The sequence below is a fragment of the Lactuca sativa genome, chromosome 5, assembly GCF_002870075.4.
Source record: "Lactuca sativa cultivar Salinas chromosome 5, Lsat_Salinas_v11, whole genome shotgun sequence".
Classification (NCBI taxonomy): Eukaryota; Viridiplantae; Streptophyta; class Magnoliopsida; order Asterales; family Asteraceae; genus Lactuca; species Lactuca sativa.
Window position 1 is genome coordinate 28,302,977 of NC_056627.2, and position 72,089 is coordinate 28,375,065.

The 72,089-nt window shown below is 37.2% G+C and overlaps 4 protein-coding genes across 5 annotated transcripts; all 4 read left to right on the plus strand.

Annotated features, from left to right (window-relative positions):
* The first annotated feature begins 15,816 nt into the window (after positions 1-15,816).
* On the plus strand, positions 15,817-17,295 carry LOC111880527 (uncharacterized). The gene is made up of 3 exons (XM_023876958.2): positions 15,817-15,979; positions 16,631-16,787; positions 17,058-17,295. Exons 1-3 carry the CDS (start codon positions 15,977-15,979, stop codon positions 17,102-17,104), a joined length of 207 nt encoding a protein of 68 aa, XP_023732726.1. The 5' UTR covers positions 15,817-15,976; the 3' UTR covers positions 17,105-17,295.
* Positions 17,296-21,093: 3,798 nt separating this feature from the next.
* On the plus strand, positions 21,094-22,534 carry LOC111880536 (protein transport protein Sec61 subunit gamma-1). 2 transcript variants are annotated; one of them, XM_023876967.3, is made up of 3 exons: positions 21,112-21,321; positions 21,435-21,551; positions 22,356-22,534. In XM_023876967.3, exons 1-2 carry the CDS (start codon positions 21,141-21,143, stop codon positions 21,548-21,550), a joined length of 297 nt encoding a protein of 98 aa, XP_023732735.1. In that variant the 5' UTR covers positions 21,112-21,140; the 3' UTR covers position 21,551; positions 22,356-22,534. The 2 variants fall into 2 exon arrangements, with proteins under 2 accessions (XP_042758326.1, XP_023732735.1); XM_042902392.2 differs by lacking the exon at positions 22,356-22,534 and having other exon boundaries at positions 21,094-21,321; positions 21,435-21,776.
* A 355-nt stretch (positions 22,535-22,889) lies between these two features.
* On the plus strand, positions 22,890-24,489 carry LOC111880517 (protein IRX15-LIKE). Its single transcript, XM_023876945.3, has one exon. It carries the CDS (start codon positions 23,500-23,502, stop codon positions 24,319-24,321), a length of 822 nt encoding a protein of 273 aa, XP_023732713.1. The 5' UTR covers positions 22,890-23,499; the 3' UTR covers positions 24,322-24,489.
* Positions 24,490-29,721: 5,232 nt separating this feature from the next.
* On the plus strand, positions 29,722-30,923 carry LOC111880499 (secreted RxLR effector protein 161-like). The gene is made up of 2 exons (XM_023876925.2): positions 29,722-30,066; positions 30,909-30,923. The coding sequence occupies exons 1-2, from the start codon at positions 29,722-29,724 to the stop codon at positions 30,921-30,923; spliced, it is 360 nt and encodes a 119-aa protein (XP_023732693.2).
* The last annotated feature ends 41,166 nt before the right edge of the window (positions 30,924-72,089 follow it).

Here is a 72,089-nt window from a genome sequence, read left to right on the forward strand (position 1 = left end):
AAAAAAAAAAAAAAACATGAAGTTCGTCAAATTTTAAGATAATTACTTGTTCTTGTGAAAAACTAATTATTTGTAAAATTTGAATAATTTGCTTTATGAGTTGAATTAGGTCAAATTTAATAAAAGATAAAATAATATGATTATTTTATTAGTTTTAAAAGTTTGATCTAAAGAGTTTTATTTTTTGAAACCTCCATAAGTTATGGATATGAAAAGGTTTTAAAAAAAAATTGATTCAAAGTTTTTTATGGAGTTACAAAACTTGGTCTTAATGTTTTAAAGGATTACATAACTTAAGAATAAGTTATGGATCACCAAAAGTTTTTTGTGTTATCTTGTTTTATGAGTGAATTTGGATTAATGATGAAAATTATGTGATAGTTGGTTTTAATCCAAATTAATCTAAGAATTGATTCAAAAATGTGTTTTTGTAACTTGTCCTCAAGTTATATGAAAAGTCACATTTAAGAATCATAAAACTCATAAAAATTGGCAAAGGTTACAAAATGAAGAGTCTAGTTCTAATTAAATGGTTTTATGACTCCATAACTTGTCCTCAAGTTATGGAGGACCAAGAGTCTCTTCATTTAATAAAATAAAATAAAATAAAAAAAAGTGTAACCTTAATTAATTCCATAAGTTATAAAATAAAGAAAAGTTAATTCTTTTATTAGTTTAAAGTCTTCCATAACTTGTCCTCAAGTTATGGAACTTGAAGAGTTTTTGGATTAAAACTACTTTAAACACATAAGTTATGGAATTAATTAGTTTTGAATAGTTTCAAAACTTGCCCTCAAGTTTTGGAATTTGTAAAGTTTTCACTTATGAATACTTTAATTCCAAGTTAGCCCTTAGAATTTTAAAAGTTAAAATTCAACCCTTATACTTTATAATATTATAAGTTAATAATATATATATGTATAAGAGTAAAGTCAGTCTTACCGCTAGTACGCCTCATTCACGAAGCCGGTCTATAAGGTGGGTATAAGGTTGTTGCCTATAAAATGGCAACTTAATGGGTGTCCACTCTCACCCACCGCTTGCTTGACCGGTGGAGGGTCGTTAGCCGAACGGGTTTGACAGGACTATAATTCTCCCTTCATTAAAAGTATTAATGAAAATACTAAGTAACTAAACTTTTAATAATACCCAATCTTAGTTACTTAGGAAAAATGTGAATAAGGTGCTAATCCATGAAATTACACTTTACACTTTGTCTAAGTCGTTAGTGGAGCGTGTGTGGTTAACCGGCACACTAACTTGGACTTAACAAGGTAGGTAAAGGGTGACTTAATATTTATCATAGTATCGATGGAGCGTGTGTGGTTAACCGGCACATCGATTGAGGGGTAATTTATTAAGGGTACCAAGTGATTTGCATGGTTACTTCACACCTTGTTTTGTGATCCTCGGCATCCCAGTCACAAAACCTGAAGGGCACACTCGAGATTGAAACATGCCTTTGAAAAGTTCAATGAATCTCAAAGATCTAGGAGTTTCAAAACCAATTAAAACCTAATTATACATTTCGTTTATCTTGGTGGAAATTGGTGAATCGTCATTCACCTACCTTCAAATATTCTATAGCTTGGATTACGGCATACCTCTTCTAAGTTATAAAATAGTTTGTTGGGTTCTAGCCTTAATATTTCATATTGGGTGTTATATTAAGGACTTTAAATCAACTATCTTGAATATCTCCCAAAAGATGTCTGGTTTAGACACCTATGATCTTCCCAAATCTCTTGAAACAAGGTTTCCTAATGAAGATGATGTCCCATGGATATCATACTTCTTTCTCCTCCTCCAACTATTCTCCCTAACCCACAAGTTCTTGAAAAGTTTAAGGTCACTTAAGCCCTATTGGCAAGGCAAGGTCTAGGTGTGATCACATCTTGGAGATGTAGTCACATATTGACAAGCCGGGAGAGTTGGGTGTCAAAGTCTTGAGAAAGTTGGTGGTTCAATCACTTTCTAAGTCACATAGTGAGTTCCTTTGGGACACCTATGAAACAGACTATGACAAGACCCTTAATGATCTTATCTATTTGCTAAGATCAACTTCCTAAAACTTTATGGACATTGACAATGATGACATTGGATATCCAGTAAAGCATTCTCTTCCCAATGGAAAGGGATCGGCTATAGTCAACTCGGTTGACCAAATGGTAAAGAGAAAAGCTAAGTCTGTGATAGTCCTGTGTACCATTATCAAAGGGTCCATATGTTTGTATTGCCAAAGAAAGGGCATTGGTTGCGAAGCTGCCAAATTTACCTAAGGATGTTAAAGTCAATAAGTTTGACTCTACTTCAGGTAAAATCCACTATCTAACTCTGTTAAGTTTCTATTCTGAGATTCTTGATACATGATGTGACCGGGTCGCATGGTGATGGTTTAAGAATCAAAGGAATGTGAAGAAACTTAAAGGAAGAATATGCTGAATCTGATCGCATAGATGGATTTCTATCGCATAGTTTGAAAAATCGGATTCTTGAGCTACTTCTTAGGAGTTATGAGATATTGCTTAGGAATAGATAACAACAAGTTTTCATATGGATTGTAAGGATAGTTTTTCCGCAAAGTTTTAAAATAAAAGAAAATTTTTTGATTTTATTTATTTTAAAATATCCTTACAATGGCATTTGAGGAAAAATTGTTGCTTATATAATTCCGTTAAGAGCAAGAGTGGAAATATGAAATTGATTCTTTCATTTGTGGTAATGTCTAAATTTACCAAATAAGGAAAGATTCTCATCATCCAAGGTTCAATTGGACCGGAACTTGGAATCATGCAAGTTGTATAGCATGATGAATGAGAACTTTCAAGTTTTGGAAAATTAAGACTAATTACTTGTTCACATGGATGTGTGAGTCAAGTAAAGGACTTAGGGATCGAGTACACATTCTTGTGCACTGATTAAGTCCACCACTAAAGATCGTTAAGAAGAATCAAATTAGGCAGAAGGATAAAAGTTTCTCATATCTGAAAAGATGGGAGAGTACTTTAGTATCAGTTTTGTGATCATCTTAATGATTAAGAAACCATATCAAAATTAGTTCTCTAAGAAGAGGAACTTGAATTGTTGAAATGGTTAAATCAAGAAGATGAGTCATACTTCGTTCCAATACAAGTCTTAGAGTCATACTCCAAGATTGTCATTTGAGTGACATGTCTTAAAGAAGGTTTAAAACACTTGTCAAATGTAAGAGTAAAAGTTTTCTACTCTTGTACATTTGAAATTGGTAAGTTGTGATGTTTTGGATAAAACAAAGACCAACTTAGGCCAATTGGGTAAAGTGTTTTTCTTGATTAGAATCCGCACTATCTCTTGGATGTTTGACAAGGGAGTCTTATATGTCAAGAGGACAGTGGGAGTCTTAAAGGTCTTGAAAGTCTCAAGAAATAATCAAGAATAAAACCTGAAGTTCTTCACTAGCACACGACTTGAGGTTTATAACCTATCGTGTTGACATATCTGTGCCCATTCCAGTTAAAGTTGGCTTTGCATATGAGTTCTTAGAGTTCTCAGTTTGTTGCATAACAACTTGGAAGCAATGGCAGGCCCTTGAGCTGCCAGGTGGCAAGAAGTTAAGATTGAGTTCAATCCATATGGTTTTGGATTTGTCATTATCTTTGTCTTGTGATTATGGTTTGACAAATTCATATGGGTAGGAACTCATACACCATATAAATCTAAGTGTCATAAGGTTTCTCTCCGATTCATGAAAATGATGGTGAGGAAACGCTTTCACTAAGTAGATTTTACGAAGATATCAATTGTGTTATTTGCATTTTCAAAAGTCGTTAGTGGAGCGCGTGTGGTTAACCGGCACACTAACATGGACTTGTGAGAAATGGCAAATGCCTAAGCAATTGAGACTATGATTACGGTATCCCTTTTCATGGTTCTTGAAATTGCTTAGACACACAGGTGAGCTATCTACGGAAAGGGTGTATGAATCTAAATTTCAGACTGTCCAGCTGATTTCTGAGTACATGTCAAAGCTAGTGGGAGCATAAGTGTTATGCTAATAATCATCATGTTAGTGGGAGCATGATAATTATGATAAGTATTGCAAGTTAGCAATGTTAATTATAGAAAACAAAAGTTTCAATTGGGAAAAAGTTGTTTTGCTATAATTAAGGGAGAGGAAATTATGCTTCATCTCAAATCTATAAGCTTAGATCGTGAGGTTTTAATCATTTAGTCAAGGATATATATGAATTTCATGTTGGAATGGCTCAACATAAGGAAATTCTGTATATGGGTCCATTATTTGCGTTCTAAAATTCGATTATGATTACAGCATCCCTTTTCATAATCTGAATTATGAGAACTTGGCAAATTGAAATGGAAATATTATAGCAAAAGACTGGTTTAGTCTTTATGTAAGACATCATGAATCGTGTCCCATATGCTTCGGATATAGGATCGATTACATGTGCTATATTCATCCGTTCTAAAATTTTCCAAATGCCTGGGGCATTAAGGAGGGAAAAGGTTTAGAACTGGATATGACTAAAAGGATTAAACAATTGTCGAGGACAATCTAAGGTTTACCAAAGATTGGTTGCTCAAGGACAATTGGAAGTATAGTGATAATTCTGGAAGGACCATATTGACATAGTCTGTAAGCAGGCAACTCTTGTTCAGAAGTGATAGTCAAAATGGAATCTGGAAATGTTTCAAAGTTAGAATTTTCAATCTGTTTAAGATTAGGAAACTTAATGCAAGAAGGATGTTTCCAAGGAGCTGATCTCCTTTGGAATACTCTGTAATGATTGTTGCCAAGTCTTTATGACTTTGTGCATAATCATTACGAGAGGATCTATGCATATAAGTTTAGAATCTAACAGATTTCAGTAAATGGCATGAATTTGGAATTCTTGCATTTGCGGTAAGGATTTAGGAGTGTGAAAAGAGAATCATTGAAGTTATGTTCAATTGATCTAGTTCACAAAGTAAGGATCATAGACAAACATAGTATGCATACTTGGTGTGTGGCATGACTAGTGTTTAAGAAAACATAGTGTACATGCTTGAAGCATGGGACAACTATTGTTTTAAATTCAAGAATAAAGTTGATAGCTGAAACAGTATACAATGAATAATGTGTAATCATATGGTGATAAATAAAAGGTGTTTTATTTATGTTCAAAGATTTGATACCATATTGGATTCAATTATTATTGTGTTTCACTTTGCATGTTTTGACTTCCCGAATAAACTAGGTTATTCTTCCGGAATGACTAAGTTATTCAAACCATCCACAGTCGGTCATATGTTGGAAGTAGATATGAATTAAGACTGTCATGGGTTGGCTTGTAGAGGTCTAAGGTGTTGGACAAAGGGCTACAACACTCATGAGTGCTCATAAGTTCTGAGTATTGGATTCAACCCGCGCTCATTGGAATCACTTCATGGATTTTATCACGAGTGATCATGAGACGATAATATCTTATATTCTTCAAACCTAGAGATATGAGTTGTTACTATGAGTTGGTTGTACATTGATTGCACGAAAACGCATTTGGTAACTCGGTGCTATAAAACGTGCCTTTGTGTATGATTCAACAAGTAGTAGAACAAGCCATATGAGTCGAAGTTTATCCATTCCTTTTACCTTCGGGATAAAAGCGATATCTGTGGGCCCCTCGATGATTTGATGATGACAAATGGAAGTGCTCGGCCGGGCCAGGACTGATTTGATTTGTTCAATTAGTCAGTCGTCATAAATCGGAAATCGGGAAACAACAAATGGACAGAGAGAATGATTATAATCCATGTCTCAGTCCATATGATATCTAGAATGGAGGAATATATGATCCCTTATCTAATGGACAAGTTCGTTGACAAGATCAGAGTTCGACAGCAGCTTTAAGAGCTACGATTGCCAGTTAGGTTTGAAGTCATACGCAATAATAGTTTTAGACTTATCCAAGTGGGAGACTGTTGGATTAATGTCTAAGTCCATAACTATATTTGGTATGTACTTGACCCGACCCGGCATGGTCCATTTGGGTTGCACTTCACCGACACAATTTATATGGATAATCTTTTGAGAATAGTATGTTTATGATTAATATTAATATATTATAAGTTCTAATATATTAATATGGAATCATATTATTTAATTAGTATTGATCAAGAATTAATTTATAATTAATTAAGTGATCAAAAGGAACTAATTAAATATGGACTCTTATATATATATGGAATGGGCCAAGTTCATTTAGGTTGGGCTAAGCTTTCATGGATAGTCCATGGAGTGTTTAACCCATGGATCCTAGGAAATGAAAGGTCATGGGTATTAGGGTTTAATCCTAATCCTCCATACTATATAAAGATGTCTTTGGTTGGTGAAATTGGCACTAGTGTGGATACACAAAAGAAGGGCTAGCCAATTTCACTAGAGAGAACCAAGTAATCATATTCTCTAAAGTATTCCAAGGTGTCTTGGTGATTTGTGATTCCACTTGAGGCTTCCACACTATTGGGGCTAAGCTCTTAAAGCTTGAAGACATCAAGCTACATCAAGAGGTATGTATTCTATCTTGTTACATTCATAGTTTTTGTATGTTAGATTAGGATAATACCTTGGATGTTCTTATTTGCATGTATAATAGAGAAAACATAGATCCAAGGTATTTAGGGTTGCATGTACACTTAGGAAGTGTTAGAATGCTCAAAACCCAACATATTCGGCCAAGCAGCTCACCGTGGGGAGCGCCTATCCTTTTTGTCAAGAAAAAGGATGGTTCACACCGGATGTGCATTGATTACCGGGAGTTGAACAAGTTGACGATCAAGAACCGTTACTCGTTGCCGAGGATCGACGATTTGGTCGATCAGTTACAGGGAGCATCTTGGTTCTCCAAGATCGATTTGAGGTCTGGATATCATCAGGTGAGGGTGCGAGATGAGGATATCCAGAAGACAACGTTCAAGACTCGTTACGGGCATTACGAGTTTGTAGTGATGCCTTTCGGGTTCACCAATGCTCTGGCGGTGTTCATGGATCTCATGAACAGGGTGTGCAGGCCGATATTGGATCGCTCGGTGATCGTGTTCATCGACAACATATTGGTATATTCGAAATCCAGAGAGCAACATGGGGAGCACTTGAGAGAGATTCTTGGAGTTTTGAGATCAGAGAGGCTTTATGCCATATTCTCCAAGTGTGATTTCTGGTTACGAGAGGTCCAGTTCTTAGGGCGCCTCGTTAACCAGAAAGGGATCTTGGTCGATCCGACCAAGATTGAGGCATTGATGAGTTGGGAGGTACCGAGGTCACCTACTGAGATCAGGAGTTTCCTAGGGTTGGCTGGTTATTATCGAAGATTTATCAGGGATTTCTCCAAGATCGCCGTGCCACTCACCAAGTTGACCCGGAAGGGTGTTGCTTTTTCTTGGGGCCCAGAGCAACATGCCTCCTTCGAGACACTTTGCCAAAGTCTATGCGAAGCCCCGGTGTTAGCCCTTCCGGAGGGGATGGAGGACTTCGTAGTGTATTGTGATGCGTCGATATCAGGGTTGGGAGCAGAGCTTATGCAGAGGGGGCATGTGATAACATATGCATTGAGGCAGCTGAAACCTCATGAGTCAAGGTATCCCACCCACGATCTGGAGTTGGGGCAGGTGGTGTTCTCCCTCAAGATCTGGCGTCACTATCTGTATGGGGTTCGGTGTACTATATACATGGACCACAAGAGCTTGAGGTACCTGATGGATCAGCCCAACCTGAATATGCGTCAGAGGAGATGGTTGGATGTGGTAAAGGATTATGATTGCGAGATCTTGTACCACCCGGGCAAAGCTAATGTTGTAGTCGATGCCCTGAGCCGTAGGGCGGAGGGCGCCTCGATGCGAGATGTTTGCCTGAGATTGACAGTGATGACACCGGTGTTGGACACCATTCGTGGGGCCCAGGATGAGGCCGTGAGACCAGAAAACCGTAAGAGATAGCGGGTTATCGGGTAGGTATTGGAGTTCGTTTCTGATAGCTGAGGGCTTATGACATTTCAGGGTCGGATTTGGGTACCGTTTGTGGGAGGCACGCGTACCATTTTGATGGAGGAGGCGCATCGATCGAGGTTCTCGATCCATCCCGGGGCCACTAAGATGTACTTGGACTTGAAGAAGGAGTATTGGTGGCCCTGTATGAAGAGAGATGTCACATGGTTCGTAGAGAGGTGCTTGACCTGTCGCAAGGTTAAGGCTGAGCACCAGCGTCCGCATGGTAAGTTGCAACCGTTAGAGATTCCCAAGTGGAAGTGGGAACAAATTACCATGGATTTTATCACCAAATTACCAAGGACTGTTAGGGGTGTCGATGCAATTTGGGTGATTGTGGACAGGTTGACGAAGACGACTCATTTCCTTGCCATCAGTGAGAGCTCTTCTGCGGAGAGGCTGGCAGAGTTGTACGTGAGGGAGGTGGTATCGCGGCACGGAGTACCGATCTCGATTGTCTCAGATCGAGATGTATGTTTCACTTCTAGATTCTGGAAGAAATTCCATGAGGAGTTGGGCACGAGGTTGCATTTTAGTACCGCCTACCACCCACAGACTGACGGACAAAGCAAGCGAACGATTCAGACGCTCGAGGACATGCTTTGGGCATGTGTATTGGGCTGAGTTTTCCTATAACAACAACCATCATTCGAGCATTGGTATGCCACCCTTTGAGCTGTTGTATGGGAGGAGGTGTCGAACTCCCATTTGTTGGGGAGAGGTAGGGCAAAGCGTGATGGGTAGTATAGAGATTGTGCTTCAGAAGACCGAGCAGATTCAGCAGGGCAGATACTGACAACCCAGAGCCGTTGAAAGAGTTATGTGGATAGACGACGGTCAGAGCTCGAGTTCCAGGTCGGTGACTTCGTACTCCTGAAGGTATCTCCTTGGAAAGGAGTGATTCGGTTCAGGAAGAGGGGAAAGCTGGGACCCCGATATATTGGTCCATTCCAAGTGAATGCAAGGGTAGGCAGGGTAGCCTACCGGTTGGAGTTACCTGCAGAGTTGGGCCAGATTCATGACACCTTTCGCGTATCGCAACTGAGGAAGTGTATAGCCGACGAGTCGACAATGGTACCATTAGAGGATATTCAGGTAGATGCGAGCCTGAACTATGTTGAGAGACCGGTTGTGATTATGGATCGGAAGATCAAAGTTCTGAGGAACAAGGAAGTGCCCCTGGTGCAGGTCCACTGGCAACATCGAAAGGGGTCCGAGCTGACTTAGGAGCCGGTGTAACGCCTGTGTTTCGGGCTTGCCATTTGTAGCAATGTAATAGTCTAGGTTGACCTTTGTAACCCGTTGTGAGATAATAATAGTGTATTATTTGAGTATTGTGTGTTTTGTGCTTAATTGCTTAATTATGTGGTTTGATTAATTAAGAATAAAAATAAGCGTCAAAATTTAAGTGTAAAATAAACTTAATATATTTGATTAATGTTGTAGTAATTGAAACGAGGTTTCTGAATATATATAGAACGCCCAAATCTGACTTCGTATGGGGAAGTTATGATTTATCGAAGTTCCGGCTTAGCGATATACAGCCTGTTTTACTCGATTTGAGATCGAGCGGTTGTTAGCCGAAGCAATCTAAATGAGAATCGAAGATCTCATTGTTGGTATTGAAACGATAAAAAGTTAGGCGAGAACGGACGTCAAACGAAGAAGTTATGAATTTATAACGAAAGTTTCTGTCCCGGCCTATTAAAAATAATTAATAAAAATAAAGTCAAAATTAGCCGACGGAGTCTAAACGAAAGTCGTAGAGCGTAGTCTCACCTTCGCGTGGATATAAAGAACGTCGAAAACGGAGTTCGTATGAAGAAGTTATGAATTTCCGAAGTTTATTAATCATTTTGTATTTATTTTTAATTCAAAATTCGGAAGCATTATCCGAAGGAGTCACCGATCTGATCCGAGGTACGCCCCGCGTACCCGAGTACGCCCAGCGTACTCCGAGGGATGTCGACACTCGCACTCGAGCACTTCGGATACGTAAGCAATGACGTTTTGGGCAGTACGCCCCGCGTAACGCAGTACGCCCCGCGTACTCCGAGGCTCCAGCCTCCTATAAATAGGATGCGAGGGTTCCGGGTATTTTTGCCAATTCCCTCTCGTTTTCGTGTCGAAGCTCTGTGCAAAAACCCCCGAAGCTACCCCGAAGTCCCGGTATCATACTCTAGCCCCGAGGCAAGTCCCGAGATCCTGAAGATCCCGAAAAGTGCGGTTCCCGAGTCGAAGCTCTGCCCGCGAGAAGTTCGATTTTCGAAGAGATCTTCCAGATCTGCTGTGGATTACTACTTCTATAAGCCGTAGTGCTGTCCGATCATCTTCTGATCAAGTGAGTGTGTAGTTATTTCTTCTAATACAATAATACGAAGTATTTTATATAAAAATACGTGCTATGTGTATATATTTGGTTGTGTTATGTGTGAATGAGTATTCACTCTCTTCTATCTTATAGATCTGCTTATTTCTTTATGAGATATGTGTTATGTGTGTGTGTGCCTCATCTGTTATGTGATATATGTGTTGATTAAAGCATGCTATACAGGTTTTCTTTAAACTATGTATACAAATGTATATTTTTATCTACTAATATGTTGGGTAGAACATGGGTAGACAGTTGGTGTGTAATAAACAGATGAGAGGCCTCGTTGTTGTTTGATTGAGTCATCTAGCGGAGTTTAGATGACGACCACTGGCTATTCTAGACAGTCTTGTGGAAACATTAGCAGGTTCGCCACCTGTAGGTGTTAATGAACTTGGGTGTTCATTCGCTGTACTCCATCCCCCTCATGGTTGCCTTATTTGACTTATATTGCTGAGGTACCCCCGAAGCATGTGTTGTCGCCCCGATGAAATATTCTTAGACTAGGTCCCTTATGTTAGTTGTTTTAGGGACATTAAAGTGAGAATAACGGGAATGGGTAATTGGGTTATTGTTGGTTGGTGAAAATTAAATATGATTATTTATTGTGGGTTGAAAACCCTATATGCTCGGTCAGGCTCCCAAGCCTGACCCACTCAGTTTTAAATTGTATTACAGGTAGTGGCGGAAGGGCATGAGATGGATGAACCATCAAGTTGTTTTGTTTACAAGTCTGCATATGTTTATATTTGTTATATGACTTGTAATGTATTCGTTTATGCTTATTGGTCTGTATCGGAACATGACACCCCGAGTTTTGATTATAATGAAAATACATTTCTTTTATGAAATGCTTCGGTAAACAATGTTTTATCATGTTTTGTTTTTGGGAACAAATTCCGCAACTCTTTCAAATCAAAAGGATTTACTCTGAAAATATTTAAAAGCATAAATGAAAATCGGTCTTTTCTGGCCGAGATTTTGGGGATGTCACAGCCGGAGCGAGAGATGCGTGAGCAGTATCCAGAGTTGTTTGCGGAGTAAGACTTCGAGGACGAAGTCTGATTCTAGTGGGGGAGAATTGTAACATCCGGATTTCCAGGTACATTATTATTCATTTATTTTAGAGATTTTGGAGGGACTCGGCGAGTTGACGCTTAGACTCGCCGAGTAGGATCGAGAATTTCTATCCGGGTTAATGACCGGACTCAGCGAGTTGACTTGTGGACTCGGCGAGTCCGCGCTGTTTAATGAAGCCCTAATTCTTGGGGTTTGGAAACTATTTAAAGGGGCTTATAGCCACCATTTGCGGCTACCAGACCCCTGAGTGAAACCCTAAGAGATCTAGAGCGTTTGTGAGGAAGAAGAGGCCATTTTTGATCTTTGTGTGGGTGTTTTTGCAAGAAGAAGGTGACCAAGGCAAGAGGGAATTGAAGAGAGTGCTATTATGTGGATTTCAGAGCCTAGGGACTTCATATTGAGGTATATATTCGATCCCTCTTCAGCTTTGGTGTTAATCTTTGAGAGTTAGAGTTTCTAGCCCCTTTAGAGTATGAATTGAGGAGCGATTGGTCCCTTCTTGTGTTTAGACTTTGGATCTGGATCCAAAGAGGTCCAGAGACCTTAACACCTTGATCTTTTTGGGTGTCATTGGGAGTTATGAGCTTAGGGTAGCATATTGAGGCCATTTCTTCAAATAAAGCCATTAGGTCCTTGCATGGGCATCAAGATCCAAACTTTACGTGTTTATATTGCTTAAGGAGGCCAGATCTATGGGTTAGAGGAACAGATTTGACCTCAGGAGGTCATTTGAGTTTGATCATGGCATGAACTCGCCGAGTCCAAGAACAGACTCAGCGAGTAGGATAATTTTTCCCCATGAATCGCACAGTTGGTGACTCGCTGAGTTGGGGAAGTGACTCGGTGAGTCATTGGGGATTTTGAGGACTTGAGTTCATGAATGAACTTGCCGAGTCATAATTGTGCACTCGGCGAGTCTGGTCAAAGGGTTGACCATTGACTTTTGTTGACTATTAGGGTTTGGTTGACAATTGGACTTGTGCACTGTTTGAAGGGTAAAATGGCATTTTAGCCTTCTTAGAGGACGTGTGAGGATTTAGTCTAGCCTGGGGAGCTGTTATTAATTGAGATGATCGTTTATGTGTTTAGGTAGAGGCTAGATCAGTGTTACGCGAGCGAGATATTACCGAGACATTCGAGGTGAGTCTTCTCACTGTATTTTACCTTGAGTGATAATTAGAGTTATGTAACAAAGTTATTGTATGCTTTATATGTGATGTGTTGCACTGCATATTTGTATGTGATTTATGCCGAGTGTATGTCAGAGTATATCAGAGTTAGAACCGGAAGGTTCACAGAGTTAGGACCAGAAGGTCCACAGAGTTAGGGCCCAAGGGCCCACCGAGTTATAGCCTCGAGTGGCTAGTATGTGCTATGTGTGGTATTTTGGGGAACTCACTAAGCTTCGTGATTACAATATTTTGTGTTATGTGTTTCAGGTACTAGTGAGGATCCCAGGAAGGCGTCGGGATGATCAGTACACACACGCGCGGAGTTTTATTTATATGATATGAACTTGGGATTTTTGACTTATGTTTGAATATATGAAATAATGTGTCTTATAATATTGTGAATTAAATGGTTTTCGGTGTTATAAGGTTGTTGGTGGTTGATAAAAAAATTAATAAATTTATTTTGGATTAATAAATTTATTGTTGGTTGATGAAAATTAATAAATTAATTATTTATAGGTTGAAAACCCTATATGCTCACCAGGCTCCTATGCCTGACCTACTCAACTTTTTATATTACATGTAGTGGACCCAGAGCATAATTTGGAGGTTGAAGATGGATTTTTGAATTATAAGCCAGTAGTTGTAAATAACTGTTGTAAGGCTTATAATTTACTGTTTATGCTTTTGGTCTGTATCGACATAACATCCCAAGGTTTTGTTATATAATGAAAATACATTTATGTAAGAAATGATTTGATAAATTTTTATTATATTTTGTTTTGGGAACAAATTCTATAACATCTTTCGGAAAACTACTTTGGTTTTATTTTAAAAGCATAAACTAAATCGGTCTTTTTTGGCCGAGAAATTTGGGGATGTCACAGGTGATTCCTCCAGGTAATCGTTGCCTTAGGATTTGTGAGAATTGATTGTGTAGGGTAGGTGGTTTTATATCAAATTATACCTATATTGTTTATATATAGGAATGTTATTATGTATTATCAGTAATATATTATGGGCTTGAAATCCCTATGCATCTCACCAGGTTTCCCAAACCCGTCCCACTCATTTTATGTGCATCACACGTAGCGGATGTAAGGCTGCCAAAGTCTGATTAGGATGTTGAGTGGAATAAAGGGGTGTGAATGTAATAAGTAGGTCCAGGACCTATTATTTTTACGTTGTAATGTATGTTTAGATATGAACAATGACATCATCGATGTTTTAATAAAATGAAATAACTTTTGTTATCCCAAAAAACGTTTTATATAACTGGGAATTTCCGTATCTAAATTTATTAAAGCGTAAAGAAAATATTTTAATTGGTTATGAAAAATGGGGGATGTCACACAAATGATGAGAATGCAAAATTGAGTAATTACATGATTCAAATTCATCACCCCACAAACATTAAAGGATTCTACTGTCATTAATCAAGCTCAGATAAAAATATCATTTATGAATTTTTCATAAAACTTGCAATACAAAAATATATAGATTACACGCTCTTTTGTTGTGTTAACCAACATCAACAATCCCTAATTTCTATTTTTTTTTTGAAAATTGGTTAACACTTTAGTGAAGAAATTGTCAACATAGTGATTCGGGTATTTGATATTGTGGGAGTTCAAAGCTATATAGAGAATACACTCACAACATAATGCATTTGATTGAGTCCCTTGTTACATGAAACCGCTAAGTAACCGTTTTTCTTGTAGCGCTACATAGTTCCACAATCAATGAATTCCTCTCAAAATAAGTCAGTAACCAAGAAAAATCCTAAATTCAAAAGCCAAAACATCAAATATAAGTATACATGATCAAACTTAGGAGATGATTTGTGCCTACCTGTGCAAATAAGAAAGTCTCACAACTATGAGAATAACATGAGTATGCTGAGTGACCTCTTGTAACCTACAAACACAAAATCATGCATGAATACTTGTGTATATGTACATTGAAAAGCAATATTGTATAAAATTATTAAAGTCTTGAAACTTGTGAGGAAGTCGGGGACATCGTTTTGAAGATGAATTGGTTGAACGTCTTCCAACATGGTGCCATTTGATTTTTGAAGAGGTTTAAAAGGCTTTTTAGATGGTTTTTGAAATTTTTTAAGCTTGTCCTCCGATTTCTTATTCAACGGTTTCTTTGAAGGTTTAGTCATGCCTTGCACAAATGTAAATTGAATAATGAGCACCAGGATACATACATATATGAAGAAGAACATCCAACTCTCTATTTAATTACTCATCCATTTCTACAAAACGTAGCTACGTTTTAACTAGTTTAGTCACACATGATACTATTTACACATAATCAATACATGTACCGAAAAAGTTTACAATAGACCAAGCTTTTGCTACTCTATTCAGAAATTGGTTGCAATTTTCGTTTCAATCCTAAAGCCTAAACCCTAGAAACGTGAAGAAGATATAAAACGTACATCCAGAAGTCGTCAAGAGAGAAGAAAATGTAGATAGGGCGTATGGAACTACCCCAAGTGACTTGCTTGGACTCAGCAGAGGGGGTCCAATAATGCTCGATTGGATGTTGTGGTATGGTTGTACCAGATGTAGAAGAAGAGAGAGACGATAACGTATCAGCGTCACCACAGACAATCTTTCCCTCTTCCAATTGTTCATCTTCTTCTCTGATCGAAAACACACATGGTTGTTGACACTATGTGTTCCTTTAATCTACTTAGGTATGGCATTGGAGAGGCAAAAGAGCAACACATACCAATAGAAGTCGATGATGTAACCGTTTTTAGCCTAAGCCGAATAGATGGAGCTGGCTTATACATCATCAATATGCATTTGATTGGAAATGAATTGGGGTGAGCAGAGCGAGTACATACAGACAACTCCAAACCCAAGCCGATATTTATTTATTTGGACTAAAATTGCCAAGGTCCACAAAGCATTGTGGCAAAAAATTAGAAAAAACTACACTCTTTATAAGGTGGTTCATGACAATTAAGATTATATATAATCAGTAGATATTGGAACAAAATTTCGAGAATAAAATATTATTGACCAAAAGTGTCAGTTGAAAAAAAAAACCTGGGACTTATTTATTTATTTATTTTTATTTTTATTTTTTTAATTTTAACATTAGAAACTAGTTTCGTGAATACGCGTGGTTTTATTGTGTCTACGTGTGTAATGCGGTATAATAAGAAGGTCCACCGTATATGAGGACCTCCTCTAAATCGCAGGCGCTGGTTTCTGAAAGAGTTAGGAAGAACATACAACCCACAAACTCTTCATAACTTCTCTCCAATCTCTCGAGATCGATCAAAGATTAGCAGATCCGATCCTTCGAAGCTACAATGGTAACCGTTTATCTCCTGTTTCTTGAATTTGGTGTGTTTCAATCCTTACAGTTGAAGTTCCCCGATCTTTTCTGATTGCGTCTCTTTTTGATCTTCTGCGCTGTTTGTAGTCGATAACTATTTATGTCGCATTAGGGCTTTTCGATCCAGTGGCTTGATGGATTTGCATGTGAAATTGGTTTAGATCTGGGTAACATTTATCGGATCTGTTCAAAATTGGGATTTCCGTAAATGAGTATGTTAGGGTTTTTTAGCATGTCCATTTATATATTTTTCGATCCACTAGTAGATATATCCTGATAACTACAGTCATCGCTTTCGTTGGTGATCGAAAGAATATATCTTGATTTAGGAATATTTCACATCTGAAATCCAGACGTAGTGATTTTTCTTTGAAATTAATCTAACTCCTAAAAGACTAAAAGTATTCGATTAGAGAAGTCTGCGAATGAGTATATTCTGAATTTGAATCAGCATAAGATACAGATTCTATGATGTGTTAGGATCATAATATGAAGGGATAATATAGAAAAAAAACATATAACATATTGCTGTTATTTTGCCATGTCACATCAATTCAATATGCTAAAGGTTTTCATTTCAAATTATGCTTTATTCTAATTCACTAAAAAGAGAAAATTCAAATTGTAGACTACATCCAAGCGTTTGGCTGATAGAAAGGTGGAGAGGTTTGAGAAGAACATCAAGAAGCGTGGCTCTGTTCCTGAAACTACAACAAAGAAAAAGGACTCTTACCCTGTGGGGCCTATTGTGCTTGGTTTCTTCATATTTGTGGTGATAGGATCCTGTAAGTTTCTCTCTTGTTTAAACTTTTCCAATCTCTTTTTTTTTCGTTTTGTTTTATATATTTACACATATAGACTTTTTAGAATGAAAAAGCATGAATAATGGTTTTAACATAGAGCTTCATCCTTCTTAATTGTTCAAAAACATATGAATAAGGGGTTTGTTGAATGGATGAAGTGTTTTATAGACTGAATAAAAACCAACCGAATAAAGAGTAAAGGATCATTAATTTTGTGATTTTGTAACTGATTATGGTTTTGGTTTGTAACAGCTTTGTTTCAGATAATCCGCACAGCAACAAGTGGAGGCATGGCTTGAAACTTGAATGGGTGGATAGAGTCAGTTTCTTTCAAATGGGTAGAGCCTACTTTATTTTATGGTTTATGGTTTGTTTTGTTTGAGCTAAAGTTAAGTTAAGGTCGTATGTTGAAGGATTGTTCTGACTATTGAGTTATAACTCAATAAACTATATAAAATCTTAGTTAAAAAAAAACAAAGGTCCTTTTTTACTTTATGGCTGTTTATAATTCATTGAGGCACTACAATTTTTTTTTTTTTTTTTTTTTTTTGGAATTGCCCTCGAACCCGCAACAAAAAAACCAGCATTTTACATCCTCCAATCTTGACTATAGTTATAGTCGTCCCTATTCATCATCTTCTCCATAAAAGTTGATGTTGACATGCTAAAAAACGGACAAAAAAAACTTACTATCCTTTTTAGCATGTCAATATTAACTTTACGCCCCCTAAGAAAAATACATTCCCAGACCAACTGAATCAACTTCGAAAAACTTGTAGGGCATCAATGAGATTATCCCTAAAATCATTGTTATTAGGAAATCCACAGAAAAATTTCAAACTTTTGGAAAAAGTTTCAATAAAGTCTTAATTTAAAAAAAAAAACAGAAAAGTCCTAGTTGTTTAACATTTTGTCCAAATTAACGAAAAAAATCGTTTTTTTATATTTGAATAGCAAATGATAAATTATACTAGTATGATTTTCTAAAAATAATTGGACTTTTATGTTAAATTTTTTTTAGGACTTTATTGATTTTTTTTTAATTTAGGACTTTTATGTAAACTATATGGAATTAGATGCCTCGTTGGTGTTGTGTACCTTTTTTTTTTAAATAAATGTAAATCCAACTTAATAATAACAACCATTTAACCAATAAAAGTTTACATTTTCATTCACAAATGATATGATACAAGGGTTTGGTGTCTAATATTCCTTTTGCTGGTAAAATATAGGAAAAATGATTTAGGAGGGTAACTACCTTTTATCCGTGTTCACATATTGGCAACTTCTTTTTTTTTGTACATAATAAAGCAACTAACTTGTTTTAACTATTTAAATTACATCAATATTACCGGCTAATACCTGTTTTAACCGGTAACTCAAAGAGAAAATGACTTAGGAGGGTAACTATCTCTTATCCGTGTTCATATATTGACAACTTCTTATTTTTTGTACATAAGAAAACAACTAACTTGTTTTAACTGTGTAACATCCCAAAAATCATGATTAAAAATTTCGTTTTTAATTTAATACTAAAACCATAATTGTCAAACAATTAATTTAATACTCCGGCATCGGGCCCCGCCCGACATTAGGCCTCGTATGGCATCGAGCCCCGCTCGATATACAAATTTGTCTCTCTTAGGCCCTGTCTGTCTCCGGGCCCCACCCGCTAAACACATACAATCATATAACATGCTAACACATAAAGAAATATACCCTACTGTATCACTGTCCTAAGAAACATACTCTGCTAATAATGAGATATATATAATTAATAAAACCATAAGGGTATGATTTGAGGCCTACTAACGGTAAGACTGACTTTTACTCATACATATATATAATGTTAGACTTTTAATGTTATATATAGTATCGGGTGTATTTTACACTTTTAAAATATTAGGTGGTTAAATTTAACAATTATACTTTTAATTCAATTAAATTGTAAACCTAAACTTTTATGGATTTATTAAACCTCTTTTAATTATACTCCTTAATTAATTAATAAAACCATAAGGGTATGATTTGAACTTTTCAAGACAATACTAGGGTTTTAGAATTTAACATTCCTAAACTAAACTTTTAATCAACTTTTAAATTACAAAACTTGAGGGCAAGTTTTGAAACATCTCAAAACATTAGGGTTTAGAATTCAAATATACATCAAAATTAAACTATTAATCAAAATTTAAATTCCAAAACTTGAGGGCAAGTTTTGAAACCTTTTTCAAAACATTAGGGTTTCAACTATTTAAATTTCAAAACAACAAAACTTGAGGTCAAATTTAAACCATAAAACCTAAAGGGAAAATGTGAAACTTTTCATAACACAAGGATCAAATAACAAATAATTTAAATTAACATTTAATTACATAATTATCCATATTTGATTTATTTAATGATTTCTTGCAAAACAATTTATCAATTTAATCAAAATAATTAATCAATTATCACATGAGGAAACAAATATTTTATTAATTGATAAATATCTTCAATTAGATCAAGAATATAGTCAAATATATCATAAAATCGGATTTATATTGATCTAATATGATAAGGTAACTATCCCTAAGCAAAAACAGCAAGAAATCCCGAGATATGCTCCATCTGACGAGTTGACTCGTCGAGTCTGCATGGACTCGGCGAGTCCAGCCTCCAGAAACCCAAAAATCGAATTTTTCAAACATATCAAGCATCAATACAATAGAAACCAGTCTAGGCTCTGATACCACTGATGGGTTTTGGTCCTAAGAACATCCTATGTGCTCATACAAACCCTAATGCTTGGATCTAGGTTTCTCTATTGTACATGCAAGTTATCCAAGACTATAAACCCTAATTCTATCATTCAAGTAATCATATTGATCATGAGAATAGGTTTATAATATTACCTTGATTGTTATGTAGCAATAACAATCCCAAATCTCCTTGTATTGACTTTGGAAGGCTTAGAGTCACAAGTGTCACTCCTCTAATGGTTCACAAACACCATAAGCAAGAGGATGAAGAGGAGAGAGGATGGAGGCTGCCCAAAACGTGTTCTAACCCTATAAGATAAGTTCCCTACGTTTTTGAGCCTTAAGGGTTCTATATATAGTGAGGCTATTAGGGTTATCTAACAAGGAAACCCTAATTTAGTTGCTTAAGCCCTAAGCAACCCATAGACTCCTTTAATCAAGCCCTTGGACGATTTCCTTATGGGTTTCCCATTAGAATTCGTCCACCCCTTGATTCAAGACAATCCATGGCCCAAACTGCAATTATCTTATAATTACAATTCCAGTCCCTTAAGTTTAATTAATCTCTTTTAGTCACAAAACTAATTACCAATTAATTATTGACTAATATTAATTAAACAATATGATTTGTCCTTTAATATATTATTCCCATAATATATTAATAAATCATATTTAATTCTTTCTCTCCATAATTCATCCTATCAAGTTGCTTTGGTGAAGGCAACCCAAAAGGACCATGCACCATCGGGTCAAGTACATACCAAAATAGTTATGGACTTAGACACTAATCCAACAAAATTCCAAGTCAGATTTGTCTAACAAATTTGATTTCCAAAAAAAATATCATTTGGACCATGGACTTATATAATCTATTTTTTTTTTATCATTATTATTGTTATTATTACTACTATTATTAAATATTATGTTTTTTAAATGTTATGTTTAATTAAAAAAATAGGTTTTATTTAAATAACATGTTTTAATTAATTTTGTTTAAAAATTAGAAATTAAATCGAAAAAAAATGATGACATGAAATATCTTAATTAGTTGTCAATTTCCTTCATTTGATGTTATAACACCATATTGACATAACATATGAGATGACAACTTTTGGGTGTGATAACACCCGTTAACTAGTTGCCCACACCCACTAGCTTATGGCTGGTGGGTATGGGTGACATGTTATCACACCCCAAAGTCGCTACCTCACCAGCAATGTCAAAATGATGTTATAACACAAATTGGAGAAAATGGAGAACATGTTATAATATGTTATAACATGAAGTGGAGATGGTGTTTCCATATCATAACATGGTGTTAAAAGGAGAAAGAAATAGAGAGATAAATATGTGCAACCAATAAGAGGAAAGAAAGACTCCCTTTACAATATATTATCACGATAACATCTTTTAACATAACACCAAATAACATAAGAAGTGAAGAGTGTTCCTTATATTATGACGTGGTTATTTGATACCACATAAGCATAACCCCTCTCACCCGTTACCCAATTCGTGCACCCTGAATAAAAACTGTGGCGCTTAGGGGTATTATTGTGATTTTCTAGAACATGGAAGCATATTACTGTCATTTATGAATAAAAAGATTTTCGTAACCGTAATCCCCCCCTTCATTTTTTCTCCCCAACTACTCCTTCGCCGTTTTCTCGACGCTTCGACAATGGACGCCATAGATTCAGTCATCGATCCTTTGAGGGGGTTCGCTAAGGACAGTGCTCGCCTTGTAAAGAGGTGCCACAAACCTGATCGCAAAGGTATGCATGCATCTCGATCGATTTTTTTTTGTGCTTCTGTGTGTTTTAGTGCATGCTTGTACCTACCGACTACCGTTTTATCTAACTTTCAGATTTCTTACGATTCGGTGCAGAATTTACAAAAGTTGCTTCTCGTACTGCCATTGGATTCGTTGTAATGGGATTCGTCGGCTTCTTCGTTAAACTAATCTTCATTCCTATTAATAACATCATCGTCGGCGCTTCTTAGGGTAATTTTCGTCTGTTGTTGCGCAATTGCTTGATTGTGTACGCAAATTTACATGCATTCGCCTGTTCTATTTCATGTATTCTATGTTTCAGCACTGAAGCGATAAGATTGAGAAGTGTATTTGTGGTTTATGATGATCGTACTATTTTGTATATCCTGATAATCTGTCGCAGAGGAATTGCTGGATTGTTGATGAAATTTTACATTCATTCTCCTTTCTATTTCATGTTTCTTTCAGCAACGGAGTAATATGATTGCTAATTGTGATTTATTTTCTTATAATATTTTCCTGCTGAATTGCTTGATTGTGTATGAAATTATACCAAGAGTCCTAAACGAAATTGTTATGAAGTGTTAATCAATGTGGGATGTTTCTATTACCAAAATCAATGTTTTCAGAAGCAATGAGTAGATTTCAGCTCAGCTTATTTGCAGGAAACACAGAAATAATGAATATTAGTACACATCTTGGTAGAAAAGTCCTTTTTTTGCTGAATGTTCCTGAAATTGTTCTTTCTCTGTTTGTAGTTCTCTTGTTTGGATCTGAATTTGTGAGTATAAAAAGGTTTATCTCATTTGCGACTTTCTGTTCACTTCAATAAACTTTCAGTTGTATGTGATAGAATTCATTTCTATTTTTGTTTCTTGTAAAATGCTGAATGTACTTTCTAGTTGCATCCTGAAAGTTGTATACTCTATAATGTTGGTGACCTTAATCTTTAGGGTGAATGCCACAAATAGGTATTTATAAATAGTTTGTAACTCATTTATGACATTAATATATAATGTCAAACTTCTGTGACAGGCAGCATGGATTGGAGATTGAAGCATTTAAAGGTGAGAATAACATGAATACTAATGTGCTTAATCTCTATGCATATGTATCGTATGGTTTTCTTTGCTACTTAGCATTACTACTGATAAGTGAGGATAGAGTGAGAGTTGTGGAAGGTGTCCAAAGTGTATCGTATGTTTTTCTTTTCATTGTTACTTTGCATTACTCGTGACATCATTTTATTAAAATGAGACAGAGAAAAAAAGAAAAAAAAAATCCAATGAAAACATCGGCTTTGTCTTAAAATATTGATTCTCTGCTATTTCCGAGGTTTATAGTCTGCCCTAAATGCAAATAAAAATTGGTATATCTAAGGCTTTGTAAACATGTTTTATTATGTTTGTTATTGAATGCGAAAGATGCTTCATAAGATTTCCAACAATTTCTTCTTGGTATCTCTGCTAAAAAGAAGTCTTGGGCATACAAGCCATGGATTCATTTATACATGGATCCATTTTTCGATCCAAAATGAAACTAGTTAATGAAACAAACTCGACATTGAACTTAATTGGGTTATTCAATTTGGATTCCAAAAAATTGTTCAAGATGTGTTCTCGATCGAGAGGACAACGTAACCCATGGACTATTTAATAAAGTCAAATATAAACCCACAATCCGTTTATATGAATATGATTCGTTTAGGATATATTTTATATTAATAATAGGTCAAACAAATTAGCTATAAAGAAAACCCAAATTATTAAAACCTTTGATGAACTTTTCAGTCATTTTCCGTTAACAAAACAATATACTATATTACATTATTTAAAAAAAATATTATTATAGTGATGTTTAATACATTTAAATTTATATAAAAATATACTTAGCGGGTGGGTTGGTGGTTGGCTTTCCATACTGCTACTGCCCAACAATCATCATGCTTCCAGCTTAAGCGATTCCAATCTTCATCTGCACTCAACCCAAAATAAACAAACAAACACCACCACCATGTTTAATTGCAAAATCCCCACCCTTTTCAATCCTCCCTTAGTTGTTAAAAGAAGCTTCCAAAGGAAAGAGAAAAAGAAAAGCATTACATCAAAACAAAAACAAAAAAAAATGCTCCATTTTTGCCACAGCCACTGTTGCATTTGCATTCAAGGTTTCTCCAGATATGGTACTTGCAAAAAGGAAAATCATCCTTCCTCTTGTTTTTCTTCTCGTAATCATCTCCATTCTTAGACTACTCAAACTCACAATCACCTCATCATCTTTTTCATCTCCCACACTTTTTATAAACAAATCATCCACATCCATATTTTCACCTACTACCATCGTTTCCAAGCTGAAGCAAACCCACGAACCACCACTCACCCGAAAGGAGATCCAATTTCTAATGGATATAATCCTTCACAAATCTCCATGTAACCTTCTTGTTTTCGGGCTACAAGACCAGTACCTCAAGCTACATGCCATTAATGGAGGTGGTACCACAGTTTTTATAGATGACAATCCAGAAAACCTAAACAAATTGAAAGGGAGTTCCAATTCTAATGACACCCTACAAGTTTACAGAGTTGAGTACAACACATATGCCAAGGACGCATACAGGTTGCTGAAGCACGCAAGATCAAACTCAAGCTGTGATCTTCGTTCTGGGATAACAAGTTTGATGAAGGAATGTAAGCTTGGGTTAACAGTAGTAACAGGGATGCCATTGGAAGTGGTGAAGATGAAGTGGGATGTGATTGTTGTGGATGGACCAGATGGAGATGGACCAGAGTCACCAGGAAGAATGGGTTCTATTTTTATGGCAGGTGTTTTAGCCAATGGGACCAATGTGGTTGTTCATGATGTTGATCGAATGATTGAGAAGTGGTTTTCTTGGGAGTTTTTGTGCCATGAGAATTTGGTTTCCTCTAAAGGGAGATTTTGGAATTTTAGGATACCTCACCAGATTATTAGAAACAATTCTAGCAAATTTTGTGAAGCATAGACAAGTTATGTAGCTATGATATATATATTTTTCGAATTTCAATCATACAATACAATGCTACGTTTTTTGAAGTCACTAATTCATTGGTAGATTATGAAAACACTTGTTTTAGCCCAATAGTAATGGCTATTTAGATTTAATTTCAATGAAAGACACTTCTCTTGTCTATGCATATGTTCAAACTCTAATTTCTAAATTGGATAATGATTGGTTCTTAACGTTATGAGCCTAAAAATTCTAGGAGTAGATCAACTTCTACTATTTAACTTCATTTTTTCCCTAAAGTAACACTACAAACAATACATTTTTAATTGCATATGTCCTATGTGCCACTATATCATATTTTTTAGTAGCATACTTTATGTGTCATTATAAAAATTAATAGATTTTATGGCATTTAACTTTTTATTCATAATTATTAGTGGCATAATGGTTAATATGCCATTAAAATTTCTTATATATATATATATATATATATATATATATATATATATATATATATATATATATATATCTTACTATTTTATAATATAGACATAATACAAGTCCAAAAGTTTTAACAAGGAGGTAAAATTTAAGCCTTTGATATAATATAAATGGTGCAGATCAAAAACATGATAGTAATCCAGTAGAAACAAATTTGACCAATCACAGTACACATATATCACGTTATATAGGCATATACCATGGAAACCAACTTAACCCTAATTTAAAATCCACTGTTCTCTTTTAAAAACTATTGTCACTCTTTCTTTCTAGAATGTACCCAACCACCAGTGTCGAATCCACTTCCAAACCATCGTTTAAACCATCGGAGACGGTGACCACCATTGTAACTTCAATCTTCCTTCTCACTATGACACACAACCACCACCTAGCATCGCTCTCGCCGCCTGTTCTCACTGTTGCTGCCGATATTGCCATCATCGCCACCACTTTCGACCCAAGAACACCATTGAACCACCACTGCTAAACCTCCAAAAAGAGCACACAACTATCACCACCGCAACTAAGCCATAGATCTAAACAATCCCATAAGATCTTAGATCCAAAATACTTCACCATTCTCTACCCCTAACACTACCACCCGACCGGAATACCTTATTGTCGGCGGCATCACAAACCATCAAACGTAGCCATACAAACCTTAGACCACCGCCATTTCATACAGACATCAGTTCGTTACACATCAGCCGACCTAGAAACACACGATTTGAAAACCACCATCGGTGCATCTTTACCACCTACGTTGTTCCATTATCGCAAAACACCCGACACATTGTATCAGTTGTATCCCTTTCTCTGTAACGAAACTCAACAAAATTACTCTACTTTATCATTTTTGTTAAATTTATTATGTTAATAATTTCTTGAAAAATGTTCCAATCTTTAGTTGCTTATCTTCTTAATGTGTTTTAAGTTAAGATTAGGTAATATATATTGTCATTATACAAGTAAACATGCATATGGATATGTTAGATATTATAATAATCCATAATATTTATTATATAAGAAAAGAAGAATTGATGCAAGTTGCAAGCACGTTAGTGCTCCTTTGGGCTGTCAAAATTTCCATCATTCCTACTCTAGTTTGAGTGTTTGACTCTTTTCTTTTAATGAAGGTTGTTGCCATCTTAATGTTTTGTTTAAAGTTGTAGTTGAAAAAGTCAGTAGTAGTTGTCTAGCTTTAATGTATGTTCCTTTTTTATTAAGTAAGTTTAAAAGGAAAAGGAGACAGAAGAGAAGTCTTGTTGGTTGTTGGCATTGTTTTTGTTCTCTCTTCACTTCCTACACATACACACGAAACAAGGGAAGTTTTTTTTTATCTTTTCATTTTTCTGCTTAAAAAAGGGTGATTAAAAGAAGGCAATAAACCAACATTTGGTATTAGAGTGCTCCAAGTTTATGCCAAAATATCAACCCCGATCTACATCCATGGGAGATTCGTCAAGGAACGAGAAGGATGGGCAGATTACACTGCACTATCCTATGCTGTCAAGAAACAATTACGTTGCATGGGCCATTAAAATGAAAGTGTTCATGCAAGCACAAGGTGTTTGGGAAGCTGTAGAGCCCAGTAAACCAGAAGATGTAGTTTGAAGTTAGAAAAGATAAGATGGCACTTGCAGCCATCTATCAAGGAATCCCAGAAGATATGTTGCTGTAATTGGCAGAAAAACAAACAACAATGGAAGCATGGGATACTCTAAAAATCATGTATATGGGGGCTGATAGAGTAAAGACAGCAAGGGTGCAGACGTTAAAAGCAGAATTTGAAGTTCTAAGTATGAAAGAGATGGAGACAGTGGATGAGTTTGCTATGAAGATAAACAATATTGTAAGCAATATTCGGGCCTTAGGAGACAAAGTTGAGGAAGCTTATGTAGTAAAGAAGCTACTACGGGCAGTTCCATCAAAGTTTTTGCAGATTGCATCAACCATTAAGCAATTTGCAGATCTTGATAAGATGACTGTTGAAGAAGTTGTTGGTAGGTTGAAAGCTCATGAGGAGAGAATCCGAGGGCAAAGTGAAGTTGAAGAAAAGAAGCTTCTATTGACTCACCAAGAGTGGTCTGAAAGAAACAAGAAGTAAAGTGAAGAGGACTCAAAATCCTCTCACAGATCCTACCATAGTAGTCCAAGCAATCAACGAGGTCATGGAAGAAGTCGTGGCAGATGGAATAACTATAGCAACCGTGGTAGAGGCCATGGAAGAGGTCGTGGAAGAGGCATAGCTGAACAACAACGAGAAGGAAATCGAGGGTCATCTAACAGTCACGACAAAAGCAAACTCCAATGTTATAACTGTCAAGAATTTGGGCATTATGCCTCAGAGTGTAGAAACCCAAGACGTGAAAGGAACCATGAAGCAAATTTGACCCAAGATCATGCTGAACCGACATTATTATTGGCATCTTTTGACAATAATGAAGCAATAGAGGAGATGTTCCTAAATGAAGAAAAAGTGACACCAAAACTAAAGTTAGCAAGTGATGAAATAACTCAGTCGAATGTGTGGTATATAGACAATGGAGCAAGTAACCACATGACCGGTCAGAAAGATAAGTTTTATGATCTTAACCAAACAACTCAAGGTTATGTAAAGTTTGGAAATGGGTCCAAGGTGCGCATAGAAGGGAAAGGTTCTATCATATTCTAGTGCAAGAATGGAGAGCAACGAAAACTGCAAGATGTGTACTATATTCCAAGGTTGTGTAATAATATCATAAGTTTGGGTCAATTAGCAGAGAATGGTGACTGGATCTTGATACATGGATCATTTATGTGGGTTCATGATGTAAAAGGGAGACTACTCATGAAGGTAAAACAATCTCCAAATCGTCTTTATAAAATCATTTTGAATGAAGTTGGGTCTAGATGTCTGCTTGGAGAGACTTTTGAACAAACTTGGATTTGGCATGCACGAATGGGTCATGTTAACCTTACTGCCCTCAAACAAATGTCAGATAAGAACTTAGTTTGTGGACTACCAAAGATTGATTACCCTAAACGCTTGTGTGAGGGATATCTAGTGGGAAAGCAGACACGAAAATCGTACCCATCACAAGCAAGCTTCAAGGCAAAACAGAGGCTTGAGCTAGTACACGAAGACCTTTGTGGTCCTATTTCACCACCCACACCTGCTGGTAACCACTATTTTATGTTGTTAGTTGATGATTTTACTCGAGTAATGTGGGTATATATGATGAAGTCTAAGAATGAAGCCTTCAGTGTTTTCAAAAAGTTCCGGATATCAATTGAAACTGAAATTGGTGAAAAGTTAAAGACTTTTCGAATAGATCGTGGTGGTGAATTTCTGTCTAAACAATTCACCACGTATTGTGAAGAAACCGGTCTAAACCGGCACTACACGACACCATATTCTCCACAGCAAAACGTAGTGGTGGAGAGACGAAATCGCACTGTTGTAGAGACGGCAAGAAGTATACTCAAGAGCATGCATGTACCAGAAACGTTATGGGGAGAAGCTGTACATCATGTTGTTTATGTTCTTAATCGGGTGACCACAAAAGCCTTAAAAGATGCGACACCTTATGAAATGTGGACTGGAAGAAAGCCACAAGTTGATCACTTAAGAGTGTTTGGATGCATTGCTCATGCTAGAGCAACAGGAAGTCATCTTAAGAAACTTGATGATCGAAGCAAAAGTTTGGTGCACCTAGGATGTGAGACAGGAACGAAAGCATATAGATTGTTTGATCCTGACACAGGGAAAATATGCATCAGTAGGGATGTATGTTTTGAAGAAGATAAAGCTTGGTCATGGGAACAGTCAACTTTATTAAAAGGTACACCAGGAGCAACTTTTACAATTGAAGGCTACTTTCCAGAAGATAACCGTGAAGATGTGAGCAACCGGGAACATGAAATCTGGATGCAAATTCCTGCACCAGAACAAACCCAACAGACAAGTGCACAAACCCCTACACTTACACCCTCAAGTTCGACCAGTTCAGATACTTCTGCAAGTATTGAATCAGACTCGACAGGTGGAGGAGCCCCAAAGCGGTATTAGTTATTGGATGATATTTATGATGAGTGTGACGAACTTCTATTCATGCATGATAGTGAGGAGACTTTGTCATACTCCATGGCTAGTGAAAATGTTGATTGGGTAAATGCAATGAGAAGTGAACTGGAAGCCATTGAAAAAAATAAAACTTGGAATCTGGTTGAACTCCCACCAGGTCGAAAACCCATTGGTCTCAAGTAGGTTTACAAACTGAAAAAGGATCCAAAAGGAAAAGTTTTGAAGCACAAGGCGAGGCTGGTAGCAAAGGGATATGTTCAGAAACCCGGGATAGATTTTGATGAAGTCTTCGCACCTGTTGCACGAATTGAAATAGTACGTATTTTGCTTGCTCTTGTAGGTAAAAGCGGTTGGATTGTGCACCACCTTGATGTAAAATCTGCATTTCTAAATGGTGATTTGGAAGAAGAAGTTTATGTAACTCAACCGGAAGGGTTTGTAAATCAAAATGAACCAGTAAAAGTATACAAGCTATCAAAAGCTTTGTATGGACTTCGTCAAGCTCCTAGAGCTTGGAACTCTCGTCTGGATAAATGTCTGAAAAATTTGGGATTTACAAGATGCCCAGAAGAGTATGCAGTTTACACAAGAAAAAAGAATGGTAAGCTCTTAATGGTTGGGGTGTATGTTGACGATCTGATTGTTACAGGAAATTGTAGCAATGAGGTGAAGCTCTTCAAAGAACAAATGCAACAGGAGTTTGAAATGAGTGACCTTGGCTCATTGTCATACTACCTGGGTATTGAAGTGGGTCAACAAAAGGATGGTATTACTCTAAAGCAAACAACTTATGCGAAAATATCCTGGAGAAGGCAGGCATGACTGAGTGCAACTCATGTAAATACCTAATGGAACCCAAGTTAGAGCTAACAAAAGATGAAGAGGGAGACCCGGTAAATCCCACGAAGTACAGAAACATCGTTGGAGGTCTGAGATATCTCACACACACTCGACCTGACATTTCTTATGCTGTCGGGATTGTAAGTCGGTTCATGGAGAGACCCACAGTCAAGCATCTACAAGCAGTGAAACATATTCTAAGGTATATCAAAGGAACCATTGATTATGGATTAAAGTACACCAGGTGTAATGGAGAAGACATCGTAACCGGGTATACTGATAGTGATCTTGCAAGAGACGTAAATGACAAACGCAACACATCAGGAATGGCATTTTATCTTAATGAAGATCTGGTACTTGGGCGTCGCAAAAACAGAGGAGTGTAGCCCTTTCCTCATGCGAAGCAGAATTCATGGTGGCGACAAGTTAGTCCTGTGGTGTTGCATGTTGACAACAAATCAGCCATAAATTTGATAAAGAACCCAGTGTTTCATGGGAGAAGCAAACACATAGACACAAGGTTTCATTTCATACGTGAATGTGTTGAGAATGAGGACATAAAAGTCATGCATGTGAGCAGCAAAGAACAGAAGGCATATATTCTCACAAAATCCATGGCAAGCAAGAAGTTTGAAGAAATGCGCAACTTACTGGGAGTGAAGCAGATAAAAATTATGGATTAAGGGGGAGAATATTATAATAATCCATAATATTTATTATATAAGAAAAGAAGAATTGATGCAAGTTGCAAGCACATGTGTGCTCCTTTGGGCTATCAAATTTTCTATCATTCCTACTCTAGTTTGAATGTTTGACTCTTTTCTTTTAATGAAGGTTGTTGCTATCTTAATGTTTTGTTTAAAGTTGTAGTTGAAAAAGTCAGTAGTAGTTGTCTAGCTTTAATGTATGTTCCTTTTGTATTAAGTAAGTTTAAAAGGAAAATGAGACAGAAGAAGAGTCTGGTTGGTTGTTGGCATTGTTTTTGTTCTCTCTTCACTTCCTGCACATACACACGAAACCAGGGAATTTTTTTTATCTTTTCATTTTTCTGCTTAAAAAAGGATGATTAAAGAAGGCAATAAACCAACATTAGAAAATAAAATAACGTGAGGATTCATTGATCTATATGTATATACTTTACAAATTTGTGTGTTTGTGATATCTGTGACTTTTGTTTATGCCTTTTGTTTTGCAGGTGAAGCAGAATTAAAAGGAATGCATAGGCCTGACAATCGTGTCGTGTTCGGGTTGGCGTGTCGCGGGTTGGCGGGTCAAAATATGCCAACCCAAACACGACCCATTTAAGTATACAGGTCACGGGTTGGCGGGTTTGGAACATAAACCCATATATGACCCGCCAACCCATTTATTTATACGAGTTCACAGGTTGGCGGGTTCATGGGTCAGATTTGGGTTCGTGGGTCTGAATTTTAGACATTTAAGTCTTAAACATCCAAATGAAAATTAAAAACATTCATAGAAACATGTTACAGACTTAGCCTTATAGGTTACGACTTACAACCTTAGACTATCCACCACAATTCAAAATGTCAAAACAGTCAAATGATCTATGAATCAATGGTATATATTATACAATACTTATTAAATATTAATACATGATACATAAATACATTTAAAAATAAAATAAATTTTTTATTAAGAATATAAACGGGTTGGCGGGTCAACCCGTTTATTTTTTTGAGAAACCCATATATGACCATTTAATAAACGGGTTGGCGGGTTGAAAAACTCAACCCAAACCCATTTATTTCGTGTCGTGTCACGGGTCGTGTCGCGTGTCGTGTCGAGAATTGCCAGCCCTAGGAATGCAGACTCTAGCACTCATTGGTGTTTGTAGATTGTGAACAAGAAAATAACTTATTAAATGTTTTTTTGTTAATTAAAATAACTTTGTTAGTTTGATTTTTGTGTATTCCCTTTAGGATTTGTAAATTTGTGACTTAAATAAGCAAATATACTCAGAAAATTAATTTTTTTTTTGAAATTGTTCTTTAGTTATTTGTGCTTTGGTTGTTTATTATATATTCATTTCATAACGAAACAAAACTCTTTACAAAAATACAAGTATTATTATAAAATTTGTTCATTTTTTTTAAATAATGGATCCTATTTTGAATGTATATCAAAAGAAATGTTGAAATAGCTTAACTATTTACTATTATCTAGAGTATTTTTTTTTCATTTTACATAAATTTTTTATGTATTCCCTTTCAAATCTGTAAATTTGTTAATTAAATAAGTAAATGCACTCATAGAAAATTAAAATTTTGTTTGAAATTGTTGTTTAGTGTTATTATTGTTTATTATATATTAATTTCATAGCGAAACAAAAATCTTTACAATATACAAGTATTAATGTAAAATTTGTTAAATTAAATTAAAAAAAAATAATGGATCTCATTTTGAATGTATATCAAAAGGAATAATAAAAATCAAAACACTAAACTTGAGTATTTCTTAAATTTGTCTTTTTTTTATTATTATTATTATTTTTTTATAAATAGAAAATTTTGCGTACAATTTCAAGTATATTGATTTTTCTACTTTTAGTATTGTAAAGTAAAATTAAAAAAAAAAATTCAAATTAAAAAAAAATCTAAATTGTTTAAATATTTACATAAAAAACAACTCATATTAATTATAAACATAATACATTGTTTGTTTTTCTTAATATAATCAACTTAAAAACTCTTATATCGGGATTCTCCGTATTTAAAACTAAATATTTCCTTCCAAAGAATTAAAGAATTAAGAACAAGGTTTATTTATGTTCATGATATTTACATAATATAAAACTATTTCATAAAAAACAATTTAAATTAAACAATGATATATAAACTTGAAAAACTAAGTATTTTTTGAATAAATGTGTTTGACTCAATTTGTAAATTTAGATATTTCAACCAGGATAGAACAAGATAGAACAAGAGTCATCAACCTTTCACAGCTATCTCTCAACTCTTAAATACCGTTACACTAAAGGCTCGAAAGAGCAAAAACTTATATTTTTAAAAGCAAAACACTAATATAACTTTATTTTTAAACTAAAACATGAATTTATGTTACTTTTTAAACTAAAATGAAATTATTTAGTACCGCCGCATCGCGCGGGTACACCACTAGTATGTGTATATATATATATATATATATATATATATATATATATATATATATATATATATATATATATATATATAAGAGTAAATTAAAAAATTGGTCCCTAATCTTACCAAAATCACGATTTTGATCCATCTAAACATTTTTTGATTTCAAAGACCATGAGTATTAGCAAAAAAAAAGTAATAAATTATTGGAAGCAGGGGATAACTTCAATGTTTTCTTTTGTCTATATACAAACGAAATACATATATATTCGTTGAGAGTGATTGATATACGAAATCGTAACCCTAATTACTTTTCTGATACGAATTGTACGCATATTTTTACATGTTCATGATTCGTCTCCATCTTCATCACCAAGAGTCGATTTCTTCATCGATTTATCTACTTGTAATATCCTGATATCGATATGGAAATTGAAAGGGAAGAATTTGGGGCAATGTCAGCACAATCGATTTTGTCATCAATTTAGTTCCTGATAAGGAAGGAAAACTTTGACCGTATCATTTTCTTGCTTTTATGAGATGGACCACTGGCCGACGACTATTTCCCTATCTGTTTCGGCTCCTTCTCTTCTCCATGTCATGGTCCTTGTGGCCATTGGTACTGCAGTATGTGATGTTTTCATGTTGTTGATAAATTATAAATATTCTTATTCATTTTCTTGCTTTTATGAGAAATTATGTGTAGTATAGTAGGATCGTTCTGATTGATTAGGTAAGTAACCACAGTGTATCATTTGCTTGCTGGATGATTAATTCATCGAACAAAGAAGGAAATTAATCAAATTATGCTTGAATTTAGACCTACAGGAATTCATTGTGGTTTACTTACAAGTGCGACTATGTTTGTTGACACAAGTGTGCAATGATCTTGATTAGATTCATTTTGGGGGAGGCTAGGTGAAAACTCAGGTTTGCATTGACACAATCCATTTGATAACAACAAACATATGTTATAAATTCTGTGGGTTTTCGTTGAATGTGATTATCTTCAACTTTTGCATAATATTTAGCGTTTTTATGTGAAGTTGACAGTGGCTTAAGTTTTTCATTCTAAAGAGGATCAATGGATAAAGAAATTGCAATCATCTTCATTCTTCCCTTGGGTGTTGAATGGAAGTTAGGATCTATTGAGTCTTTCATTAGCTGACTATTGTATACATCAAAGTGTGTCCTAAATACATTTTTCCCAAACAATTATGCATCATGCTATCACTTGGATCATATCATGAATTTATACAGGTGGCTATATCACAAAGTATTAAAGCAATGATTTTGTATTTTGGCCTTGCAAGTTGCCTTATATGCTCCAGTCCAATTACCAAATTGACCCCTGAAGCAACATTATCCCAACAGCAGGGTGCAGGGATCCGTTCGTAGACTGGCTTCATGAAGCTGGTTGCAACTTTAGCAGGTCTAAATTTTCTTCATAAATTATATTTATGTATTGAATGTAGTTATTTTGTAGCAAATGATCATATAAATAAGCTCAACAACTGTGATTTTGGATATAAAACTTTTCACATCTCTAAATTGATGTTTCCCTCTCTCCCTGAGGTCGAGGGTTTAAGTCCCGTGAGGAACATAGGGGGAGATTTAGGAGTATTGTAGGAGTAGAATAGAATAGATTTGTCGTTCCAAAAAAAATGAAGATTATGTAATAGTGATAAATGTTACAAATCTCACTTCCAGGATGTAGGTTATGGTAATACACTTTTGATATCCATCGATGAACATGTTAAAGATGGTTTGTTAATGAAAAAAGAGCTTCCTGAACCACTGTAAGATCCATTGATTCAATGAAGTGGATGCAATTCTTATATTTATTATCTTGATCTATATTCCTTCATCATTTTAGCATTTTTTACTAACATAACGACTCCTTTGATAGCTAAGGTAACATGTCAAGAAAAAAATAGTTTTTTTTACATGTAACTTAGGTTGAACTAAATTTCATGTTTAATCTTTTTTCTGGCTTAGGCTGCAAATAGGCTCATTTTGAGTGAAGGACAACAGAAACACAACTTGAAAGTTTCCACAAAGATCCTGATTTTGCAAGTAAGATATCATTTTATAAGCTATTACGACAATTCTTCTTTTAAGGCTCAACCTAGTTCTAGACTAACAAATAGCCTCTATGTGGTAATCTTTTAGCCTTTTTTCTTGCATTAGTTTTATTAACTAGAGTAACTATGAGGGATAGATTAGGATTAATAAGGACAAGTGTAGGGGCCTAAATCTCATGAGAGTTGATGGTGTAGTTAGAGTCATTTAGTACACCTATGTAGTAGCTAGAGTCAGTTAGCAACTTAGCAAAACCATGGACAAGTAAATTACTAATAGGCGCACCAAAGTAATTTTCAAGTATGTATAAGTAGGACATTGAGGTACTCATGGACCATGGAATGTATGAATTTCCATTTCCTATTAAATAACTTGACTTAATGAATTAGTTCTTTTATCATGGTGGCTTCCAGAATATAGAATTATCTAAGTCGTATTTATATTTATATGAAAGATTTTTTTATTTTAGTATTTCATAATTTAATAGTATATTTTCGAAATATGAAATGTGATATATAACTCATATATGTAAATCCTCATTGTATCAATAGGTTGGCTTGAAGATGCAACATATTTTACAGCCATTGATGATCATATAATTGAAAGTCATCGTAACAATGGTAATAAGTTTTATGTGCTTTCAACTCCCGTTCATTCTTATAGACGGTTGATTTGTGTTTAATGTTATATTATTTATTTGATAAACTATGCCTTATTTAATGTTATATTATTTATTTGATAAACTATGCCTTATTTAACTGTATTTTGAATCACCTTTGTTTTTTTTGGACATAAAATTGCAAGTGTTAATTCTAGCGTATTAGATAACAAGATTTATTCAACCTAGCATGAAATTTGGGGAAGAAGTCCATCTGCAATTAAGTTTGAAGTTCTTTATTATTATTTTTGTTCGGTTATTTTATGTTTAGCTTGTACTTGGTTTCACATTTAGATGTATCTGATATTTACTTGGAAATTGGATTCAAAAAGTTTAAAAATATTAATGAAAAACAATGTAATGTAATTATTTTCTACATGCTATAATTTAATTATTTATATTATTTTATATTATTAATAAAAAAATGTGTAGATATAAGTAGCCTAAATTATAGAATCTCATGAGCATTTACAGATGCAAATTATGCTATAATTTTTTTTGTAGCAAATAGAAAAAGTGCCACAAAAATCTTAAATTGTGTAACTAAAAGTAGAATGAATTTTTGAATCACATGAACTTTAGTGGCACAAAATATATGCCACAAAAACTTTCCTTCGATTGTGACAAATAAAAAACTGCTACTAAAAGCCTAAAAATCTGCAGCGACAAAAACAAAAAGTGTCACTAAAGGGTTTTAATGGGAGCGTTTCTAGTGACACTTATTATATGTGTCGCTGATTCTCTTAGAAGGCTTTAATGACATTTTTTTGGGGTTTTAGTGACACTTTTTGTGTGCTGCTAAATGACATATTTTTTGTAGTGTAATGATAATTAAGAAAAGATTTGGTAGATGATCATGCATCTAACTTAAAGCTTCAAAAGAAAGAACTATCCAACTTAGGTAGCTACTTAGAGTGTGTTTGGGATTTCATTATGAACATGAAAAAGACTTATTGACTTATATTCACTGATGGCGGTGATAAAAGAAAGTTTGTTAAAAAGTGTTTGGATTAACATTTGTGGTGGGAAAATTCAATAAGTGTTTTTTTTAAATGTTTGGCTTAGCTTATACATGATTTAAGGGATATTTGTCTTTTATAGAAAAAAAGTTATAAGGAGTTTTGAAAAGTTAGAAATCCTAACTAGTTGAAATCTTTTTTTTGAAGGATTAATGAGAAATTATTCTAAAAGTTTTTTCATATTGCCAAACATTTTTTTGATTTATTGATCTATAAAAAAATCAATAAGTAAATAAGTTGTTTTTAAATAAAATGTCAAACACTCTCTAAACATTGGAATAAAAAAACAACGCAACCGGAATCGAAATCGAAAAGACGGGGGAGATTTAATGTGGGTATGGTGGATTACCTTACATGTGCTTGAGCTATCATGCTTCGAATACGTTAAATTTTGTCCTTCTTACTAGTCGTTTGAGGTAGTTTCTAGTTCTATGATTGTTCCTCCATTGTCGTCGTGTCACAAGAATCAACCAAATTTCATACTTCACAACACAACTTTTCCACCACCAAATTCTTAAGCTTAACACCTTGTTCCCATGTTCAAAGATAAAAAAAGAAACTTGATGGAAGTAAGAAAAATTGTTTATGGATGAAAACCTTTCATCTTTAACTTTTCTTCTAATTTGGAAGGTGTAACACCGTGAAAATTTACAACCAATTTAAACTTTTCAAAACAACCCATATTCAATAAGTTATTACAAAAAGGTTTTCAATTCTTTTATTATCAGAGTATCCCAGAACATCAACATAAAACTGAGGAGCGGTACGATCACGCCTTCGCCATGCCACGGTCTCCTGAAGTACCTGAAACAATACACTGAAACTGTAAGCCCGAAAGCTTAGTGAGTTACCCCCAAAATACCAACCACAGTACCATACACATAACATAACATAACATAACATAACATAACATAACATAACATAACATAACATAACATAACATAACATAACATAACATAACATAACAGCCATGCGTATCGAGTCTACAATGTGACTGGTCCGCATGCACCAGGCCTTCAGCCCACCCGATCTACTCTCTCTCCGAGTCTACAGTATGACTGGTCCGCCCGCACCGGGCCTTCAGTCCACCTGGTCCACTCTCTGAGTCTAAAGTATGACTGGTCCGCCCGTATCGGGCCTTCAGTCTGTCTGGTCCACTCTCCGAGCCTCGACACGTCTGGTCCGCCCTCTTGGGGCCTTCAGCCTATCCGGATTGCTCGTCGGGCCTTCGGTCTAACCAGTCCGCCCTAGGTATGTTGGCCTACAGCACAAAGTAGGAACCGCCTCAACCCAATCCCGGTCCAACAACCATGTGCACATAAACATATAATCATATAACAATTCATAACTAATCAACCGATCTAGCAGATCACATAACATAGCAACATCCTAACCAGGATACCGACCTAACCGGTCACTAACATAGAATTAACCTATATACCAGAATACCGACCTTAATCAGGTCTCTAACATATACCATCCTAACTACCAGGATGCAGACATAGCAAAGCTATAACATAACAAACAACTACCCGGGTTCCCATCCGATAAAGGGTCGGCCTTGGTGCCTTAGACCCTGTCGATATAGTGAGGATCACTCACCTACAACTGCCGACTGAAGAAATAAGATCACGGTGCTCCGACCACCGACACGAACTCCACCAATGAACATTACCAAATAACCAAAACCAATAAGTACCAATAAATACCAAAATATCCCTGGAAGTCAAACTGGTCAACCCTTGGTCCAAGTCAGAGTCCTCAGTCAAAGTCAACCTTCCTGGTTGACCCTACTCGCCGAGTCAACCCGTTGACTCGTCGAGTCCCCATGCTCAGAAACTCCCATGCCACGAATCAACTCGTCGAGTCGCACCAAGACTCGTCGAGCCCAACAAGCTCAGAGTCCCTTACTGCTCAACTCACCGAGTCATCCCTCAACTCACCGATTCACAGCTCAACCAAAAAAGGTTAGGGTTCCACGACCAGACTCGCCGAGTCCAAGAATAGACTCGCCGATTGCAAGGTAATCTTCAATAGACTCGCCGAGTTGTTCTTCCAACTTGTCTAGTTCCTACCCATCTTCATACAACTCGCCGAGTCCACCCATGTGACTCGTCGAGTTAATATGCAACTCAAGACTGATATCTAGCCCGAATCGACGTGTCATCTCCCAGACTCGCTGAGTCCATACGTAATATCTTCATTCAGACGATGACATGCCATTCCATTGCTTCCAATACATAGATCTGGACTCCTAGGGCCATATTGACACGTAAAGTTTCCAACTTACATGCATACAAGGCTCAACAAGCTCTAATCAAACTAAAATGAAGGTTTAAGGCAAGGACACTCTCAATCATGCCCCAAAGCTATCACTTTCTGATTACATGACTCCAAACCAACCTAGATCTGAAGTTGCAGCCTCAGATCTAGTCTCTATACCCGAAATAGATCCCAACCATGCTAAAGAACCCCAAATCACACACCATGGATGAAATAACAAGGAAATAGCTTAAGGTAAGGTCCTCTTACCTTAGAGATGAGTCTAAACTGATGTAGACTTCAGATCCACAAGCTCTCTTGATGCTATCCTCAAATTCCTCCAACTTCTCTTCACCAATTTCTTCTTCCAAGCTTCAATCTTCTCAAACAATGGAGTCTCTCACGATCTAGGGTTTCTCTGGAACACTCAGGGAAGATAGAGGCTGAAATGAAGGTATATCATTCTTTAAATAGGGTGCAAACCCCAGGAATTAGGGTTTCTCATTCCAGCACGGACTCGTCGAGTCCGGTCACTTAACATGTGCCCGACACATGCTTCGACTCGATGAGTTGCAGATCCTACTCGCCGAGTTCCTCTTTTCCAAACTTACACTTTACCCCTTGAACTCTTGATTCTGACTTTGGGATGTTACAATTCTCCCCCACTTAAATTAGGCTTCGTCCTCGAAGCCTGCTGCAACACACAATTCCAGATACTACTCCCACAATGCACCTCCTGACCTCAACCGACCAAGGTTCCTCCAAACACTGCCATCAAACCCCTATAAAGTCCAACTCTTTCTCACAGAATCATGACAACTGCTTCAAGCCGGCCACCGACTTCCTTCTATGATAACAACACTTATCCACCATTGATCACCCGATGATACTTCCATCGTTTTAAATCACATAAACACTTGTCTCTTACAAACTAGATATCATCCTGAACCACCGGGTCCTGACCCGGTACCAACTGCTACCCTTTACCTCGCTTGGCATAACTTTCATCGAATTTCACTGCTGGGACTCATCCCGCTTCCATTCCGAATCCAACTCTTTTCTTTCCACGCTGACAGGATGACACCTCCTTTAGCTCTTGAGCAACTCCTATGAGCTCTCCTCTGCAATCACATACACATGCTGAACCTGCTCTAACATCCTCGGGCTGGAAAAACCAGACACACTGACGATACCTCCAAACATCCCCAGGATGAATTACCGCTACATACATAACCTCCTGATCACAACCATACTAGAAATCCAAGGCTCCATCCTTGCATCCCTTCTGAACTCCTCCGGTACTATACTACCGGAAATTCTTCCGCAATCTCAACAGACACCCAATCCGGATGTGCTTCCATACCACTGGCACAATCACAGTGCTCGACAACCATAATTGAAATACTCTCAATCATCCATTCTCACTACTGCTTTCACTTCCGTGAACCAATACTCATTCCCGGAGTTACATACCTTTCCCTTTCCTTATCCAAGGAAATCTACTTGCCAACCTTGCCACTTCAGACAAGTGCCACGGTGCTCACACCCCACTCTACACTATCCCTTGTGGAGTAACCGCTACTCCATGAATTGCACATGCTCTGAATCTGCTCGCAAGGACTCTCGGGTCCATACACTGCTTTCTACTAACATGATAAATACATGGGGCTAGACCTACTGTTTGCTATCACATCGCAACATACTCAATCCATCTCCTCATATAGATCTATCAACACACAGAGTCTTCAGCATGACTGGCCCGCCTTACCAGGCCTTCAGCCAATCTGGGCCACTCTCAGAACCTTCAGCATGTCTGGACCGCCCTCCAGGGCCTTCAGCCTGTCTGAACCGTTCTCCGAGCCTTCGGCCTGACTGGTATGCCCATCGTTCTTCAGTCTCCCTGGACCACTCAAACTATCATACATCATCCCGAACTATCCTTCTTAGGAATCTTTCCCGTACATACTGTTCTAGCCCTCTAGGGGTTCCGAACTCTAACTTCATTCCATCTACTCAGATCCCGACCTAATCCTAGGCCTCACAACAACCAATCACCTTTTCCGAAAACCTTGGTCTGTATCCCACCCCATCTGTCTGTCACTTACTCATACCAGCCCATACTCTTGGCTGAATGAAACACTGTTGAATCCCAAACAACTAATCAACCTCTAATGCTTGCCGATCCTCCTGAGAATTTTCCAATTCTCCCCACTTAGAGCACTGACTACCAACCACCGGTGACTCAACCAGCATAAATCAATCATCCCTACTCAATATACTCCTCTTATCCATGAACTGATTTCCTCTGAAACGAGCAACCTCCACAAAGTCACTTCCCGACATCGCACATCATGAATTCTAAGGGAGTTCGGCTCTCCGCTGAACATTTCTTGAGTCACAATTGCTATACCCGACAACAAGACCACACAACCAAATTCTGACCATCAATCCCTTGGATGCTAACCGCCTACAACTCCTAGTTACTAACACTCCCAACCAAACCATGAAACACGCAGAACGACGAATAAAATACAACACTACATAAATAACCAGATAACCCGACAACAATGAAACGAAAACATACCCACAACTGCGTCCGACTCTGCCCTGACCTCCTCTACTGTGAGCTAAAAAGCGCGACCCTGAGCCCTTGGAGGCTCCGCTCCACCCTGACCCCCACCAGTGATCCTCAAAGTGGCCGGTGCTGGAGCCTGCACTGATCTGGAAACAAGCTGTGGATAGTTGGCCCTCAAGTGACCAACTTGATGGCAATGATAACAAATCCTCTAATCCTGAACCGAGGCTGACTGATGGCAATCCCTCGCGTGATGCCCCTCTCTCCCACACTTGCGGCATGCACCACCGGACCTACAAACTCCGGTATGACCCTTCCCACACTTCCCACAAGTGTGGCTACTCTGACTTCCCAACCTGGAATCAACGGTCTTGAACCGTTTTGGCACCGGCTGCGACTGCTCCAGGGCCTGCCTCTGGTCTCTCAACTGTAACTCAATCTCCAACTCATGCCGCCGAGCGGCCTCCTGCAACTCTAGTAAGGTCTCGCACCTCTACGTAGACACAAACTGCCTGATATCCCTCTTGAGCATACTCAGTTATCGGGACATCTGAGCCTGCTCCGAAGCAAATTCAAGGCAAAACATCGCCCTCTCAGTGAACATCCTGGTGATCTCCGTCACCGACTCCGAATCCTGCTTCAGTTCCAAGAACTCCTGAGCCAACCTCTCCTTCTCAACCCATGGAACATAACGGGTACTGAACATCTCCCGGAACTGATCCCATGAAATCGCAGCCTGCTCCACATCCGAATAAGAACCCGTGGTCAACCTCCACCAATCCTTCGCCCCGAGCCTCAAAAGGTTCAGAGCACACCTCACCCTCTGATCCGTAGGGCATGAACACGTGAAGAAACAACCCTCGACGTCTGACAACCACCTCATAGCAACGATCGGATCCTGAACTCCATCGAAAGTAGGGGGTTTCGTATTATCGAAGTCCCGATACTGAAAACCTCAACCGGTTCCTCCCCCTGCCGCTGATACAACCACTGTAGCTACCGCGACAACCGCCTCTGGGAGAGCTGCATAGCGCTCATCAAAGTACTTAACCATGGCGGTCTTGATCAACCCAAACATCTCCGGTAACTCAGTCTGGAGCATAGCAGCAACCTCATCATGCAGGATCTCACGAATCCTGGCATCCAGCTTGCCCGTACTCATCTGACCAATGACCTCAGGTTGTACCGATCCACCCTGATCTCCTTCTCCTGATCCCGATCCAAACCTGGATCCACCCCCGGCATGCCTTGTAACCACCATACTGAAAATATGCCGCAAGAAAATCAGATGCTTCCCCAATAACCTGGGAACCAACTCCTAACTCGACCCTAGGGGTTGTGACTTCCTTGTTACGCGTATAGGACCTGTGCTTTTAGTAGTATGGGCCCATACTACCTTCCACACCTACCCATATTTATATCAAGTATCACCACAACACCCTAGCGATAAACATATACATGGCAACACTCAATCCTCACCTCTAGAGGAACTACTAACTACCTCACATAACAGGGAACCCTAGGCTAGCAGGCATCATATAATCAGGCAATTCTATCATGTAATTCCTGAAGATCCCTAGCCTAGTACTAGCATGATGTTCTAACATATCACATAATCGAATAACTTGTATGGTATTTTGGGGTCTACTTACTGGCTCTGGCAAATCGTACCTCCGCATCCTCCTCTACTCATTTTTTCTAAAACCATTTTAATTTCACTTTGAAAACTCTCCTTGATTTGAGACTGGATTCACACGAATGTTCCTCCAATTCACTCAAACCAAGGCTCTGATACCAACTTGTAACACCGTGAAAATTTACAACTGATTTAAACTTTTCAAACCAACCAATATTCAATAAGTTATTACAAAAAGGTTTTCAATTATTTTATTATCAGAGTATCCCAAAACATCAACATAAAACTGAGGAGCGGTTCGATCATCCCTTCGCCTTGACACGGTCTCCTGAAGTGCCTGAAACAACACACTGAAACTGTAAGCCCGAAAGCTTAGTGAGTTACCTCCAAAATACCAACCACAGTACCATACACATATCATATCATATCAAATCATAACATAACATAACATAACATAACATAACATAACATAACATAACATAACATAACATAACATAACATAACATAACATAACATAACATAACATAACATAACATAACATAACATAACATAACATAACATAACATAACATAACATAACATAACATAACATAACATAACATAACACAACATAACATAACAGCCATGCGTATCGAGTCTACAGTGTGACTGGTCCGCATGCACCAGGCCTTCAGCCCACCCGATCTACTCTCTCTCCGAGTCTACAGTATGACTGGTCCGCCCGTACCGGGCCTTCAGTCCACCTGGTCCACTCTCTGAGTCTAAAGTATGACTGGTCCGCCCGTATCGGGCCTTCAGTCTGTCTGGTCCACTCTCCGAGCCTCGACACGTCTGGTCCGCCCTCTTGGGGCCTTCAGCCTATCCGGATCGCTCGTCGGGCCTTCGGTCTAACCAGTCCGCCCTAGGTATGTTGGCCTACAACACAAAGCAGGAACCGCCTCAACCCAATCCCGGTCCAACAACCATGTGCACATAAACATATAATCATATAACAATTCATAACTAATCAACCGATCTAGCAGATCACATAACATAGCAACATCCTAACCAGGATACCGACCTAACCGGTCACTAACATAGAATTAACCTATATACCAGAATACCGACCTTAATCAGGTCTCTAACATATACCATCCTAACTACCAGGATGCAGACATAGCAAAGCTATAACATAACAAACAACTACCCGGATTCCGATCTGATAAAGGGTCGGCCTTGGTGCCTTAGACCCTGTCGATATAGTGAGGATCACTCACCTACAACTGCCGACTGAAGAAATAAGATCATGGTGCTCCGGCCACCGACACGAACTCCACCACTGAACATTACCAAATAACCAAAACCAATAAGTACCAATAAATACCAAAATATCCCTGGAAGTCAAACTGGTCAACCCTTGGTCCAAGTCAAAGTCAACCTTCCTGGTTGACCCTACTCGCCGAGTCAACCCGTTGACTCGTCAAGTCCCCATGCTCAGAAAATCCCATGCCATGACTCAACTTGCCGAGTCACCCCAAGACTTGTCGAGCCCAACAAGCTCAGAGTCCCTTACTGCTCAACTCACCGAGTCATCCCTCGACTCACCGATTCACAGCTCAACCAGAAAAAGTTAGGGTTCCACGACCAGACTCGCCGAGTCCAAGAACAGACTCACCGAGTCCAAGGCAATCTTCAACAGACTCGCCGAGTTGTTCTTCCAACTCGTCGAGTTCCTGCCCATCTTCATACAACTCGTCGAGTCCACCCATGTGACTTGCCGAGTTACTATGCAACTCAAGACTGATATCTAGCCCGACTCGACAAGTCATCTCCCAGACTCGCCGAGTCCATAAGTAATATCTTCTTGCAGATGATCACAGGCCATTCCATTGCTTCCAATACATAGATCTGGACTCCCAGGGCCAGATTCACACGTAAAGTTTCCAACTTTACGTGCATACAAGGCTCAACAAGCTCTAATCAAACTAAAATGAAGGTTTAAGCCAAGGACACTCTCAATCAAGCCCCAGAGCTATCACTTTCTGATTACATGACTCCAAACCAACCTAGATCTGAAGTTGCAACCTCAGATCTAGTCTCTATACCTGAAATAGATCCCAACCATGCTAAAGAACCCCAAATCACACACCATGGATGAAATAACAACGAAATAGCTTAAGGTAAGGTCCTCTTACCTTAGAGATGAGTCTAAACTGATGTAGACTTCAGATCCACAAGCTCTCTTGATGCTATCCTCAAATTCCTCCAACTTCTCTTCACCAATTTCTTCTTCCAAGCTTCAATCTTCTCAAACAATGGAGTCTCTCACGATCTAGGGTTTCTCTGGAACACTCAGGGAAGATAGAGGCTGAAATGAAGGCATATCATTCTTTAAATAGGGTGCAAACCCCAAGAATTAGGGTTTCTCATTCCAGCACGGACTTGTCGAGTCCAACCGCCGACTCGGCGAGTCCGGTCACTTAACATGTGCCCGACACATACTTCGACTCGATGAGTTGCAGATCCTACTCGCTGAGTTCTTCTTTTCCAAACTTACACTTTACCCCCTGAACTCTTGATTCTGACTTTGAGATGTTATAGAAGGATTTAGGGAGAAATGAACAAAAATGTTAAATTTTCTTTCATTTCTATCCAACTCGGGAACACAAATACAGTTTTCTTTTATTTTCCTTTTTTTTCACTCTTTACTCTTCCTCCTCAACGCCCTTTGGCCAATTCCATTCTAGCTTTGGGACAATTTTATCCCAACTTCTAACACGTATAACTTCTTCATTTCTTACCCTTTTTCTATGACCTTTTTATCCATGCGAAGGTGGGAACATACTCTACACTTTTTTAAGTCATATATTGTTTAATTAATACAGGTCTTAATCTGTTAAGTCACATAGTTGGCTCAAAAAGCATAAAATTCCCATTTTATCCTTTTGACAAAAAATGCATCTTCTCATGCATTCTTATCTTGAACTTACTCATATAATCTCACCTTAGTGACTTAAACTCTTCTTGACCATTTTCAAGAAGTAAACTTAATAATCTCATATTTTTCTCATAATTGGCCATTTTACCCTTTTAGTCAATATTTGACTAAAAATCAAGTTTCTCTAAATTTCAAGTTGTTACAAGCCTTGTAGAGATTTCTTCAGCTAGATTTATGCTTTCAGTTTTCTCTTGGATCTTCTAAATGTATAAACTTCATACCTTTATGCTTATAGCTTTATAGATCTTTGAATTTATGCATGTTTAGGTCCCTTTTATGGATTTGAGTTGGAGTTTGGGTAACTCCGGGAGTAAAGGTTGGATCTTTGAGTCTTTTGGACCTATTATGGTGCAAAGAACTAAACTTCATCTTCCAATGAGAGTCATGCATCGTTTTGGTTATATTTCTTTTGACCATTTTCACCTAGATATGAGATTCCATGAGTAAAGCCATGTAAATAAATAAAGTTGCCAACTTTATTCATTGAAGTGGTGTTTTAATTCTATCCGAAAGTTTAGGGCTTTGGAATTAAGGATTAAGAGCTTATTTGATTTAGTTGTCTGTCACATAAACCACGACGCGGTGGGTTGTAGGTCATGACACGGGTTGCGAGATCCAATTGTGACTGTTTTGTGTTTTAGCGACCACGACGCGACCAAGGAGCTAGTTGCGGCACAGTGGTCAATGGTGATTAACCGTTGACTTTTGATTTTGACTTTTAGTCAAACTTGGAGGTTTTGAGCTTTAGGCTGAGGTGTGAGCTTTAATTAGTTTTCACTATACTATGTAGAACACTAGGTGTCAATATATGCCTGATGAATGCATAGCTAATTTTTGTATGTTTAAATCCTTGTTGGGTTGGGCCCGCATTATTGTAACATAATTGTTGGGCTAGGCTCGCTATTTGTATTGTATATTATGTTTTGGGGAACTCATTAACTTTGTGTTTACGGTTGTACGTTTAAATGTTTCAGGTGCTTTTGTAGCAAAGAGAATGGCACGACGTGATTGCATTGCATCTGTTGTTATGATTTAGAGATTTTCCACACTCTTCTGACTTTATGTCTATAACTCATATAACTCATATAACTCAGATGCGATGCTGATAAAACAATTAGATGTTTACTTTTGAGAATGAAATTAGTATGTTTTCTTAGGCTTTAAAAATGATTTTTTTTTTTTTTTTTTTTTTTTTTTTTTGAAATTTGGAGCGTTATAAAAAACAAAATATTTTTTGAACAATTTTGTAAAAAACCATTTAAACCAAATTTGTAAAAAGGTTCAAAACTTAGGCAAAAGTGTAAATATATAAATTACATGACAAACAAGTAATAGCAGGTCAAAAGACATAAACACTAAGTTCGATAATCTCTTTAATAATAAATTAGGTTTGTTTTCAGCTTTAAGACAGTTTGAATAGTTGTTTTCACTCAAAATGATTTGTAGGCATAACAAATAAAAAAAAATACAGGTTCATGCCATAGAAAAAGCCTTTGAAACGGTTCACAAAAATTTCCAAATTCCATCCTCGAAATCACATTCGCACAATACGGTGTCGTGCCTTTATTGGGTGATTCTAACTAGCCAAAAGGATGAAATTACATAATAGGATGCAAATAAAAATACATATTATTCTATTTCCGTGTTTTCATGAAAGAATTAAACAAAATTTAGTTGTTCTTAGAGATTTGTAGAGAGGATATTGATTGTAAATGATCTTTAAATTCTTCATTTTGGAAATAACATTTAAGAGATGAATATAAAAAAAAGTTCTTATTTTTGTGTGTTCTAATTTTTTCAAAAAATATATATTAAACATGAATATATGTTTTTAGTTTTTCACTTCTCTCTCTAAAAATGACCCGTGAACCTAGCATAAGACCCCTAACCGGTAAAACCAGTGTTGTGTCGTGATATACTTTGAAAGTTAAATGATCTTGCACGTCCTGGAAAAAGGTTAAATAGGTTAAATGATTAAATTAGTACATTGACAAGATTTGGATAAACAATTTTAACCTTAACCATATATTGTTTATAAATAAAACTATTTTGTATTTACACAAAAAAAGGATTGTATTTATATATTTGTAGAGGTGATTAAGGCTATGTTTTGCAGACTAACTGAAAAGCTACTTGTTAAATGAAAAACTAATTGTTGTCTGAAAGGGTAGCTGTTAGTTGATAAGCTAGGTGCTAACTGATAAACTAGCTGATAAAATTTGACGTTTGGTAAAAACTAGCTGATAAGGTGGTTAGAAAATGTAAAATGACATTTACGAAAATGATTCAGTTTTTATAAAACAAATATGTAAATCATAAAATTAAATTAAAGAAAATACTACATAACATTTTTACGACTATTTATGTTTAAGTGAAATGTCGTGCATTCTAGATCATATTTGCATTGTTGTCACGAATTTCTCACATCTCATGTCGTGACTTCGAATATTATCATGACTAAATCTTGAATAATTCTCTTGTTCTTCTCTAGGTATGTAATTATGTTGTTGAACAATGTTGAAAATCATATCTTCCGAATTATTTCTACGAATACGATTATGAAGGGTAAATGTCGCCATGATCACATCTATTTGAGTCTTCTCACTAAATTTTGGCATTCTGTTCAATATTGTCCACCTTTTCTTCAACACTCCAACAGAACGTTCAATACAACTTCGAAGAGATGAATGTATGTGGTTAAAAGCCTCTTGAGCATTGGTTGGAAGTACATGCTCAAATTGTGACTGATGATATCTAAGACGTGGATATGGTACCGGATATCCTTTTCGGTTAGGGTATCCTTTGTCGACTACGTAATATTTTCCTATATAAAAATAGATAAATAATAAATTCAAATGATTATTAACGCAACAAATATTAAAAGGTAAAAAAAGTAATTGTACCTTCGAGGGGCTTAGGAAAATTCATAGAAGGTGTCTCAATTGCATGAAGGAACACTCGAGTGTCATGCACCAATCCTTCCCACCCTACAGATATAAACATAAAACACATGTCAAAGTCACATACGACCATTGCAATGAACATATGGACTTATTTTCTTCCCTTATATCTCATTTGTTCGACCATCGTGATACATGCATCTATATGAGTACCATCAATGCATCCAATGCAGTCCTGTTAAGAAAAGGTTTAAATTACAATACCGAAACATATGAAAACAAAATACCACAATCAATTACCTTGAAATAAGGCATATATGTATTATTTTCAATATGAGACGGTATGTAATGAAATGTTACATCTTTAGGTCTAATATACTCACGTGCAAGACCCATAAACCCTTTGCCCCTTCCACATATTGATTCCAACACATCATGAAAAGCTCGACTAATTGTCTCTCCAAAACGTTGAAACCTCTCGGCAACATATCTGTTAGAAAGACCTAGTGCAACTGTATACAAGAATATTCCAACCTTTTCTTTTACTAATATTCTATCACTTGACTTCAACCCATAATTTTTTTCCAAGTCTTCACATAGTTGTGTAAATAAACTAGCACTCATACGTAAAGCATTAATACATCGTATTAGATGACCGTCCAAGATCTCGTTCATCCACGCTTCTCCAGTCTGCTTTGAAGCATACACGGCTCCTTGTATATATGAGTGTAGTAATAATTAACCACTGCTACATGTTCTTCTAGTCTACTCAATGTTAAAAGTAGAAGAATTTGATTCCTTTGATTGTCATCCATTGCAAGTTGTATTCATCAATAACATTACAAGAAAAATAAATAAGTACCAAGTAGTAAGGTAACACCAAACTAAAATACAAAACATTGCAAATAAGCAAAATTAAAATCCAATGAAAAGATAAACATCAAACTAATTACTAACATTAAGTTTGAAAATAAGACTATTCACTAAAAAAATCCGTTCAAACTAAATTCTTCAAATTGTATCTCTCGTATGAGCAAACTTCAACCAAGCCGATCTAGCATCATCACTCAGCATCTCAAAGAATATATCTCTATTACTTGGATCCCGAAACATAAGCATCACATAACAACAAATATCCCCACCAACCTCAAAATCATCATTTGCAGCTATCCGGTTCATAATTTCCATTATCTACTTAATATTACGTCCTACATCGTCCTATTTAGTGGTTGGACCTTGCTTGATCAAACCCACAATATCTGAATGGATTTCATGAACCTTTTCTATATGCTTCCTCATTAAAACAACGCCCCTGAACTCCCTTTTTCTACGGTTCACACTTTTTTTTACTTTGTTTAGGAAGATCAGAGTTTATAGGGTTACCAGTAACCTCTTCAGTAAAATTAGTCCAAAAAGAATTTTCTTGATTATCTAGATTCTCTAGTCTTGAATATTGAGAGTATTCACGCATAGCCTCATTAGACCAACCATTTTCATTTTGTATCTTGTCTACAACATTAATTGATTTGTCTACAAACTCCAGATTTAATGAGGGAGATACACACCCTGCTCCTATTGCCACAACATCACCAAACAAATGATCCCATTTTCTTCTACTAGTGAATAAACTCCTTTGTGGCGGTACTTCTTTGCATCGGGTTTCTCTTATAACGTGAACTAATAATACACTATGATATAAAAAGAATACTCAATACTACAAATATAAATATCTAAGTAATACCTTTAGCTTTCTATCCCACCATTCATCCGAACAATCTAGCTTTCCAGTGGTTGTGTTCAGACCTAAACCAGTTTCTCCTATTTTTAAAATTTTCCAAAGGCGCCAATCTTTCTTCATGCTATCATACTTTTTCTTTAAGCTTTTAAGGTTAAATTGTTTACTAATCTTTTCTGCAAACAAATCTGTCATCTCTCTCCATCTCATGAGTTGACCACGTCCATTCTTTGTAATGTAGTCGATACAAACCTCACAAAATTTTACAGCATTCTCGTTGTTCCAGGTTATCCCTCCCTCGGTATCTTTGTTAGGAGCCATGTTTCATGTAAAATCCTTGTACAGTTGTTGTATGTAAAAATTAGAAGCAAGTTGGGAACAGAGTACAAGGCTACAGTGAAAGGAACAACCAGAAACAACCAACACCACCTCCAGAAAAAGTAAGACCAAATAGTTACAGAAAATGTATTAACCCCAAGGAATAATGACTGAAATTATTTTTAACTATAACTGAAAATCCTAATAATTTAGTGACTAACTTCAAAGAAGTATGCCCAATATAGTTGTGCACTTTAAACAAAACACCATGATCAATACTCAAATTATGGCATCAAACATAAACATAGAAAAAACCCTGGGTGAAGGGCAGCAACTCAGTGACTAATGAATCACAAGTAAGAATTATTATAAGTTTATCAACTCTAAGGAATAATGACTAAAATTTTTGTTTACTGTAATTCACAATCCTAATAATCTAGTGACTAACTTCAAAGAAGTATGCCCAATATAGCTGTGCAGTTTGAATAACAAACCTTGATCAATACTCTTAAAATGGAATAAACCATAAAAATTAAAAAAAAACTGTGTAACATCCCAATTTTCAAGACCAAACATTTCATTTTTGATATAAAGATTCATAAAAAAATTTATAGGAAACATCATCAACTTATATCATTTCATAAAAGCCATAGATAACATGTCTCAACCATAACATAAAATAGTAACAATGTCAGAGTACAATCCCAAGAATCTCATAATGCGGAAACCATGTATGTGTGTGTAACACCTGATTCCTGGTATGCATTTAATTCAAGTAATTCTTATATTTTTCTCTAGGACTCGACGAGTTGGGGGCCCAACTCGTCGAGTAGACTCGTGATCCGTGGGAAGTTTAAGGGACCTACTCGACGAGTCGGGGGACCGACTCGACGAGTAGATGCTGTTTGAGCGAAACCCTAAATTTGAGGGTTTGCACCCTATTTAAACAACTTACCTCTCCCCATCCCAACCTCCATCGTCCCTTATACTTCCAGAAGACATTAGCCGGAAACCCTAGCCTTGTTTGAGTGTTCGAAGGCTATTTTTGTGCATTTTGGTGGATTGTGAAGCTTGAGAAGATGAAAGGAGCTTGGGAGTTCAAGTTGAAGCTAGAAGATCCAGAGATTGTGTTCCATTTCTAGCTCATTTAAGGTAAAAAGCTTCTATCTTGATCTTCCATGTGTTTAATCATATTTAGGGCTTGGATTTTGGTATATTTAGGGGATTCTAAGCCATTTTCAGGTTGTGGGGTGTAATATGGAGTTATGGTTTCAGATCTTGGTCTTTGGAGGGGTCTCATGGCATAAAGGTGCCAAATCTATGGCCATGAGACCCCCATGTGTCACACCCCAAAACCAAGAACTGCGGAAACATTTTGGGGCGGAGGACGTCATGTAAAGTTTCACAACAATGCAAAGTAGTAAACAAGCAACAACATCATCCATTGCATTAATAGTATAATTTTAAATACATGTGTGTTCTTTCATAACATAAAACAACATAATGAATACTCAAAATAAAAGACGAGTCTTGACTGCTCCGTCTTCACAAAACCTGGTCGTCGTACCTGTCTATTTGTGACCTGAGAATACAAGTTATTTTGAAAGTGAGTATCAACAATAAAGCTGGTGAATTCATAAGTATTTATGTGTCTTTGACTTGTAAAAAATATATAGGAAAGACTTGTAAATGTTTGAAGAAAAGTTTGTATAAGTACAAAAATGTTTGTAAGTAATTGTAAACGTTTGAAAACCCTAGAAAATCCCATATTTCCTACTAGTATAAAAAGGTAGTCTTCTACTAAGACACGACTGTTTTGAAAGTAGCCTTCTACCAAGACCCGACTGTTTTGAAAGTAGCCTTCTACCATGTAACATCCAAAATTCTAGGTACATTATTTATTCATTTATTTTGGAGATTTTGGAGGGACTCGGCGAGTTAATGCTTAGACTCGCCGAGTAGAGTCGCGAATTCCATCCGGGTTAATGATCGGACTCGACGAGTCGACTAGTGGACTCAGCGAGTCCATGCTGTTTAATGAAACCCTAATCCCCAGGGTTTGAGGCCTATTTAAAGGGGCTTATAGCCACTAATTGCGGCTACCAGACCCCTGAGTGAAACCCTAAGCGATCTAGAGCATTTGTGAGGAAGGAGAGGCCATTTTTGATCCTTGTGTGGGTGTTTTTGCAAGAAGAAGGTGATCAAGGCAAGAGGGAGCTGAAGAGGGCGCTATTCTGTGGATTTCAGAGCCAAAGAACTTCATATTGAGGTATACATTCGATCCTTCTTCAGTTTTGAGTGTTAATCCTTGAGGGATAGGGTTTCTAGCCCATTTAGAGTGTGAATGACGGTACAATTGGTCCCTTCTTGTGTTGAAGCTTTGGATCTGGATCCAAAGAGGTCCAGAGACCCTAACTCCCTGATCTTTATGGGGTGACATTGGGTAATATGATCTTAGGGTGATATATTGAGGCCATTGCTTCAAATAGAGCCATTGGATCTTTGCATGGGCATCAAGATCCAAACTTTACGTGTTTATATTGCTTAAGGAGGCCAGATCTATGGGTTAGAGGAACGGATCTGACCTCAAGAGGTCATTTGAGCTTGAGCATGGCATGAACTCGCCGAGTCCCAAGAATAGAATCGACGAGTAGGACTAGGGTTTCCTATAGTTCACTCAGTGAGTAACTTGCCGAGTTGGGGAATGACTCGGTGAGTCAGAGGGAAATAGAGGACTGGGGTTCAAGGCGGAACTCGCCGAGTTCATAATGAGACTCGGCGAGTTGAGTCGGGGTGGCCCCGCGATTCATGCCAGGTGTAACCCATCGAGCATGGGAAAGACTCGACGTGTCATGCGAGACTAGAGGGATAGCGGACACGCGTAGACTCGCCGAGTCACCCAAGTGCACTCAGCGAGTCGGGTCAAAGTTTGACCATTGACTTTGTTGACTTTGAGGGTTTGGTCAACAATGGGGTCTTTGAGGGGTAAAATGGTCTTTTACCCTTCTGAGGATGCCAAGAGAGGGTTGAGTCTAGTCTCGAGAGTTATAGTTATGAGAGTATTTACTTTATGTGATTAGGCGGAGGCTAGACCATATTTCTACCGAGTCAGAGATTTACCGAGACATCTGAGGTGAGTCTTCTCACTATACTTTACCTAGAGTGGTAACAGAGTTATGTGACAGAGTTATTGTATGCTATCTATGCGATGTGTGGCACTGCATTATTTCTATGTGATTTATGTTGTGTGTATATCAGAGTTAGGACCGGAAGGTCCACAGAGCTAGGACCAGAGGGTCCACAGAGTTAGGTTTAGAGTTATATGCCAGTGTGTTTATATGCTATTTGTTTATGTGTTATTGTGATATGTGACATGCATGATTCAGAGTTTCCAGAGTTAGGACCAGTGGGTCTATAGAGTTAGGGCTAGAGGGCCCACAGAGAGAGTTGGGACTGGAGAGTCCCATTGAGACACACTGACCAGAGGGTCAACAGAGTTATAGCCTTGAGTGGCTAATATGTTAGATTAGTGTCTAAGTCCATAACTATTTTGGTATGTACTTGACCCGATGGTGCATGGTCCTTTTGGGTTGCCTTCACCAAAGCAACTTGATAGGATGAATTATGGAGAGAAAGGATTAAATATGATTTATTAATATATTATGGGAATAATATATTAAAGGAGAAATCATATTGTTTAATTAATATTAGTCAATAATTAATTGGTAATTAGTTTAGTGACTAAAAGAGATTAATTAAACTTAAGGGACTGGAATTGTAATTATAAGATAATTGCAATTTGGGCCATGGATCGCCTTATATCATAAGGTGGACGAATTCTATGGGGGAAGCCCATATGAAATCGTCCAAGGCCTTATGGAAAGGGCTCCATGGGTTGCTTAGGGCTTAAGCAACCAAATTAGGGTTTCCTTGTTAGATAACCCTAATTGCCTCACTATATATATAGATCCCTTAAGGACCAAAACGTGGCTAAGCTTCTTGCTAGGGTTTCTCACGTTTTTGGGCAGCCTCTAACCTCTCTCCTCTTCATCCTCTTGCTTATGGTGTTTGTGAGCCATTAGAGGAGTGACACTTGTGACTCTAAGCCTTCCAAAGTCAATTCAAGGAGGAATTGGGATTTTAATTGCTACATAACAATCAAGGTAATATCATAAACCTAATTGTATGTTAATATTGATTTCCATATGCTAGAATTAGGGTTTATAGTCTTGGATTCAAAGCATGTACAATAGAGAAACCTAGATCCAAGCAGTAGGGTTTGTATGAGCACATAGGATGTCTTATGACTAAAACCCATCAGTGGTATCAAAGCCTTGACTGGTTTCTATTGTATTGATGCTTGATAAGTTTAAAAAAAATTTGATTTTTGGTGTTCTGCTTGATGGACTCGGCGAGTTGCCCCTACTCGGCGAGTTCCAGAGGGTGACTCGGCGAGTCGGTGCGTCAGACAGAGGTTATCTCGGGATTTCTTGCTGTTTTTGCATTGGGATAGTTACCTTATCATGTTAGATCAATATTAATCCGATTATATGATATATTTGACTATAATTTTGATCTAATTGAAGATATTTATCAATTAATAAGATAATTGTTTACTTATAAGATAATTGATTAATTATTTTGACTAAATTAATAAATTGTTTTGCAAGAAATCATTAAACAAATCAAATATGGATAATTATGTGATTAATTGTTAATTTAGATTATTTTTTATTTGATCCTTGTTGTTATGAAAAGTTTCATATTTTCCCCTTAGGTTTTATAGTTTAAATTTGAACCCAAAAGTTTTGTTGTTTTGAAATTTAAATAGTTGAAACTCTAATGTTTTGAAAAAGGTTTCAAAACTTGCCCTCAATTTTGGAATTTAAATTTTGATTAAATGGTTTAATTTTGATGTATATTTAAATTCTAAACCCTAATGTGTTGAAATGTTTCAAAACTTGCCCTCAAGTTTTGGAATTTAAAAGTTGATTAAAAGTTTAATTAGGAATGTTAAATTCTAAAACTCTAGTATTGTTTTGAAAAAGTTCAAATCACACCCTTATGGTTTTATTAATTAATTAAGGTGTATAATTAAAAGAGGTTTAATAAATCCATAAAAGTTTAGGTTTATAATTTAATTGAATTAAAAGTATAATTGTTAAATTAGACCACCTAATATTTTAAAAGTGTAAAATACACCCTATACTATATATATAGCATTAAAAGTCTAACATTATATATATGTATGAGTAAAAGTCAGTCTTACCGTTAGTAGGCCTCATTCACGAAGCTGGTCTATAAGGGGCGTTTAAGGAAATTGCCTATAAAATGGCGATTGAATGGGTATCCACTCTTACCCACCGCACTCTTGACTAGTGGAGGGTCGTTAGCCGAACGGGTAGGATAGGACGAAACCTTCCATTATAAGTATAACGAATTATTAAAGTAACTAAATGTTTTATAAATTCCCAATCTTAGTTACTTAGGCAAAAGTGAATTGATGCAATTCCATGAAATTACACTTTGTGCCCTTGTGAAGACGTTAGTGGAGCGTGTGTGGTTTACCGGCACACTAAATGGTTCTAAGCAAAGGTAGCAAATGGTGACTCAATGTTTGTCATAGTTCGGTGGAGCGTGTGTGGATTACCGGCACATCGAATAGGTGACTGTAACATGTGAGGGCACCATGTAAGTTTGCATGGTTATTCACACCCGCTTTGTGATCCTCGGCATCCCAGTCACAAACAAGAGGGGCATATCGAGATTTAAACATGTCATTGAAAGTTCAATGAATCTCAAAGGATCTAGGAGTTTTCATAGATTTAAAACTTAAAATTTCTTTTTCGTTTTTCGTGGTGTAGATTAGTGAATCGTCATTCACTTACCTTCAAATATTGTGCAATTAGGGTTACGACATCCCTCTCCCGAGTTATAGAATATTGTGTTGGGTCCTAGCCTTAGTATCTCATTTGGGTGATTTACTAAGGACTCAATCAATCAACTAACTTGAATTCGTTTTCTCCCGTATTGTAGATGTCAAAGTTCGACAACTATGGTTTTCCCAAATCCCGTGGAACAAGCATTCCACATGAAGATGATATTCCACGATTCGATCGAGGAACAAGAGATCATACTTCACTTCCTCCTCCTCCTCAAATTATTCTCCCTAACCCACAAGTTCAAAGGCTTGAAAAGTTCAAGATCACTCAAGCCCTTTTGGCAAGTAAACATAAAGAAGGAAAGTCGGTGTGTGCACACGTCCTAGGGATGAAGTCACACATTGATAGGTTAAGAATGTTGGGATCCGTTGTCTGTGAGGAAATGGCTGTTGATTGGGTTCTTCAGTCACTTCCTAACTCATATGGTGAGTTCGTAAGAGAGTACTATATGATGAACCGTGACGTGACCCTTATAGATCTCACCTATATGCTTATTGTTTCTGAATCAGCAATGGTTTAGCGCAATGTAAAAGCAAAGTTGATTGGTGAATCTGCCTTCAAGACCTCTATGGATATAGACAAAGGCAATGTCTAAATTAGTTTTATGTCATGTTCCAAAAGAGTCAATCTGCTTTTATTGCCATGAGAAAGGGCATTGGAGACGAAGCTGCCCCATTTACCTAAGAGATCTAAGAGATGGGAGAGTCAAAACGTATGGCTCTAATATAGGTAAAATCCATTGACTAACTCTTTTAAGCTTATATTCTAGATTCTTAATACATAATGTGATAAGATTACAATTGATGTTTTGTAGAATTGAAGAAAAGAAAGGAAGCTTAAGGGAAGAAGTGAGCAAAATCTAACTGTGAAAGAATGGATTTCGATCGAATTTCTCGAAGATTAGATTCTTGAGCTACTACTTAGAGTTAGAATTAGATTGCTAAGAAAGAAGTATTAGCATAGTTTTTCAATGAATTGCATTGTAAGGACAAATTTTTCCGCAATAAAAAGAAATTTTGATTTTATATTATTTATTTATCCTTGCAATGGCGTATATGAAAAATTGATGTTTGAATGTTTCTATAATGGATTTGGTTCTTATTGTGTTATGGAAAGTCGAGAGTTTACCGAATAAGGAGAGTTTCTCATCGCCCAAAGTTTCAATTGGACAGAAATTTGGAATCATGCAACTTGGTTGCATGATGAATGAGAAATTTCATATTTGGAAATTAGACTAATTCATTGAAAAAGTGTCAAGTGAAGGACTTGGAGATCGAATACACAAAGTTGCGTGTTGATCAAGTCCACCATAAGAGTAACAAAGATATTCGTCATGATTTACTAAAGGTTTAGTAAATATGATTATACTTACAAGATTATGTGTAATTCTGAATTGATTAAAGGGTTTAGATCAATAGCAGAACGAATAAGAAGAATCAAGTAGGCAGAAAGATAAAAGTTTCTCCATTCTAAGAAGAAGGGAGAGTACCTTTTATGCTTTATGATAGGTCTTAATGATTAAGAACCACATCTCAATTGATCCTCTAAGTGATTCTTAGTACAATTGTATGTTTAAGAAGAGGAATCAAGGATTGAAGAAATGGTGAAATCAACAAGTCAATCATACTTCGTTCCAATAACAAGTCTTAAAGCTAAGATTGTGACATTGAGTGAAAAGTATTAAGAAGGTTTGTAACATTCATTAAATGTGGAAAGTTGTGATGTCTTGGATAAGAAAAAGACCAACTAGGACCAATTTATGACGAGTTTTGATAAAAGCTACACTAACTCTTGAATATTTGTTTGTCAAGAAATGTTTTGACAAGAGAATATTATATGTCAAGGAGTCAGTGAGAGTCTTAATGGTCTTGAAAGGTTTTAAGAACAAATCAAATAAACCTTATCGATCATCACTAGCACACGAGTTGAGGTTTACAACCTATCGTGTTGACATTATTTTGTTTCTGTGCCAATCCAATCGAGTTAATTATGCATGTGAGTCCTATGAGTTCTCATTCGAATGCATAAAAGGCAAGGACCTTGATCAATGGAAAGTACATTGATAAGAAAAGGTGAGCTCCTTAACTACTTGGAAGACATGGTGGGCAGCTGTGCTACCATAAAGGCAAGAAATCGAGATCAAGAAAGTTCGATCCATATGAGTTTGAATTTGTCGTAAACTTTGGTTTTAACAAATTCACATGGATAGGAACACATACATCGTTTAAATCTAAAAGTCATAAGATTTCCTCCTTCATGAAAATGATTGTGAGGAAATGCTTTCACTAAGAAAGATTTTAAGAAGATAGTGATTGTAAAATTGCATTCTCGAATTCGATTATGGTTACGGTATCCCTTTCCATAATTTGAATTGTGAGGTTTGGAAATTGTTTACACACACATATGAACTATCTAAGACCAAGGTGTATAAGTTCAAGAAGCCTTGATAAAAGATTATCAAAGCACTGAGTATTAGAAACATGGACTTAAGAAAGTCAATAGGTATTGTCTTTCTGAAAGTTAAGATGTTTATGAATACATGTCGAAGCTAGTGGGAGCATAAGTGTTATGTTTGATAATAATCATCATGATAGTGGGAGCATAAATGTTATGATTGTATGATTATTAAGGAAAGTATTGCAAGGTTAGCAATATTAATTATAGAAAACAAGAGTCATACTTTGCAAAGTTGTAAGAGTTGAAAGGTTGTTTTGCTATAATTAAGGGAGAGAATATTATGCTTCATTTCAAATCTAAAGGCTTAGGTTGAGAAATGTTAATAAATTTAGTCAAGGGTACATAGTGTGTTCTTAAAATTTCGATTATGATTACGACATTCCTGTTCACAATTCGAATTTTGAGAACATAGCAAATAAAACATTATGCGTCGTGTCCCATACGCTTCGGGTATAGGATCGATTGCAAATGCTTTAATGTTTGACCATTCTAAAATTTTCCAAATGTCAAGCGCATTTAGAGGGAAAAGGGACTAGAATTGGTTTTGACTAAAATAATTAAACGACTATCAAAGGACAATCCAAAGTTTGACGAGGATTGGTCGCTTGTGAGTAGTTGGAAGCATGGTATTGAATGGACCATATGGACATTATTACGAATAGATAAGATTCTATTAAGAATGAGTTGTCATATGGAAAATATGGAAGCATGTCCATATTGGGAATTGAATATTGAAAATCTATGTCTAGGATGTTCAAAGGAATGTACTTTGAGTGAGAGACATCATATCTAAGGAATTGTCTTGTAACAATGTCCGATAGAGGACTTTGTAATATCATTGGCAATAGTCTTTGTGACTTTGGTGCAGTGACATTACAAAAGGATCATTGCATAAAGTGTTAGAATCTAGCATATTTTATAAGTAATAAGAATTTTTTATTCTTACACTTATGAAAAAGGATTTGGAGTTGTGAAATGAGAATGATTGGAAATGTGTTCAATTTGATCTATTTCACAAAGTAAGAACCATAGGTAAATATTGTGTGCATGCTAGGAGCATGGGACAAGTGTTGTAATTCAAGTAAGAAGTTGATTACCCGAAACGACAAATAATGAGTAATCGATATGGTGATAAATAAAAGGAGTTTTATTTATACTCAAAGGTTTGAGGCCATATGGGATTAGTATTATTCTTGTGTTTCACATTTGCATGTTTTGACTTCCAGAATAATTGAATTTATTAAGAATAATCGAATTATTCGAACGGGCCACAATCTTTCATATGTTGGAAGTAGATATGAATGAAGATTGTCGTGAATTGGTGTGTGGATTGTCTAAAAGAGTATTAGACATAAGCAAATGTTTGCTGCAACGTTCATGAGTGCTTATGAATGAAAATTTGAGCATTGGATTAAACCCACGCTCACTTAGATCCCTCCATGAATTGTATCACGAGTGATTGGTGAGACGATAACATCTTATATTCTTGAAACCGAGATGTGTGAGTTGTATCTTGCAAATCGGTTGCACATTGATAATATGTAAATGCACTAGTAACTTGGTGTTATAAAACATATTGTTGTGTGTGATTCGGTGCGTGAGTGCAAGCAAGCATTGTATCAAAGTTTATCCGTTCCTTTTATTCAAAGTAGGATAAAAGCGATATCTTTGGGCCCCTCGATAATTTAGTGATGACAAACGTAAGTGCTCGGCCGGGCTAGGGCTAATTTGATTTGTTCAATTAGTCAGTCGTCATAAATCAGGAATCGAGATATAGTACAAAGAGAATGATTTGAAATCATATCTCATACGATATCTAGAATGGAGGAATATATGATCCCTTATCTAAGGACACGCGTATCTGATAGGATCAGAGTTGACAGCGGCTTTGGAAAGCTACGATTGCAGATCAGGATTTGAAGTCATACGCATAATAGTTATTAGACTTATCCAAGTGGGAGACTGTTGGATTAGTGTCTAAGTCCATAACTATTTTGGTATGTACTTGACCTGATTGTGCATGGTCCTTTTGGGTTGCCTTCACCAAAGCAACTTGATAGGATGAATTATGGAGAGAAAGGATTAAATATGATTTATTAATATATTATGGGAATAATATGTTAAAGGAGAAATCATATTGTTTAATTAATATTAGTCATTAATTAATTGGTAATTAGTTTAGTGACTAAAAGAGATTAATTAAACTTAAGGGACTGGAATTGTAATTATAAGATAATTGCAATTTGGGCCATGGATCGCCTTATATCATAAGGTGGATGAATTCTATGGGGGAAGCCCATATGAAATCATCCAAGGCCTTATGGAAAGGGCTCCATGGGTTGCTTAGGGATTAAGCAACCAAATTAGGGTTTCCTTGTTAGATAACCCTAATTGCCTCACTATATATATAGATCCCTTAAGGACCAAAACGTGGCTAAGCTTCTTGCTAGGGTTTCTCACGTTTTTGGGCAGCCTCTAACCTCTCTCCTCTTCATCCTCTTGCTTATGGTGTTTGTGAGCCATTAGAGGAGTGACACTTGTGACTCTAAGCCTTCCAAAGTCAATTCAAGGAGGAATTGGGATTGTTATTGCTACATAAAAATCAAGGTAATATCATAAACCTAATTGTATGTTAATATTGATTTCCATATGCTAGAATTAGGGTTTATAGTCTTGGATTCAAAGCATGTACAATAGAGAAACCTAGATCCAAGCATTAGGGTTTGTATGAGCACATAGGATGTCTTATGACCAAAACCCATCATAATATATGTTAGAGCAGTATTTTGTGGAACTTACTAAGCTTCGTGCTTACAGTGTTTTGTGTTATGTGTTTCAGGTACTAGTGAGGAGCGCGGGAAGGTGCCGGCATGATTCGTACACACTCACACATGGAGTTTTATGTATTTCGATCTTGGGAAATGTTTTGTGGAACAGAGATATGATACAATGAGATTTTATTAATAATTGTGAATGAACAATGTGTTTTGAAAATGTGAAAAATTTGCTTTAATTTTTACGGTGTTACATACCAAGACCCGACTGTTTTGAAAGTTTGAACCTCTACTTAAGTGAAGGTTTTTCCTTGTACAACTATTATTATTCAAATCTAATCTACCTCATCGATTATGTGAATATGACACAAAGTAAAGGTAATAATAATATATTAACTGGAAATGTATCCTTTTGTACTTGTCCTATGTAAAGTGTAAGTACTGTAGTATTTGTAATAAGTGACTAATATTGTACTAATTGCCTTAATTGAGTATTAAGGTATAATGTGATGGCTAGATCCCATACTAAACACTCCCCTGTCAAGAGATTCTGAGAAGCAAACGCGACCCATGCAATGATTGCAAGCCGTGAACATCCATATTATTATGATCATGTATAACGAATATAACTATCACCTTTTGTTTAGAACAATGCGTTAGTGATTCATTGGTATAGTTAGATCCTGTAATTGTTCCATGCTATAACACCTTGTCGTGTATTGTATCTTCCTCCCTGTTTCTCTTTATTGTGTGTTCTCTTATGTTATCGTGTATTGTATCTATGAAATAGTATCTATGTAATGGTATGTAATAGTATCTCTTCTTATAGTATGTAATGTATTAGTATGTCTGTAATTGTACTTTTGTAATTGTATCTCTTCATATAGTATGTATTGTATTAGTATAGACTCATGAATGAACTGACTCTTGTGTGATTCCCTGTACTTGGAATAATAAGTAGTATCTCCTAACTATACCTATTATAGGTACTAGTAATGTACGTGTATAACCGAAGTATGACTTTACTACCCAAAGGTACTGAACTGACTAATGGAACTTTTATGTCTATATATGTATACGTGATATATAACTAATATCTAGACGACATTCGGACGAATAACCGATACCCTAAGGCCACATCCCAACGAGGAAAAGGAAATAAAGTGAGCTAGCCGTCCTAAGTCCTTTAAAGATTACTTATATATCTATACATATATGGGCATGCATTTAACAATATAAAAGTAGAAAAGAAGTTTTGTAAAACCTTTGAAAAGTTTAATAACTAAGAAATGATGACTTGATGTCAGTTTGTAAAACAATTTGAAAACAGTTTGTTGGATAAGAACAATTTTAAGCATAAGAAAACCTTTGTTTGAAACACAATTGTAACAGAGTTTGAAAGGAAACATACAGTATGTAAGACAGTTTGATAAAGAGTTTTAACATGTAAAAACATTCGAGAAAGTCATTTGAAGTTATCTGTTTGGTAAAACAGCTAAAAGTGTAGTAAATCCATTTGAATGCTAGTAATCTGTTTGGTACTAACTAGCATGATTCAACTTGTATTCCCCCCCCTAATAAAAGCATTTAGAAACATTTAGAAACATTTAAAGTTTAATTAAGGGGTATAAACTCACCTGTAGTGAGTGGTTTGGATGAACGGATGGTATAGGATGCTAAGTGTCAAGTGAAGACTTGAGCACACACACGGATCCTATTTATCATATAATAACACATATATGTATCCAATTAGTCATTTAACAACTAATTAACCAAGTTAAGACATGCTAGGATATGGAAAAAAAAACTTTGATTCAAGTGCTAGTAGTATCAAGGGTTGCATCTAAGGGTTGTATAGCCACTTAAGGGGGCTTTCGATCCAAGTGGTATGTTTCTTGTGGTTTTCGGTCCATATGGATTTCGGTCCATATGTATTTCAGTCCAAGAGGTTTTCGGTCCAAAAGGTTGGCTGAAAACTCTTGTTCTTTGATGCATAAGGTGATTTCCAAGGGCTTTCAACAAGCAAAGAAGTGTTCTAGACTCAATACTAAGCATTAGGAAAGGCTTAAGGTAATTTTGCACCTTTCATAAGGGTTTTCGGTCTAAGGAGATGCACTAGACTGAAAACACCTTTGTTCTTGGATAAATGGATGTTTTCAAGGCTCTAAATTAAGTATCCTTACTAGATAACAAGTATAGGAGATAGATACTTACAATATGGAAGCAAAGAAGGTGGTTTTCGGCCCAAAACACTAGTGTGTGTTCTTGGTGTTCTTGAAGAACACTTGAAAATCTAAGAAAATGGAATGATTTCACGGATGAAATCATGTAAGATCACTAGATAATGGAAGAGATCAACTAAACAAGGAAGGAAACACTTACAATCTTGAAGATCTCGAAAAATCTTTGGATGATACTTGAGAGAGAATTGTTCTTGATTTGGAAATGGAAAAAGAATGGTATAAATGACTAAGTGTCATTTATATACCCTTTAGGGTTTTCGGTCCAAACACTATTTGGGCCGAAAACTCCTAACTCTTGGAGTTTTGTGACTTAATTGTTGTAAAATTAATCCTAAAGTATACTTCCTTTCGTTAATTCTTTCGAAGAATAAATATTTAAAAATACCCAAACAGGCTTTAAACCGAGCTAAAAATTAGCCTAAATGAATTTGACTTTTAATTGAAGTGTTTAACTGTAGAGTTCATACAAATGAAAATTTCAGGTTGTCAAACCATGCATCTTGTAGGTCTTATTTTTGGTCCTTTTGAGTTTAAAGACCCATGCATGGATGTAAAGTTCGTGACTTTACATGTTATATCGACCCTAGGAGGTCAGATCTACCCTTTGGATGAGATGAGCTTAGCAGAAATCGAATTTATGGACATGAACCTTAGGAGGTAAGATCACACACACACACTAATGATTTCCGCAATGAGTTTCTGGGATTTTATTTATACTATTTTTCGATGTTTTGAATTTGAGATACGTTCATGATGGTTTATGGATTGATATGATAATGACAATGTTTTCAGTAAACGATTTTATAAATTACTTAATTACAAACAAAATTTTTGGACTCGAAATTTGAGATGTAAAAAGTTGGTATCAAAGCCTTGGTTTGAGGGATTCGGACACACGTTCGGCGGTGTTAGGACTCAAATCGAGGGCTTGATGGAATTTTTTTTACAAGAAAATAGTTTTCTAAAATCTAAGTTAAATAATTTTGAGAAAGAACGAGGTGTGTGATGCGTGCGACCGGCCGGGCGCAAGTAAGTTTTCCCAAGATACCCATACTTGTTACGTTATGTTATATGATATGATTGTGAGAACTACATGCTAGATTAGGGCTAAGGATCTAGGAAGATGCCTTGTATGCCTGTTATAAGGGTTCTGGCTAATATGTAACAATATTCTTGTGATAAGAATTTAGGAAGATGCCTTGTATGCTTTGTGCTATAAGGGTTCTGGCTAGCTTTAACTAACTAGGAGGCGAATATGTAACAGTATTCGCAAGCTAGTTAGGGAAAGGTGGTATGGACTCCTAGTGCAACTGATGACGAAGAGTAGGTCGGAGGGTGTCCTAGGAAAGCCTAGGATGAGATTAGTTGGGAAGTTGTATTATTAGAAAAGGGACTTGGTGAAGTCAAGGCAGTTCTTGAGGAAAGTACAAATATATTTGGAAGGTATTATGGCCCCGTACTACTGAAAGCAGAGGATCCATACTCGAATCAAGGAGGGCTAAGATAGAACCAGGAAACTTGGAGAGTGTGTGAGATCTCTTGAGAGTATGTATGACCCTGACATCATTGTGTTTGTTTTCAATATGGCGATTATGTGACATGGAGCAGGATATGGGTCAGGATCAGGGTCAGGCTCGGGTGCAGGATCCAAGCAAGTTGATGACGGGCTACGTGAGCTCATCGCGTCTGACATCATGAGAGGTATCTTTGAGGCGACCCCGGTCATTTTCGGGTCGATCAAGGAGGAGATCGTTGACCTGATGGAGGATCGCCTCCGAATATTCAGGAGTGATTTGGCGTCTAGCTAGTTAAGTACGCGTACACTGTCCTTCAAGGACTTCCTAGGGAGTGGTGCGCCGGACTTTCACAGGATGAAGGACCCCATTGCTGCCAGGAGATGGATCTAAGACATTAAGTCTGCACAGTTGACGAGCTTCTGCTGGAGGGGTCGAAGGTCCGCTTTGCTGCGGGTTGTTTGAGGGACAGATTTAGGGATTGGTGGGAGTTAGTCGGTGACTCGTTGGGAGCCCCAACCATTGAGGCTATGACTTGGTCAGACTTTATGACCAGGTCCATGGATGAGTTTGCGCCATCTGTGGAGCTTTAACAGCTGGCCAGGGAGTTTCTTAACATGAGACAGACGACCGAGACAGTGGCAGAGATCACTGCCAAGTTCAGCGAGAGGGCCTTGTTGGTACCTCAATATGCGGGGGATGAGGAGATGCGGAAGACCTGCTACCATGATATGTTGAGGGCTGAAATCCGGGAGCTTCAGCTTGCCCGACCCTGGAGTCCATGATTGCCAGGGCGCGGGAGAGGGAGATTGATTTGGAGCACCTCAAGAAGAGGAAGGCAGAGACTGAGTAGGTTACGGGGGTTTCGGGGAAGAAACCCAAGGGACTCAACATTAGGTCGAAGGGACAGCCGAGCCAGAGCTGCTACAGGAAATGCGGCAGGCCGCAAGAGGGAGCTTGTAGAGAGGGATCGTCAGGCTGCTACAAGTGCGGCATGATGGGTCACTTTGGCAGGGATTGTACTGCCCCCGCCCCCACAGTTCAGACATCATACCTGATTTGCTTCCATTGCAATCAGAAGGGCCATAAAAAGGCCAACTGCCCTAGATAGATAACAGTAGCAACAGCGCTAGGGGTGGCACCGACTCCAGCGATTGCACGGGTTATAGATGGTTGGAAGGTCAAGGCAGAGGCTCCAGTTGTGCGGAGCCGAGCATTTCAGCTGACAGAGAGGAGGCACGTTGATGTGTGTAAAACCAACTAGTTTTAATCCTACTTTTAACTATAAAATAAACACACAAAGGCAGTGGACCAATCAATTGTGGTAAAGCTAAATAAATAGGGTATCAAACACAGGGAACAGAGAATTAAAACTAAAAACTAATTTTATCTAAAATTAAATAATAAGAAGGGGTTTTCTCTAGTTTTACAAGACTAGAAACTTACTAACTAATACTTAGACTAATTAACTAAAAACTAGATAAGCAAAGATTCAACTAAATTCAATGATGAAGGGAACTTCTGTTTAGTTCGACTCAATTGATCCTATGGTTGATATTATGGCAACTTGCTGAACTTGCTGAAACCCCTCTGCTGCTGCCTGACAACTCTTCTAAACTGCAGCTCCACTAGCTCCTCGAGCTATCAATCCCAAGACGACACTTAGTCTAACTGTCCTCCGAAAGTCAACTAAGTCAACTCTGGTCAAAGTCAAAGTCCTGGTCAAAGTCAACCTTCCAGGTCAACCCTACTCGCCGAGTCCATATGCTCAGATTCCTTTCATTCACGACTCGACTCGCCGAGTCAACCCATGACTCGCCGAGTCCACCAATTTCCGATTCCTGTCCTGTCTAACTCTCTGAGCCTCCATTCGACTCACTAATTCGAGTCCTAACTTGAAGGGTTCGGGGTTTCGCAACCTGACTCGCCGAGTGCAAGGCAAACTTCAACAGACTTGCTGAGTTGTTCATCCAACTCGTCGAGTCCACTCGAAGGACTCGCCGAGTCTATTCAGTCCTTCATTTATTCAGAGGCTTTCGAGTCATGTAGGGACTCCAAATTGTAGATCCACTCTCCCAAAGCCCACTCCCCACGTAAAGTTGCAACCTTTACGTGTAGCTAAGGAGATCTAGGCTAAACACACCTCAAACTAGGGTTTAAGACAACCATGCATCACCTAAACTCTCAAGGATGATACTTTATGGCTCCCTAGGCCAAGACACAACTGGAGCTGAATGGATTCAGCTTGGGGACGTCTAAACCCGAGATAAATCATACTTGGTCCAAAATCTCATAAAAAGGGGCATAAAATGATCCAACAATTAACAAGGCAAGGAAAGGGCTTGATTACCAAAATGAGCAGCTAAAGAGATGAATCTTTTGGATCCACAACCTTCCTCTTGAATCCTTAACTCCTTCTTCTCCTTCTAGGCTTTGAGAACACCCCAACTCTTTAACAATGGCTCACACACTCAAAGAAGGCACTAGGGTTTCGTGGAATAGCTTTTGGGCAATGGGGGCTACAAATGAGGTTGATAGAAGGAGAATGAGATGCTTAAATAGGGTACAAGTCCCGGAAATTAGGGTTTCCCTCTTTAGACCGGACTCGCCGAGTCCATTATCCGACTCGCCGAGTCAGTCACTTACTCCTCGACCCGAATCTCGCTCGGACTCGTCGAGTTCCTCATTGGACTCGACAAGTTGCCCCCTTAACTTAGGGTTCTCTTTCCGTTCCTTTCTTGGTATTTCTGATTATGGGTGTTACATTATCATTCACACATAAGGTTCTTTAACAAGCTACAATTAACAAAATCACCAATATTAAATCAATCCTACCATCGATCAAACCATAGTCTCAATATTGTCTCCCCAAACAGAAGTTAAAAGGTTTTAGCTCATGATTGAGGTAATTGATAGCACAAAAACGAAATCTAAAAGTCTAAACACGATGAAAAACAATAGATTGAAGTAAGAATGATGTGAATTTGCCTCAAATCTCCTTCGGAATTGGGTTTCGGGTTGTATCTTCGTTCTCCAGATCTCTCCCGACTCTAATTCACAGCTTGCTTTTCCCCAAGGGTTCCAGAATTCTTTGTGTCGATATGAAAAGTCATTTTTTATAAATTCGCACCGACTCGCCGAGTCCATGACTAACTCGTCGACTCTATCACTTAATTCCCGTACACAGTAAAATCCTAAGAAAATCATGTGACATCCCATATTTCTCGGCCAGAAAAGACCGATTTTAATTTATGCTTTTTAAAATAAAATCAGAGAAATCTTTTTAAAAGATGTTGCGGAATTGGTCCCCAAACAACATATGATAAAAGTTTATCAAAATCTTTCATTAAGAAGGTATGTATTTTCCATATATATCAAAACCTCGGGATGTCATGTTCCGATACAGATCAAAAGCATAAACAAGACATTATAAGCCTTTCAACAGTTATTTACAACTACTGGCCTATAATCCAAAAATCTCTCGTCGTCCTCCGACTATGCTCGGGGTCCACTACCTGTAATCATAAAACTGAGTCGGTCAGGCTTGGGAGCCTGGTAAGCATATAGGGTCTTCAACCCATAATAATAATATACTTATTAAGTTCACCAATCAACAATAACCCTGATTACCCATTCCCGTTGTCCTCACTTTACGTCCCTAAACACCTATCACAAGGGACCTAGCATAAGGATTATCATCGGGATGGACACTACTGCTAAGGGGTTTCCTTAGCCATACATGTCCTTAAGGCAACCATGAGGGGGATGGAGTACGCTAATGAACATTTAATTCATCAACACCTACAAGTTGTGAACCTACTAGTGTTCCACTGGACTATCTAGAAAGTCCGTGGTCGTCATCTATACTCCGCTAGATGACAACAACAACAACAACAACAACATCGAGGCTTCTCACCATTTTAACACACATCAACTATTTCATCTACCCATGTTCTACCCAACATATTTTGTAAATAAAAAGCATATACAGTTTAAAACATGTATAAAACATCAATTCAACAATCACCTAGAATAAACAATTAGCATATTTACACATAACACGTATTTCAAGGTAAATACTTCATATCTATGTGTAAATTGAAAGTAACTACACACTCACTTATTTTGGTGAAAATCGGGCAGCAATTCGTTTCCTAAAACGATCGTTCCTAATAAAACCGGGAGTTTTATTGAGAAACCGGGCTCTGCAAAAGTCGGGCTTCGAAACCGAAAAGATAAATTTTTCGGGCTTCTCGGGCACTTCGTAGGGTATTCCGGGCTGTACAATCGATACCGGGGCTTTGCGGGATGTTAAGATGAAGAAAATATGAAGAAAGGGGCTAAATGTGGCAATTTCTTAAAAATATCCGAGAAGGCTCGCAGCCTTTTATTTATAGGGTGAAGCTTCTGATCCAAGGGCTGAGAAGCTTTTGATCCAACGGCTGAGAGGGTTCGTAGGCGAAGGCTCGCACGAGGCTGCGCATGGCTCGCACATGGCTCGCACTTGCGAGGGCTCCCTGGCAGCTTCTAAGTGGACCGGAGTCTACTGGTGCACCTGCGAGGTTCAGAGCTAGGCTAAGCGAGGCTCGGAGATAGGCTATGCGAGGCTCGGAACACGCGGCAGCAGGGCGAAGCTTCGGCTGGGGAGCTGGCTGCTTCGGATTGGGCCTCCTCCTCGGTCGAATCAGAAGAGGACACGTGGCTTCGCATGACTCAGAAGTTTTGGTGACTCAGCAGCCTGGTGACTCAGCAGGACACGTGTCACATTCTAAGTGAGGGTGACGCGGCAAAGTGTGACTATGCGGATTTTCTCAATTTTCGCGCCAAAACTTCTAAAATCCATGACTTTCGCATACAATCTCCGTTTTTGACGTTCTTTATATGCACGCGTAGCTAAAATTACGATCTACAACATCCGTTTAGACTTCGTCGGCTAATTTTGACTTTAAATTTTATATTATTATTTTTAACAGACCGGGACAGGAAATCCGTTAAAAATTCATAACTTCTTCATCCGACGTCCGTTTTCGTCAGATTTTTTACCGTTGTGCTCCTAATGAAGAGACCTTCAATTCTCGTTTAGGTTGTGTCGGCTAAAAATTGCTCGATCTAAAATTCGAGTTTTTAGCTGTCTATTGGTACGCTAAAACTTTGAAAAATCATAACTTCCTCATACGAAGTCAGATTTGGGCATTCTTTTTATCGAACTTGTCGGTTTAACGAATACTATGACTTTCATTTAGATTACTAAGGCTAAAAAGTAGTTTATCGAAAACTCACTTTTTACGAGATTCAGCACCGTGCCGGTTTTGTCGCGAAACTTCGACAAGTCATAACTTCTTCGTTATAACTCGGATTTTGGTATTCTTTATATCCCCGAAATCCTTGTTTCAACCACTACAACTTTATGTAAAGATATCGGGCTTATCTCACACTTTAGTTTTGACGCTTATTTTTATTCTTAATTAATTAAGCCCTAATACTTCAGCATAAAACACATAATTCACATAATTCCTTTTCATTTCTTCAAAATGAGTTACAAAGGTTAACCTAGACTATCAATTCAATATAAATGCCTAGGCTAGAAACACAAGTGTTACAATTCTCTCCCCCTTAGGATGATTCCGTCCCCGGAATCACATATCACCAAACAACTGCGGGTAGCGACTCATCATGTCACTCTCCGTTTCCCAAGTGAGATTTGGTCCATTCGTATGTTTCCAGCGCACAAGCACTAAATCGACCATCTTGCATCATAACTTCATGGTCTTACGGTCAACGATTGCCTCAGGTTCCTCGATCAACCTCTTGTTTTCATCCAACCTTAACTCAGAAATCGGAATTATGTCGGGCACATCTCCTGTGAACTTTCTCAAATAACACACATGAAAGGTGTTATGAATACCCTCTAGTTCTTCCGGTAATTCTAGCTTGTAAGCTTGATTTCCGATCCTCTGAAGAACTTTAAATGGTCCAATAAACCTTGGACTCAACTTCCCTCTTTTACCAAATCTTATAAGTCCCTTCCACGGCGAGACTTTAAATAAAACCGAATCTCCAACATCGAAGGATATCGGTTGTCTTTTCTTGTCAGCATAACTCTTTTGTCGATCTTGAGCAGCTAACATCCTTTCCCTTATCACTTTCAACTTTTCAGCAG

Bases quoted from the DNA above. Each gene is read 5' to 3' on its own strand.
- LOC111880499 (XM_023876925.2), top strand. From the start codon at position 29,722: ATGGAACCCAAGTTAGAGCTAACAAAAGATGAAGAGGGAGACCCGGTA.
- LOC111880527 (XM_023876958.2), top strand. The intron at 16,788-17,057 runs GTAAGTTTCTCT...GGTTTGTAACAG, and splicing joins ATTTGTGGTGATAGGATCCT to CTTTGTTTCAGATAATCCGC.
- LOC111880517 (XM_023876945.3), top strand. From the start codon at position 23,500: ATGGTACTTGCAAAAAGGAAAATCATCCTTCCTCTTGTTTTTCTTCTC.
- LOC111880536 (XM_042902392.2), top strand. From the start codon at position 21,141: ATGAATAAAAAGATTTTCGTAACCGTAATCCCCCCCTTCATTTTTTCT. The intron at 21,322-21,434 runs GTATGCATGCAT...GATTCGGTGCAG, and splicing joins CCACAAACCTGATCGCAAAG to AATTTACAAAAGTTGCTTCT.